The sequence below is a fragment of the Oncorhynchus mykiss genome, chromosome 15, assembly GCF_057628025.1.
Source record: "Oncorhynchus mykiss isolate SJ-2025 chromosome 15, ASM5762802v1, whole genome shotgun sequence".
Lineage (NCBI taxonomy): Eukaryota > Metazoa > Chordata > Actinopteri > Salmoniformes > Salmonidae > Oncorhynchus > Oncorhynchus mykiss.
In genome coordinates this window covers 49,607,703-49,668,650 of record NC_143036.1, presented here as the reverse complement: position 1 = coordinate 49,668,650, position 60,948 = coordinate 49,607,703, and the positions used below count along the sequence as shown (strand labels likewise).

General features: G+C 42.2%; 3 protein-coding genes across 6 annotated transcripts; 2 read left to right on the top strand and 1 right to left on the bottom strand.

The window, feature by feature from the left end:
* Window positions 1-5,181: 5,181 nt before the first annotated feature.
* On the top strand, window positions 5,182-11,912 carry LOC110490156 (zinc finger, BED-type containing 4). Its single transcript, XM_021563366.3, has 2 exons — window positions 5,182-5,601; window positions 7,179-11,912. The coding sequence occupies exon 2, from the start codon at window positions 7,368-7,370 to the stop codon at window positions 11,181-11,183; it is 3,816 nt and encodes a 1,271-aa protein (XP_021419041.3). The 5' UTR covers window positions 5,182-5,601; window positions 7,179-7,367; the 3' UTR covers window positions 11,184-11,912.
* Window positions 11,913-12,173: 261 nt separating this feature from the next.
* alg12 (ALG12 alpha-1,6-mannosyltransferase) lies at window positions 12,174-20,318 on the bottom strand. 3 transcript variants are annotated; one of them, XR_016486726.1, is made up of 9 exons: window positions 20,126-20,318; window positions 19,567-19,699; window positions 19,194-19,367; window positions 14,509-14,703; window positions 14,171-14,274; window positions 13,712-13,933; window positions 13,332-13,501; window positions 13,025-13,100; window positions 12,174-12,933 (listed from the first exon to the last, which is right to left on the bottom strand). XR_016486726.1 is itself a non-coding variant. In XM_090200230.1 (9 exons), the coding sequence occupies exons 1-9, from the start codon at window positions 20,312-20,314 to the stop codon at window positions 12,693-12,695; spliced, it is 1,506 nt and encodes a 501-aa protein (XP_090056356.1). In that variant the 5' UTR covers window positions 20,315-20,318; the 3' UTR covers window positions 12,174-12,692. The 3 variants fall into 3 exon arrangements, 2 of the variants coding, with proteins under 2 accessions (XP_090056356.1, XP_090056357.1); XM_090200230.1 differs by having other exon boundaries at window positions 13,712-13,936; window positions 14,172-14,274; XM_090200231.1 differs by lacking the exon at window positions 13,712-13,933 and having other exon boundaries at window positions 13,332-13,440.
* A 64-nt stretch (window positions 20,319-20,382) lies between these two features.
* Window positions 20,383-26,553, top strand: creld2 (CRELD disulfide isomerase 2). Of its 2 annotated transcripts, XM_021563368.3 has the most exons (11): window positions 20,430-20,831; window positions 21,242-21,324; window positions 21,536-21,646; window positions 21,877-21,968; window positions 22,057-22,233; window positions 22,395-22,493; window positions 22,604-22,687; window positions 22,861-22,956; window positions 25,597-25,737; window positions 25,965-26,036; window positions 26,241-26,553. In XM_021563368.3, exons 1-11 carry the CDS (start codon window positions 20,700-20,702, stop codon window positions 26,297-26,299), a joined length of 1,146 nt encoding a protein of 381 aa, XP_021419043.3. In that variant the 5' UTR covers window positions 20,430-20,699; the 3' UTR covers window positions 26,300-26,553. The 2 variants fall into 2 exon arrangements, with proteins under 2 accessions (XP_021419044.3, XP_021419043.3); XM_021563369.3 differs by lacking the exon at window positions 25,965-26,036 and having other exon boundaries at window positions 20,383-20,831.
* The last annotated feature ends 34,395 nt before the right edge of the window (window positions 26,554-60,948 follow it).

The following is a 60,948-nucleotide window of genomic DNA, read 5'->3' as shown; positions in this document are numbered from 1 at the left end:
CGGAACTTTTTGACTTTTCGTCTTCTTGTGCATCATGAATTTGGATTACTGGGCTAAACTCACGAAAGAAAGGACATAAATGACATAAATGATGGACATAAATGATGGACATTATCGAACAAAACAAACATTTATTGTGGAACTGGGATTCCTGGGAGTGGATTCTGATGAAGATCATCAGAGGTAAGTGAATATTCATGATGCTATTTCTGACTTTTGTTGACTACACAACATGGCGGATATCTGTTTGGGTTGTTTTGGTCTCTGAGCGCTGTACTCAGATTATTGCATGGTGTGCTTTTTCGGTAAAGCTTTTTTGAAATCTGACACAGCGGTTGCATTGCGGAAAAGTGTATCTGAAGTTCCATGCATAACAGTTGTATCTTTTAGCAATGTTTATTATGAGTATTTATGTAAATTGATGTGGCTTTCTGCAAAATCACCAGATGTTTTGGAACTACTGAACATAACGTGCCAATGTATACTGAGACTTTTTTATATAAATATGAACTTAATTGAACAAAACATACATGTATTGTGTAACAGAGGGCTCATTCATCACAAAACCATGTGATGTTCACTATTTTTATGAATACTTCACTGGCAAAGTGGGCAAATTTAGGAAGGAAATGCCACCAATGAACAGTGAGCCATCATGTTCATGCATAAAAATAACTAATAATGAAATAAAAGCATTGTAAATTTTAATTGTGTTAGTGTGGAAGAGGTGGAAAAAATATTGTAATCCATCAATAGTGACAAACTTCCTGGCATAGACAATTTACTGTAGATTGAAAGCTACTGAGGATGGTAGCTGACTCTATTGCCACTCCTATCTGTCATGTATTTAATCTGAGTCTAGGTGTTTGTCTTCAGACCTGGAGGGAAGCCAAAGTAATTCCACTACCCAAGAGTGGTAAAGCAGCCTTAACTGGTTCTAACAGCAGACCTTTCAGCTTGCTGGCAGCTCTAAGCAAACTGTTGGATACCATTGTGTTTGACAAAATACAATGCTATTTCTCTGTAAACAAATTGACAACAGACTTTCAGCATGCTAATAGAGAAGGGCACTCAACATGTACTGCACTGACACACATGGCTGATGATTGGTTGAAAAAATTAATAATGATGGGAGCTGTACTGTAAGATTTCAGTGCAGCCTTCGATATTATTGATCATATCCTGTCGTTGAGAAAACTTATGTGTTATGGTTTTTCAACCCTTGCCATGTTGTTGATTCAGAGCTATCTATCTAATAGAACTCAGAGGGTTTTGTTTAATGCAAGCTTCTCTAATGTCAAACATATATGGTGTGGAGTACCGCAGGGCAGCTCTATAGACCCACTACTCTTTTCTATTTTTACCAATGACCTGCCACTGGCATTGTTAAACAAAGCCTGTGTGCCCATGTTTGCTGATGATTCAACCGTATACGTGTCAGCAACCACAGCTAATGAAGTCACTGAAACCCTTAACAATGAGTTGCAGTCAGTTTTGGAATGGGTGGCCAGTAATAAACGGGTCCTGGTCATCTCTAAAACTAAGAGCATTGTATTTGGAACAATAATTCCCTAAGCCCTAGACATCAGCTGAATCTGGTAATGAATGGTGTGGCTGTTAAACATGTTGAGTAGACTAAATGACTTGGTGTTACCTTAGATTGTAAACTGTCATGGTCAAAACATATACAGCGCCCTTTATTTTGTATTTTGTCTCTATACTCCAAAAGTTTGGATTTGAAATCAAACAATGACTATGAGGTAAAAGTGCAGACTGTCAGCTTTAATTTGTGGGTATTTTTCATCCATATCGGGTAAACTGTTAAGAATTTATTGCACTTTTTGTACATGGTTCCCCCATTTTAAGGTACCAAAAGTATTGGGACAAATTCACTTATATGTGTATTCAAGTAGTAAAAATGTAAGTATTTGGACCCATATTCATAGCACACAATGACTACATCAAGCATGTGACTCTGCACATGTGTTGGATGCATTTGCTGTTTGTTTTGGTTATGTTTCCGATTATTTTGTTCCCAATAGAAATTAATGGTAAATAATGTATTGTGTCATTTTCAAGCCACTTATTTTTTTAAATAAGAATCAAATATGTTTCTTAACACTTCTACATTAATGTGGATGCTACCATGATTAAGGATAATCCTGAATGAGTTGTGAATAATGATGAGTGAGACAGATGCACAAATATCATACCCCCAAGACATGCTAACCTCTCAGCATTACAACAACAGGGGAGGTTAGCATTTTGGGGGGTATGATATTTGTATACAACAAATTTGTAGAGTCACAAGCTTGATGTAGTCATTGCATGCTATGAAAATACCCTCAAATTAAATCTGACAGTCTGCACTTTAACCTCATAGTCATTGTTTGATTTCAAATCCAAACTTTTGGAGTATAGAGCCAAAATAAGAAAAAATGCATTACTGTTCCAATAATTACAGAGGGCAATGTAGATTAAATTATTGTAAAGATGTCTGAAGAGGTCTGTCCATACTAAAAAGATGTTCTGCTTTTTTGACATCACACACTCTGTCCATACGCTGGTCCTGTTCTATTTCATGTCCATGTTTCATTACATATTCACTCCCTGTACCTGCTTCTCGTCTCCAGCGATGATCCTTACAGAATGTTGACACCAGTAAAGGAAGCATCAGGGATTTTTTTTTTTACGACCTGCATTCCATGGCTTCTCTACAGACAAAGGAATTCTCCGGTTGGAACGTTATTGAAGATTTATGATAAAAACATCCTAACGATTGATTCTATACGTAGTTTGAAATGTTTCTAAGACCTGTAATATAACTTTTTAAAGTTTTTGTCCGACGTTATGCTGGAACTGCACGAGCGTTTGGATTTGTGTACCTAACGCCCTAACAAAAGTAGCTACTTGGACATAAATAATGGACATTATCGAACAAATCAAACATTTATTGTGGAACTAGGATTCCTGGGAGTGCATTCTGATGAAGATCATCAAAGGTAAGGGAATAGTTATAATGTTATTTCTGATTTCTGTTGACTCTAATTTTATTTGTTTTCTGAGTGCCGTTCTCAGATTATTGCATGGTTTGCTTTTTCCGGAAGTTTAAAAAAAAAATCAGACACAGCGGTTGCATTAAGGAGAGGTATATCTATAATTCCATGTGTATAACTTGTATTTTCATCTACATTTATGATGAGTATTTCTGTTGAATCAATGTGGCTATGCAAAATCACTGGATGTTTTTGGAACTAGTGAACGTAACGCGCCAATGTAAACTCAGATTTTTTATATAAATATGAACTTTATCAAACAAAACATACATGTATTGTGTAACATTAAGTCCTATGAATGTCATATGTCAGTGATTAATTGTATCTCTATTTGTGCTTTTTGTGACTCCTCTCTTTGGCTGGAAAAATGGCTGTGTTTTTCTGTGAGTTGGTGGTGACCTAACATAATCGTTTGTGGTGCTTTCGCTGTAAAGCCTATTTGAAATCGGACACTGTGGAGGGATTAACAACAAGATTACCTTTAAAACAGTATAAAATACATGTATGTTTGAGGAATTTTAATTATGAGATTTCTGTTGTTTTGAATTTGGCGCCCTGCACTTTCACTGGCTGTTGTCATATTGATCCCGTTAACGGGATTGCACCCATAAGAAGTTTTTAAGAGTTGTTGAGAGACTGACTGCATCACTTCTTATTTTTATAAGAAACATTAATGTATTGAAAATTCCAAATTGTTTGCATAGTGAACTTACACACAGCTCTGATGCACACACTTACCCCACCAGACATGCCTCCAGGGGTCTTTTCACAGTCCCCAAATCCAGAACAAATTCAAGATAGTATAAAGTATTATATAGAGCCATTATTGCATGGAACTCCCTTCCATCTCATATTGCTCAAATGAACAGCAAACCTGGTTTAAAAAAAGTGAGGCAACACCTCACAACGCCTCTTCCCTATTTTACCTAGATATTTTGTGTGTACGTATTAATATGTAGGCTGTGTTTCGTTTTTAAATGTATGTAGTTCTGTCCTTGAGCTGTTTTTGTCTATTAATGTTCTGTAATATGTCATGTTTATTGTTTTGTGTGAACCCCAGGAAAAGTAGCTGCTGCCTTCGCAACAGCTAATGGGGATCATAATAAAAACAAAAATACTTCTGAGCCAGCTGTTGCCTCTCTTGTGTGAGATATTATGGAGGAACCATGAGCTCACGTGGGAAAGCATGCTCACGCGAGAGAGGGAATGCCCACTTACACAGACAGGAAACTTTCAAAAATGTTCAATGGTTAACAAACGGCCACACTCTAAAAATGAGGGGTTCAACAAGGGTTCTTCAGAACCATAGGGTTCTTGGCACTTAAATTTGTCCCCAAAAGGTTCTTCCAAGAACCCATAGGAACAGGTTATTCCAAGAACCCATTGTTGTTGGGGTTCATTGAGGAACCTCATTAGTTCTCGCAGGAACCTAACTGCCCAACTGAAACATTTGGATTTGAAAGGACAGCAGGTGCAGGCACTTAACTGAAAAATGTAAAGATCTCCTCAATTTAAGGTTTGTCCCTGGTATCTAAATTCCTATTGTTTTATGATGATACCCTCTATCTTTTCATATTTGTGCAAATCTTTCTAAAACAGAAAATGGACACAATTCAATGGATATCAATCAACAGAGGTAAGAATATGTAGGCTATAAGAATATGTTGAAGGCTAGCTGTATTGAGTGCAGATGACTGAACTGCTCACCTTTGTCTGTAGGTATACAGATGAGGAGGCATACAAAGGTATGTCTATTGGTATTGGAATGTTATGCAGATCAAGTTTAGTAAACTAGCCACCATCCTTTACCCCATCTTCCCCTTCATGTGAAGCCTCAAAGCAAGCATGAGGATTTACATACATGTAGCCTAGTAATTTGTTCAAAGTTTGGTCTGTGTTAAAATTCACATTTGATTTGAGTTTCATGCTGGCTGAGACAGTGTCTAAATTTAGACTCACTCCACACATAGTAACATTTAGATTTCACATTGTTCTCAGACAGCAAGCCTTTTATAACAATTTGTTTTGCCTGTGCTTATAGAAGTTAAGTGTTCATATGCATAAGTGTCGAGTTTTGTTGTGTAAATCATTTGCCCAACGTGATGGTTTCAGTGCCCCTGTGAGAGACCCTTCAGGTCAAGAAACCCCGTTGTTAAGGTTAAAATGTAAGAGCAGTGATAACAGGAGGAAAACAAACAACACCGTTGGTAAAATTGATTAGTGTCTGTGTATTGGCGACGGCATATGCACACAATGTTAATAATGCACAATGACGTCTGTCAAGAAGTAATTCACGTTTTGATCTATTAAGAAGTGTTGTTATACCGACGAATGTTTCGTATTTTATTGTCCCTGCCGCCATATTGGAAAACCCTTCCACCCAGTGACATCATAAAGCGTGTTCCTTCCGTCCGATGCTGTGTGGACCTGATTCAACTGAATGTGAACTGCTAGGAGACAAAGCAATGAAGTAATCCCCCCCCGGATCAATCAAATGTGTCGTATTTAACTGTTTAGTAACTGAAACATAAACCACGATTTCAAGGTATGTATGCTATCTTGGTCTAATATGATTTCCAGGAGTCTATTTTTTTCTCTCTCCAAATAACGTCGTGAGTAATGTTCTGGGCTGATTCGGTTGGTCCGTCTGTTCCATTACCAGGGCACGATCTGGTTCTGTCTCACCAGGCAGGTTATGCCCTGTGTGGTTTAGCTTGCTGGCACGACCAGGGTCTGTACTGTATCGGACACTGTCGCCAATTAATAAATAGGCTGCTTCATGTATGTAGTTGAAAGGCTAGTCGGTTTGTGAAATTATGGTTTCAGATTTCTGTTTTAGAAACCCGTGTGTGTGGTATATTGTTTGTTTTTGTGTAGCTAGGTTTAATGTGATACCTAGTTAGCCTCTTGACACTAACATTGTTATTAACTTGGCTGGCTAGCTAGGTTAGTTAGCATTTGGCATTACCTAAATGGGCTCCAAATTATGAGTAGAGTTTGAAATAGCTACTATTTTAAGGCAAATCAATGTGTCACCTTAATCCTGGATGTTGCTCGTTAGCTAACTACCCGGAAAAGTAGTAGCCAGCTTGCTAACGTTGGATCAGGAAATAAGGCTACTGTAGCTAGCTAGCTTTCACGCTAACCAGCTAGTTAGCTATCCAACTGGATAACGTTCAAGCTAGAAAACGAGTATGATACTGCGGTAGCTATTTTGTCTAGATTCCAGACATAAATATGGTCCGATCACCTGTAAAATCGAATTATGTCTAGTTGCTACAATCTTGGTGGAACATTTGTTGTGGTTTGCTGGTGGCTGAATGAATAACGATTAATTCCCCATTTGTTTCTTGTTCTGGGTTAGTTAATTTTAATGAACACTCAATGTGCAATAAGCAGTTTTATTTGTAGGCTAATTATAAAGGCATTGTTGCTAATAAAATAAAGTTGACTTACTGTGGCAACCATGAAACTGATTATTAATTTGATAACCAATAACAATGTATTGTGATCTAGGCTATATTTCAATCATACATTGGGAAATTATACTCGTGAAATAATTACATTAAATTATCATCATACCTACTTTGAATATGAATAAAATGTCACAATTTAATGTCAGATTATACATTTTGTCATAGAGGGGGCTTAAACGACCCCAAAGTTAAAATCATTGCTGGAAGCAATGCGCACCAACATTGAAACCCATTTAAATTAAAATGTTTTAGGTGGGGTACCACCTAAATAATGGTAGGCTAGTATCACTCTACATTCCTCAAACTCAACTCTGGACCTCAAAGCCCATTCCACTGCATTTTTGTTGTTCCTCTCTAATCAGGGACTGTTTTAGACTTGGGACACCAGGTGGGTGCAATTAATTATCAGGTAGAACAGAACCAGTAGGCTTCGGAGCTCGTAGGGTAAGAGTTGAATACCCCTGCTCTACACTGGCGTACTGCTAAGCATGTCTAATATATAATATAACCTAACACATCTGTTAAGGGTAATGTGAGGTCCGTTGGGTTGCCGCCTGACTTGTTAAACAGTTTCTAGTCTGTCAACTTGTTTTTATCTGCTATTTGCTGAAATATTGATGTTTATTGAATTTCTCTCTCATTCCAGATCCTACTAAAAAAGGTGGAAACTTTGACACATTTGTAAATGGAGAAAATGGACTACAAGCTTGCTCCTTCTGAACTGGACAAACAGACTGAAACGTTGGTGTGAGAAATGTTCTTACACCCATGACTCATTAACTTTTGTCAAGCTGCATCAGAATTTCATTTTTTCGCAGAACTTTGGTCAGCTAACATGGATGGAGAGGAAGACCTCTCTCTTAAGAGTGAAGAAGATGTAGTAGATTCAGAAACTAATGGCATAGAAAACAAGAAAAGAGAGGCGAAAGGAACATGTCTAAAAATTGAGGGGCAAGATGGCTACGTGTTTAAATCATACAGCATTGCCCCCCATGACACTGCAGATGCAAAGGCCTCCTGTCCATCTAAAACACTGGCTAAAGACTCTTCCCCTGTGGCTTCAATTCACGAGGAGGAACCAGACAATTTATCTATTTCTCAGGTTGATGGACAATTTAAAATGAATGGGTCTGTCAATGAAACAGGTGAGGCGTGTGACAAACCTAATTCTCTTAGGCCTACTTCTCCAGCCATTTCAAACAAAAGCCTAAATCTAAACACTGAGGTCAAGATAGAAAATGACACATCTGAACATATTGAGGAAGAGGATCCAAATAGTATGGAGGAGGGGACCCAAGAGGATGAAAGGTTATCATATGATAGTTCTGTAGGCCCCTTTGTTACTAGAGACAATACAGATGATTACAGTAGTATGCTTAGTGGGTACACAAGCACTCTTTATGATGTTGCGATGGATGCTGTCACTCAAAGCCTATTGTCATCCATGAGAAGTCCCGCTAATGCTAATCCCAGGAAGAAATCCCCTGCCTGGAACCATTTCTGCATATCTCCACGTGATAGTACCAAAGCAATCTGTATGTACTGTATGAAAGAGTTCAGTCGAGGTAAGAACGAGAAGGACCTCAGTACAAGTTGTTTAATGCGGCACGTACGAAGGGCTCACCCCACTGTGCTTTTACAAGATGGCGACCTCTCCTCAAATACTCTGACTGCTTCTGCTGCCTCATCGGTAATATCCCCCTCAAATAACGGAAGCCTGGCAGCTAGCATTACTACTCCCGCCGCACGAAAGAACTCCTCACCGTCCACCTCTTCAGCAGAGGGCTCTGATATATCATCATCCAAAGAAGTGTTACCAAAACTCGAACCAAAACTAGAACAGGGTGCCAAAAACGACACTGGCACAGTCTCATCCTTACATTCCAACAACAACCATGAAGAAGCGATGGATGGAGGTGGGTCTGAGCGCCTCGCTGCAACTCCTAAAAACTCAAGTTCTCGTAGAAGATCAGCTGTGTGGAAGCATTTCTACCTGTCACCTGCTGACAGTTCCAAAGCAGTGTGTATACACTGCATGAATGAATTTAGCAGGGGTAAAAATGGAAAGGACTTGGGCACTAGCTGTCTGATTCGCCATATGTGGAGAGCCCACAGAGAAATTGTCATTGAAGAAAATGGACAGGGCTCCAACATCCCACCACCATATACAAACCCACCAACGCTATTGTCTCGCTCTCAGCTGCATCAGGACTCAGTAGTGGACATTAAAAAAGAATCCCTCTTCGCTCCATCCTCCCCAGAAACAATATCTGACGAAGTGCCCCATAACGAAGATGAAAGCATGGATGTGAAGGAGTCTAACACAATAAACCAATTGGAACAGGATTCCTCCCTCAATCTGTACTTTGGACTTCGAGATGAGGATGTTCCTTTACCTTCCTCACCGTGCGATCTGTCCCTTGAGGGCTCAGGCCTGAAAGAGGATCCGGCAAGTTCAATCTTCCAACAAAACAAAAAAATAATGAAACGGGTGAAATCCGAAGTGTGGCACCATTTCATCGTCTCTCCAGGGGATCAGCTTAAAGCCCTCTGTCGATACTGCCCCTGTGTCATCAGCCGGGGGAAACGGGGCGACTTCGGAACCAGCTGTTTGATGAGGCATCTAATGAGAAGGCACCCTGATGTCCTCAAAAACCAAAAAAGTACAAATGATAAGGACTCCTCACCTCATCCCTACGCTATTCTTTCTGCCGCTGAGGCTGTTCCAGCCAAACTGACTAACAGCCCCGCTAAAGAGAAAAAGCCACATAACTCTGTGTTCAGTAAAAAGACATCAAAGTTGTGGAATCATTTTTCTATTTCCCCTTCCGATCCCACTAAGGTGGTTTGTTTGCACTGTAGCCGCACAATAAGTCGGGGCAAAAAGACGACAAACCTCGGAACTAGTTGTTTATTTAGGCACATGCAGAGATTTCATGGAAATGTTCTTGAAAGTAACAGTACTATCTCAGGTGATGTGCCGTCTGCTGAAATTCACGTTAAACACGAACTCATGGACACTTCTGTGTATGACGAAAACTGTGAAAGATTTGATGACTACCATCCGGTTGCCAAAAAAATCACCAAACTCGTTGCCGAAATGCTTGCACTGGATCTTCAGCCATCAGCCCTAGTAGAGAACACTGGTTTGAACCGACTACTGGAGTACCTTCAACCTCAATATTCTCTACCCTCCTCTTCATATTTCACCAGCATTGCCATACCAGACATGTATGAGAGGGTGAAGGAGGTTGTTCTCACACACCTGAAAGAGGCTGAGAGTGGTATCGTCCATTTCACAACAAGCATCTGGGTCACTAGCCAGACTCGGGAATTTCTGACTCTTACTGCCCACTGGGTTTCATACGAATCATGTGTTAGACCTCAGGGCGAGGACTTTCACTGCTCTGCTCTCCTCAGTGTGTCACAGATAGACTGTGACCATGACATGCTCAATATACAGAAGCAGCTCGAATACTTCTGGGACACCTGGATCAGCTCCTTAGGGCTGAAGAAAGGATTTACTGTAACCGACAACAATGCCATTGCAAACGTCCTGGAGGACAACGACCATGTCATCGTGCAATGCTTTGGACACACCATAGACCTAATTGTGAGCGAAGCCATAAAGAGTCAGAGGATGGTTCAGAACCTTCTCAGCATCGCTCGGAAGATCTGTGAGCGAGTGTATCGCTCAGACAAAGCAAAGGAAAAGTTGGCTGAACTGCAGAAGGTTTACCAGTTACCTGAAAATTGCCTCATCCAGGACGTTCCCTCAAAATGGAGGACATCCTTCTTCATGCTTGAACGTCTGGTGGAACAAAAGAAAGCGGTCGACGAGATGTCGATAGAGTGCAACTTCAGGGAAATGATCAGTTGCGACCAATGGGAAGTGATGCAGTCGGTGTGCAATGCGTTGAAGCCCTTCGAAGTGGCCTGCAGGGAGATGAGCAATCGCACTGCTACTCTGGGTCAAGTCATACCACTGATACATATCCTCAACCGAAAGATAGACATGCTCTTCGACGAGACGATGGGCATCGACAACATGCTCAAGTCTCTGAAGGAAGCGATGGTGAGTAGGATGTCATCAACCCTACGCAACCCCAGGTACACTTGGGCGACAATGTTGGACCCGCGGTACAAGGCTTCCTTGTTCACGGAGGAAGAGGCGGAGCAATGCAAACAAGACCTCATCAGTGAACTTCAGGTGTCCCTTTCTACCTCAATTGAGACAAAGCCTTCACTATCCAACGGATGTGGTGGAGAGGTCCCAGCGTCATCAAATGGCTCTCCCTCAAACAACAAGGACAACCTCTGGGCACTCATGGATGACATCAGACACAAGATAAAACAGGAGGACAAGCCAAAATCATCAGAGCTGGCAGTGCTGGAATACTTGGAGGAGGACATACTTGATCAAAGCTGTGATCCACTGGACTATTGGAACCTGAAGAAGTTACTGTGGCCTGACCTTGCCAAAGTTGCTGTCCGCTACGTGGGCTGCCCTCCCAGCATTGTCCCAGCAGAGATTCTGTTCAGCACAGCCAGTGTGAACTGCACTCTGAATCAGCCCATGCCATTACTAGAAAACATGGAGGGGCTGCTCTTTCTAAAGGTCAACCTACCGTTAATTTATTATCAGCACTGATTAAAACCATTGCTTATGAGGAGCTCCTTATCAAGGTCCAATTCATAGAACTGTGAAATGACCCTTTTAGATTCAGGGGTAACTAAAGGAGAATAGATATACCGAGGTTCATTTTCAAAACATGAGTGCATTTGGAATTGTTAATTGTGTACTACTACTGTTGAAACACTTTAGAACTTGCATCAGTCAGCAACTCAGTGACGTGTCAGGGAGGGAGGGGTGTATTTAGCAGTAGGGGTTGTGAATATTTGTTCCTGTCTTTTTTTCAATGTCAAAGTTGTCTTCTCTCTCCTTGTGCCTTATCCAAAACTAATTCAGGTCAAAATGCTGTAAATACTTGCGCAAATCAAGTCTGTCAATTTAAATGGCTTAATTTTAGAAACAATGCTGGGTTTTTTTTCTAAATGAACACATGGCCCAAAAATAAATGCTGTGACTTAAAGATGTTAAGGTTTGTTATTTAATTATTTCATTGTGAATTTGTGGCTCATGGTACTGTTGATTTAGAAATTGCTTTAACTTGCTGAAATATTTAATATTGCGCAAGATATTGCCATTTCAGAAGCAATTTGTTTGAAAATGTCTATAGCACAATTTTAAGCTTATTTAAGGGATTAAATTATGGGTTGTCAAGTAATGTACATATGTATAAATAATGATTTCTGAACTTAATTTGATAAACATGGAACCATGCAAATTGTCATTTGTAAATAAAGGTTTCTTATGTAATCCTTTGTTCCTGGTTTTGTATACAGAATTGACCTGTTCGGTAGTGGACATTGTAGCAAAAAATGTTCTTACTAGAAAAGTTCAGGCACCACCTGCCAGTTTCACATAGTATTCTCCCTACAAAACATGACCCAGACATCCCACTGTCATGGGGAACAGTCACCAGGGAATGTTTAAATGTAACCTTTCTGTAAACAGTGGTCTCTAGAAACATGTAATAGTGCCTCAAGTACTTCCTTGTAAGTCAACACACAGGACAAGTTTCCTCTTCAGTTTTATTCCAAAGCTCACAACAAGCAGTTTTGTTCTTATAGGAAACCATAAACACATTAAAATGGATCAATAGCATAATGAGATCTTTGAACTTATTTCAGAAAAATAAATGCAGTTTTGAAGGATGGCAGTTATTGAACTGGGGTTATCTGACCACTTTGTTTGAAGGAAGTGTTAGACAGTAAACCAGTTACCTGGTTTGGTGGAGTAAAATTGGATAAGTATATTGTATTGGATCATTTTCAGTTGAAGTAATGAAAGGCCTATATACACACTTTCTTTGCATGTGAATGTTTATCTAAGTTGGCCTTGCCAGACACATTCTAGTAATTTCCATATTAAAAATAAAGCAGGTGATCCTTTCGGCATACCCTACCAATACCTGGCTCCAAACAACTTATAGCCCAAAAGAGTGATCTGTTTTCAATACACTGCAATTTAGTTTTGGTTATTTACAATTTGGTCATAAGAAAAAACTAAATCCTGAAAAACGACATCCCTGTCAGTTCAACTGGGATGCTCAGGGTCGGGTACTCTTTCTAGCAACACCAGTTTGTCTTCCAGGTTTATACTGAAGAAAGGAAACCGAAAGGCATTCAACAACATGTTGCTGTAACCTTGGATGAAGGCCAAAGGCATGTGGGAGTCTTTGAGTAGTGCTATCTGAGTGGCATTGGCCTCCATCAGAACATGGGAGTAGGTCTTCATATCAGGGTGTCCAGGGCCAACGTCTTCTCTCTTGTCATACCTGACAATAGAACACAAAGCTGAATCCTTAGAATGCCTTTAGAAGGTTGGAAACAGTTATATTCCAGAATAGAATACCTAGTGAAACTAACCTCCAGTTTCTGTTCAGTTCTAAGAAACGTGACACTCCAGTTTGGGCAGCAAATACATCAATATGAACAGAGACATCTGAGGAGAAGCAATTGATTACATACAGCCTTTAATCAGTGTTTCTGCAACCATGATACTTCCCTTACTGTCTGATATTTTTTTTAAAGTGGGTAAACACTGATAGCAGCGAGTAAATTAACGCTCCCTACTATACATAATACATTTTTCCGTAAAAGGTGGTGAAAAGTTCACTAAAAATAAGAAAGGTGTGTAAACACCGTTTACCCTCCACTACATCACTGCTCTTACCTGATGTAGATGGCACTAGTTTATGTAGTACCTGCACCCCCCTGCCTCCAGGGTAGTTGTGATGGGACACGTACAGAGATATGCTGGAGTATGCAGCATTTGTCACCAACTGGCCAACCACGATTAAGGAGCCAAGTTTATACATCCAAGATTTGTGGTAGTTGTTCAGACTGTAGGACCGAGAATTAAAAGGTTCAACATTATTAAATAATGTGGTTTCTCTGTCCACACTTAAAGTATGTCCCCCGAAAGACAATTGAACTGTGACTCCATCCTGAAGGCCAAAAATGTCAATAAGCTTCTACCATGTTTTTTCAACATTATACTAAACCTCCCTAAACAGACAACACTCATGCCAATAACAGCCTCTCTCTCCTTACATGAAGGAGCAGCCCCGTGCAGCCACTATATTCAGCACAGGGAAGGTGTAGAGGATAAAGCGTAGCTCCTTATGGGGCAGGAAAGAGTAGAGCAGGATAAATCCTACAGTCGGCAGCAGCAGGGTGCGCGTCCGTCTGTCCAGCAGGCCTAGGGGGATGAACAGAACTGCGCAGCCCAGGGCACGGGGTAGAGCAGAGTAGAAGTACCACAGAAAGGGGGAGGTTTACTGGGGGAGAAAGTCAAGGAAAGATAGCAAGTTGTTTTCAGATCAAAAGTGGGATCTCCGTGATGAGTGGAAAATGACCCCATTACTTTCGGAATATTATCACAAACATTGATACTGACTCAGAATCGATCAAGGAGAAGCAGGTGTCAAGCTGCGTTGCATGATTTAATTAGTTGACTGTGGGCATTATTGTTAGGGGTTTATAACAAGCATTTAGTGAAGTGAAGGATATTCCCCAGTTGGAGCTCTTGTTCAGGATGGTGTTGTACCAGAGTACCTGGCCCTCGGGCCAAAGCAGCTTATTCCAGAAGAATGAGTCAATGCAGACAGTCAAAGCTGAAAGAGAGAAGATAAAATTAGACGTTCATCTAAAGAGCACATATATTTATGACACTTCTAATCCTGAAAAACTACAGGGTATGTATGCATTTGTTCCAGGCAAGCTACAGCACACCCGACTCATCTAACTACTATAGCCTAGCCAGCTGTGTTAGTGCTGGGCTGGAGCAAAAGCCTGCACACTCTGTAGTTATCCAGGACCATAATTAGTGTTGCTGATAACAGATTTACCTAGTGACAGAGCACCTGCAGGAATGGCATAGTAGAACAGTTGAAGGATCCCCAGCCTCCTGCTCAGTAGTGACATGAGCAGCATAAGACCCAGGTAGAGACACAGTTCTGATCTAAACACTATGATGACGAGCGCAGAGAGACAGATGAAGGACCCATACCTCTGCCCCATCCATGCAGTGAACGCCAACAGAACTAGGAAGAAAACAGAACAGACCATTTAACTGCATAAGATAATCATCAGTGAAACTGCTCGAAGAAAGGACTTAAAACAGACTATATACACAAAATTATGTGGACACCCCTTTAAAATGAGTGGATTCAGCCATTTCAGCCACATCCATTGCTGAAAGGTATATAAAAATCAAGCACACAGCCATGCAATTTCCATAGACAAACATTGGCAGTAGAATTGCCTTACTGAAGAGCTCAGTGACTTTCAATGTGGTACCGTCACAAGACGCCAGCTTCCAACAAGTTAGTTAATCAACTTATGCCCTGCTAAAGCTGCTCTGGTCAACTGTTAGTGCTGTTATTGTGAAGTGGAAACGTCTAGGAGCAACAAACAGGTCAGCAGCGAAGTGGTAGGCCACACTAGCTCACAGAACGGGACCGCCGAGTGCTGAAGCACTTTTTAAAAAATTTGGCCTGTCCTCACTAAAGAGTTCCAAACTGCTTCTGGAGGCAACGTCTGCACAGTAACTTTGTCGGGAGCTTCATGAAATGGGTTTCCCTGGCCGAGCAGCCGCACACAAGCCTAAGAGCACCATGTGCAATGCCAAGCGTCGGCTGGAGTGGTGTAAAGCTTGCCGCCATTGGACCCTGGAGCAGTGGAAATGTGATCTTCAGAGTGATGAATCATACTTCACCATCTGGCAGTCCAACGGACGAATCTGGGTTTGGCGGATGCCAGGAGAACGCTACCTGCCCCAATGCATAGTGCCAACTGTAAAGTTTGATGGAGGAGGAATAATGGACTGGGGCTCTTATTCATGTTTCTGGCTGGGCCCTTTGTTCCCATGTAGGGAATTCTTAACACTACAGCATACAAGGACATTCTAGATGATTCTGGGCTTCCAACAGTTTGGGGAAGGTCCTTTTGTTTCAGCATGACAATGCCCCTGTGCACAAAGCGGGATCAATACAGAAATGGTTTGTCGAGATCGGTGTGGAAGAACTTAACTGGCCTGCAGAGCCCTGACCTCAACCCTATCGAACACTTTGGGATGAATTGGAACACCAACTGCGAGCCAGGCCTAGTCGCACAACATCAGTCCCCTACTTCACTAATGCTCTTATGGCTGAATAGAAGTCCCCGCAGCAATGTCCCAACATTTAGTGAAAAGCCTTCCCAGAAGAGTGGAGGCTATTAAAGCAGCAAAGGGGGGAACCAACTCCTTATTAACACCCATGATTTTGGAAAAAGGTGTTCAATGAGCAGTTGTCCACATACTTTTGGTCATGTAGTGTATTTTAAAGGTGCTGCACCTAGAATTGTTCACCAATAGCATGTGTAAGCTAGGTTAATTGCAACAGCACTAGGCTCCAGTCAAAACAAATCTGCCCCCTCACCCCAATCCATTTTCATGTAACATGGGAGACTCGCAATTGAGCCTTACTTTCAGTTTTGGTCCTCCAGCTTTAAACAGCTGTACAAATTGTATTTTTTGTTATCAAAAATATATTTCACATTGATTTAAATGGTACAATGATTCCCTACAATATGCCGTGCTTGTTTCCTCACTGAAATTGAGAAAACAGTGTAGAATTGTAGCAACCAGGAAATGGCAGAGTAATTTTTACATTTGGCACTTGATCCAATATCCACTACATAACATAGCCAAAGTCAAAACAGCTCTCCCATTTTGACAACAGGTGCCACTCGGCAGGAGAAAGCAATAGGCAAATATCACAGCCAATCACAATGCTGCGGGTAAGTAATACTGTGAAACACCATCATTCCACTATTACTGGATATATTATGGACATGATCTGAAATTACAATGGAAAAAATCCTTTCTGTAGCACCTTTAACACATTGGCGGACATTTTTATTAGAGGTCGACCGATTATGATTTTTCAACGCCGATACCGATTATTGGAGGACCAAAAAAAGCCGATACCGATTAATCGGGCAATTTTTTAAAATGTATTTGTAATAATGACAATTACAACAATACTGAATGAACACTTATTTTAACTTAATTTAATACATCAATAAAATCAATTTAGCCTCAAATAAATAATGAAACATGTTCAATTTGGTTTAAATAATGCAAAAACAAAGCGTTGGAGAAGAAGGTAAAAGTGCAATATGTGCCATGTAAAAAAGCTAACGTTTAAGTTCCTTGCTCAGAACATGAGAACATATGAAAGCTGGTGGTTCCTTTTAACATGAGTCTTCAATATTCCCAAGTAAAAAGTTTTAGGTTGTAGTTATTATAGGACTATTTTTCTCTATACCATTTGTATTTAAGTAACCTTTGACTATTGGATCCTGGCTGGCTGTATCACCGCCTGGTACGGCAACTGCTCCGCCCACAACCGTAAGACTCTCCAGAGGGTAGTGAGGTCTGCACAACGCATCACCGGGGGCAAACTACCTGCCCTCCAGGACACCTACACCACCCGATGTTACAGGAAGGCCATAAAGATCATCAAGGACATCAACCACCCGAGCCACTGCCTGTTCACCCCGCTATCATCCAGATGGCGAGGTCAGTACAGGTGCATCAAAGCTGGGACCGAGAGACTGAAAAACAGCTTCTATCTCAAGGCCATCAGACTGTTAAACAGCCACCACTAACATTGAGTGGCTGCTGCCAACACACTGACACTGACTCAACTCCAGCCACTTTAATAATGGGAATTGATGGGAAATTATATAAATATATCACTAGCCACTTTAAACAATGCTACCTTATATAATGTTACTTACCCTACATTATTCATCTCATATGCATACGTATATACTGTACTCTATATCATCGACTGCATCCTTTTGTAATACATGTATCACTAGCCACTTTAACTATGCCACTTTGTTTACATACTCACCTCATGTATATACTGTACTCGATACCATCTACTGTATCCTGCCTATGCTGCTCTGTACCATCACTCATTCATATATCCTTATGTACATATTCTTTATCCCCTTACACTGTGTATAAGACAGTAGTTTTAGAATTGTTAGTTAGATTACTTGTTGGTTATTACTGCATTGTCGGAATTAGAAGCACAAGCATTTCGCTACACTCGCATTAACATCTGCTAACCATGTGTATGTGACAAATACAATTTGATTTGATTTGATCTTATAGGCACTTTAGTATTGTCAGTGTAACAGTATAGCTTCCGTCCCTCTCCTCGCTCCTGGGCTTGAACCAGGAACACAACGACAACAGCCACCCTCGAAGCAGCAGAGCAAGGGGAATAACTACTCCAAGTCTCAGAGTGAGTGATGTTTGAAACGCTATTAGCGCGCTCCCCGCTAACTAGCTAGCCATTTCACATTGGTTACACCAGCCTCATCTCAGGAGTTGATAGGCTTGAAGTCATAAACAGTAGAGCTGCTGGCAAAACACACGAAAGTGCTGTTTGAATGAATGCTTACGAGCCTGCTGTTGCCTACCACAGCTCAGTCAGACTGCTCTATCAAATCATAGACTAAATTATAACATAATAACACACAGAAATACGAGCCTTGGGTCATTAATATGGTCAAATCCGGAAACTATCATCTCGAAAACAAGACATTTATTCTTTCAGTGAAATACGGAACCGTTCCCTATTTTATCTAACGGGTGGCATCCATAAGTCTAAATATTCCTGTTACATTGCACAACCTTCAATGCCATGTCATAATAACGTAAAATTCTGGCAAATTAGGCGGCACAAACTGTTGCATATACACTGACTCTGCGTGCAATGAACGCAAGAGAAGTGACACAATTTCACCTGGTTAATATTGCCTGCTAACCCGGATATCTTTTAGCTAAATATGCAGGTTTTAAAAGATATACTTCTGTGTATTGATTTAAAAAAAGGCATTGATGTTTATGGTTAGGTACACATTGGAGCAACGATACGCACCGCATCAATGATATGCAACGCAGGACACGCTAGATAAACTAGTAATATCATCAGCCGTGTGTAGTGATTATGATTGATTGATTGATTGCTTTTTATAAGATACGTTTAATGCTAGCTTTCAACTTACCTTGGCTTACTGCATTCGCGTAACAGGCTGTCTCCTTGTGGAGTGCAATGTAATCAGGTGGTTATAGCATTGGACTAGTTAACTGTAAGGTTGCAAGATTGAATCCCCCGAGCTGACAAGGTAAAAATCTGTCATTCTGCCCCTGAACAAGGCAGTTAACCCACCGTTCCTAGGCCGTCATTGAAAATAAGAATGTGTTCTTAACTGACTTGCCTAGTTAAATAAAGGTGTTAAAAAAATACAAATAAAAATCAGTGTCCAAAAATACAGATTTCCGATTGTTATGAAAACTTGAAATTGGCCCTAATTAAAATCGGCCATTCCGATTAATCGGTCGACATCTATAATACAAATTAAGAGTTTAACCTACACGAGGCTTCTCCAACAGTATTTTCATCAAAATGTTCATCCAATAAATTTGTATACTATAGTCATGTCTTTAATATATATCAGTGTCTCTTACCTATTGGCAGTGCAAATACATTGGGGAGGGGTCTCGTGCTGTAGAACATGAGATGGAACTGTGAGGCGCAGGTGAGACAGAACAGTCCCGCAACTGTCGACCCGAACTGCCTCCGAACCTCCCTCTGCATGCTCCATAGAGCTAATGTCACACACACTCCCAGGCAACCTCGCACTGGATAGCAAAAAAGGTACACATCAATACATTTGAGTAAGTGGACTGATTTGTGTCAGACCTGTCAAGCTGTACTTGATTTAGTTTGTCTGGCACTATGGAAACAATTGAGTAGTCCCAAAAGAGAAAAATATATTGAACCCAGGTCTTCTCTATTGCACTGCTGTTATGGATATCATATAATAGTAGCAGGACTTACCCATCAGTTGTGTGTAGAATTTAGAAGCATCCAGTAGTGACAGCAGGTAGAACAATGGGGAGCATACCGTTGATATGAACACAGCACCAAGGAATGTCCGTGGCACCACACCAGGGAATTCATGGTGGTCATACTGGTGAGACAGTAGGAAGATAGTCAACATAAGCAATGGAGTTCTGGCATTTACATTTTTTTTTAACTAGGCAAGTCAGTTAATTACAAGTTCTTATTTACAATGATGGCCTACCCCGGCCAAACCCGGACGACGCCGTGCCAATTGCGCGCTGCCCTATGAGACTACCAACCACAGCCGGATGTGATGCAGCCTGGATTCGAACTAGGTACTGCAGTGTCTTAGAACACCCGGGAGCCTAAACTATTTGTCATTGTTTAGGGGGGCACAAAATGACTTAATGTTGTAGAACGCTTTATCAAGAAATAGTGTAACACTGTCAACAAGCATTTGCACCATGCATGTGTAAAGAAGATTAATGTTAGCTAACTTTTAGCTAGCTACCGTTAACGTTAGTTGGCTGTTGTATGCGTAGGTCTGTCTTACCTTTTCAAAATCAAGTCTGTGATAAAGAATATCATGCACTGCTTGTAAGTTGAAACTCTCTTCAACTTTTGTAAAAGGACAAATAAACAAATGTAATAGAGCCACCGAAATGAGTACAAACAACAGTGATTTCCCAGACGCAGCCCTCTTCTCTGCCATGACGTGAACGCACATAGGAAGTTGACGCATGCGCAAGAATATGGAAATATTAATTTATTTTTCCACGTGGGAAGAATGAAGACCGGTGTCCCGCGCGTGGCAGAATGTCATTGGTACTTATAGTGATTGACGGGCAAAATGGCAAATCACGACAAGCCACACTCGTACCAAGAGCCTGTCCGGAAAAAAGTAGCTATTTTTTTTCTACCTGCATGTACATAATACTTTCGAATGCTTTGCATAGATAACGCTAGCTAACTTCCAATGAATTGTTTTATATGTGGCTGGACGCTGTGCTGCATGTTTTTAGGGATAGGAAGTTTGCTGGCAAGTGGCTAAGGTATAACGTTAGCTATGATGTGAAACTTCGAGTCATTCAACTGCTATCCATCTAACGTTACTGTAGTTAGCCAGAATGCTATCGTTCCGTCAATTATTGTGGCTATTTTTTAACCTAGCTTTTATTTTACTATCACAATGCACCCATGCAAAAGACTTAAAAAGCTCATGTCATACCTGCAAACAGATAGCTGATAACTTCATTAAGGTAAGTTTGAAATGTTGTTCTGTGCATAATTTGCCTTGGCTAGCTTGGCAGTACTATCAATTGGTCTGATTCAAACCACAATCAGTTGATGTGCTTTTATTTACCAGTGGGCAACCAATGATGGTGTATTGTGCTTGAAATGCGTTAATGTAACTAAGCCCTCCTGTTCTGACCTTGATGTAGGCTATGTAATATGACTGAACATCATAACACCAGTATACTAGTGAGTCAATTAACATTAGACCAGTTTATAATGTGGGAGTCAGACCAAATAACTAGCTAACATATGTGTGCTCTTTACACCCAGATTACCAGACACAGTGCTGTAGTACATTTTCACCATTGATGAAATGACTGCCATAATATTTGTGGTTAGCTAGTCTTCATCCTCACACTACTTGTACCAACAGGGATTGGACCAAACAAAAAAGCAGAACTTTGGTGGAGGAAACACCGCTTGGGAGGAGAGGGCACTTTCCAAATATGAGACGAGGTAAGATTCCTATACACCACTCATCACACAAACGATTCCTCCTAATGCTGGACTGTTGCTGTGCTTATCACACATCTGTTTGCTCTGATCAGTGATTGCTAAACCTATTTGTCATGCTGACCAAGACCACGTATTCTCTGTTGACCCAGTGGCACAATAGAAGCTGATTTCTCTGTCTCCTCTTCCCTTTCCCTCCTCCCCCTCTCCTCAGTGAGATCCGCCTAGTTGAGATTCTGGAGAATCTGTGTGAGAGCAGCAGCTTTGACTGTAACCACATGGTAGAGGAGCATGAGGACCACTTTGAGACCTGGTGGTTCAAGAGGTGAGTACTTGACCTGAGTGATCAGCTAAAACACGAGGGCAGCACATGTCCCATGAGCGCAAAACCCCTTACTTACTTACTTAGGCGTTTTACTTCTCCTGGAGCATAGGCCATTGACATCAGATTTCATGACTCCTTATCACACTATATTTGTCCTTGTAGAATATCTGAACTTCCAGGCTACAAGTCAATGGTGTATTGTGATTTGACATCTCGCTCTTCCAATCCAGGCAAAAGAAGCATCCTGATCTGTATAAGTGGTTCTGCATTGATACCATCAATGTGTGCTGTTTGAATGGAACATTTGGCCCAGATTGCAATGGTAAATACGTACTCCTCCAACACCACATTTATTTGACTAATACCAACCAGCCATGGGTGAATGAGAATCATCTGTTTCCTTCTGACAGCCTGTGTGGGGGGTTCCGAGAGGCCTTGCCATGGCAACGGTGTGTGTGACGGTGATGGAACACGAGGGGGTAATGGCAGGTGCAACTGTGACCATGGTTACAAGGGGGAGTTCTGTCTGGATTGCATCGACGGATACTTCAATGAAATTAGGAACGACACGTTTTCACTATGCACAGGTAATTGGTTTATTATATTTGCATGTTATTTTTTAACAATGGTTTACACAAATCCATTCCTTTCAGATCTAAGCAATGTGCCTAGGGGACAGGCTAGGGGTGTATTTGGAGCAGTGCATGCATCTCAGACCACCTTTCCCACTCAATCCCATACACTACAGAGTGCCACTCCTCCTGCAAGACCTGCACTGGTCTAACCAATGAGGACTGTGAGAAGTGCAAGACTGGCTGGGGGGAGGATGACGAGGGGGCCTGTCTTGGTGAGAGAGACATTTTTATACTTTTCTGTGGCATAAGTACTTTCCCTGTTATGAATTTGACATCAAGATCAAATTCACTTTTCCTGTTGCTTCTCATTGTGTGACACTAGATGTGAACGAGTGCTTGAACGACCCTCCTCTCTGCAAAGAGGATCAGTACTGTCTGAACACAGATGGCTCCTTCTCCTGTAAAGGTACTGTAAAGCTGGTTTACTACTTAGTGAGAGGACCATATTTACTATATTGTTGGATGCATACAGCTATTGTATTAGGGACTGAAAATATAAATATGTATACTGACTAAGCTATTTGTAATAAACTTTAAACAAGTATTAACATTTGAACTCTGTGTTCTCCTCTCTGGTAGGCTGTGACAAGGTGTGTTCAGGCTGTACTGAGGCAGGGCCTGATAAGTGCCAGAGCTGTGCTCCTGGGTACCAGGACACAGAGGGCACCTGCACAGGTAGGGAGTCATGGTTAACTGCGTTCGTGAAGTGTGTCTGAAAGTGGGCTTTGCAAAACAATTGGGAGGATCAACACGAAGTGTATCGAAAAAGTAACCGCTTGCTTGCTGCTTCTTTGTAGCATTTTAGCTAAGCCTAACCCCTTTCCTAACCTAAACCTCATTCTCCTAAAGTGCCACGTTACTTTTCCTGACATACCTAACCGGCTTTGCTAAAATGCTACAAGGAAGCAGTCACGCGAAAGTCTTGAGACCAATCTCACCGCTTTTTTTCACGCAATGCCCACTATGTCACATTCCACATATGCAGTTACCCACACTTGGAGCTAGGACATCTCACCTTACATTATGGCCCTGAAGTATCTTCCTTTCCTCTCTCCCTCCCTTCATCACTTCTTTGTAATTTTATTCATTATTTCATCCTTTCTTCCTTCTTTCCCTCCTTGATGTTGCCACCTTCAGTTGTCCAGCCTGTGTACCCTGTTGGCCAGTAACAGAGAGGCAATAGTCTTGGACATAGAGTAACTCGTCCACAATGGAGGTTTGTCCATAGTCTGGACACTACCTTAAAGGCAGGACGATACAGTACATTACCACTCGCAATGCTTTCCCTACATTTCTCTACATGCTAAATCTAGATCCATGTTTTAACTGTCAGATACTTTGCTTAAATATACTTTTTATGCTTTAAAGATGCACTATGCTGAAATTGCTCCGCCATTTCTTGGTTGCTGAAATTCTATTTGTTTGCCTAATTTCAGTTTGTGACATGTCAGGCAAGTATAGTGTAGAGAATCATTGTACCATCTAAACTGCTGTGAAATATCTTTTCCATAACCAAAAATATTGTATTTTCAGCTGTTTGAAGCTGGTGTACAAAACCGAAAGTAAAATACTTAAAAACAGGAAGCATAGAAATAAGACCCATGGAACAGATCTACCGCTTCATAGACTTGCTTCCAATGAGAGTGACAGATCTGTAACTCACATTTCTATGTGAATTTGGTCGGGTCACCCAAAAAGTAACATATTGTATCTTTTAATGAAATGGGAATGACATGGATGTTGTTGAATGCTTATTGACATGCTCATAACTCCTTGGCAGTCTGTGACATTTAAGATGAGGGAGGACGATTGTTTGTTTTATGAGCATGGCCTTATTTCTATTACAGCATATTGGATGACTGTCATTGGTATTTTATTCACCCAGCCCAATGTAACATCGCTAGGTTTAGGCTACTACATAATACTCAAATTTAGCAAACAAGACTTTCTTTTAGACAACTTCAGGTATATGTATCCCCATTCCGTTCGCTTCCGTTTTAAATGTTTTTCAACAGAATTGCCGGAATTAATATTTTCATAACACTTAGCACATAGCACTTTCATAGCAGCCACATACAAACAGCATGATAGTTTTGTGCTTTGTATCGCATCTACGTACTCTCCTCCTCACTTTTTCACTTGTGGACTTCAGTGCAAAACACATCAGCTGTTAGTGACCAGGCGGAAGAAACTTTCCAAGCAGCACCTTCATATCATAACTGCTACACACAGCCTACATTGTCACCATATTAGCGAACATCATTTCCAAAACATTAGTAAATCTGCTACAATCATGCAGTTCAGCAGTTGCACCGGCGGGTCCTGGTGGCATTAAATTACTAAAACTTAAAGCTTACCTTGACTTGGAAGAGTTCCAGTGTTGGATAGCCATAGCTAGCTAATTAACCTAGCATCCCTCTGTTTCAGTGTAAGCTATACTAGCTAGCTGCATTCGCCAGCAAAGTGAAAATGAAAGAAATACAACTATATATAGCTAGCTCTTGTTTCTCCTTAATTTTTCAAGAAATTAATTTGTTCAAAACTGTTCTTCTATTGTCTTTCTATCTTTGAGTCAACTACTCACCACTTTTTATGCACTGCAGTGCTAGCTAGCTGTAGCGTATGCTTTCAGTACTAGATTCATTCTCTGATCCTTTGATTGGATGGACATGTCAGTTCATGCTGCAAGAGCTCCGATAGGTTGGAGGACGTCCTCTGGAAGTTGCCTTAATTACTGTGCAAGTCTTTGGAATTGGTTGAGAACCATGAGCCTCCTAAGTTTTGTATTGAAGTCCGTGTACTCAGAGGTGGACGGAAACCAGCTGACCTCCGGCTACACCATCGTGCTACCCTACAGAGTGCTGTTGGGGCTACTGTAGACCTTTATTTCAAAACAGTCTGTTTTAATCAATTATTTGGTGACGTGATTATATTTTGTATAGTTTTATGTAAAAAGGATAACTTGTTTTAATGTTTCACTTTTTTATGAAATTCACTGAGGATGTTGCTGTTTGTTACTATACAAATACTTTTCCAACTGCTGATGTAAAAGGGCTTTATAAAACCTCTGTCTGAACCTCATCTCCAAAACAAATGTTTCTGGAAATTGAAAAAAAATGACCATATTTTCCCATTGCCGAACATACAATTATAAAACTTCAGGAGCTATTTTGAATACATTCTTGGTTATAGAGTCATGAAATTAGTACACTGAGGGAATGTAATTATTTTAATAAATGTAACAACATTTTAAAAATCATTGTCAGAAAGTCATTAGACAGTGCTGAAAACCAATTTGATGGTTGATCTGTTTAGATGTGAACGAGTGTGAGCAGCCTGACGCTGTGTGTACTGCGGGAAACCAGGAGTGTGTGAACAACAAAGGAAGCTACATCTGTATCTGTGCCAGCGGGTACGAGGAACAGGAGGGAGTCTGCGTCACAATACCTGAGCCAGGTAATCAATAATAACAGTCTTGACTAGTTGATTTATGAATTTAAAATGCATTTTATACATGACAACACACTTTAATTGAGTGTCGTTAGTTATCTTGTGTTATTGTTTCATGTAACTGCATTCTGCATAATAAGTCATGTTGACCACAACCATGAATTAAATCCAAATCAGGTTAAGGTCACTGTAGTTACTACTACAGTAACAGTATACTCTCTGAAATACTGCAGGTGCAGTTGTATCAGATGACTCTTGGTTCTCTTGGTTGACACTGTATTTGACATCAGTGCATGATCAAGCAAGTATGTGTTTGACGTTTTTCTCAAATTCTATGTCCACAATGAGGTCATTCCTTTTGCAGCGTACGCTATACATAAAGACAAAATAAACACCACAAGGAAAGGATATTGTGTTGCCTTGTACAGTATATGAGTTGAGGGGTGTGGGACTTCCAGCGTTGGTCAGTTATTTTCAAGTGCTTGTGGTTTTGTCTTTGTTACCTTCAGAGGAGAATGAGGAGGCGGCTGACACAGTGAAACGTCCAGAAGAGCACGTGGACCTTTGACCTCAGGAAAAGAACCAATTGGAACAAACCAGGAAGAGCATTTGGAGTAAATGTATTAGGTCGTTGTGACCTGTGAGACTACACCCCTATAGCTCACAGCATCAAAATATCCTGAGGCCACTACTTTTAAATAACTACATGGCAGTTATTGAACACTTGACATGCATACTGCACTCTTCAGACTTTTATACCTGTGGATTATGGATGGACAGCCAACAGAATGGCTGACAAAATAAAGGTTCAACCCCCAAGTACTCTGGTTCTTGTTTTTTTTATTCATGCAGGATTTTAACGTAATTCAAATAAAGTTTTTGAGAACAGAAATGATGGTGCATAGGTCAGATTATGGATCTTTCTGGATTAGCAGTGCCTAAAACATCCTCTTGGGGGCAGTCAATGCAATTCAAATACTGTTGTAGTTTTCAAAATTGAACTCAGAGTGGCACCCTAACCACATAGAATAAATCTCAAATCAGCTGTTAGTTGGATGAATCGGCAGAATGAAACGTACTGTTTTGTTTGAGATTAAATGGATCAAATGTGGTATTATTTTAGGGTTAGGCAATTGAAAAGATTGACGACCATGTCTTGTGGCTGAACTAGTGAAATGTGTATGTTTTAGTATGAACCTGATCCTAAATCAACTGTTGTCTGCTCCTGATCAAAGGCCGCATATCATATCCAACTAACCTGCTTCTCACCCTCCTAAGGAATGACAAATTGTTATGACTGTTTTTGCAGCCTTAGAGCTGGATGAGGAGCCAGTCGAAACCTGTCCTGGCTGGTGCTTTCCACAAAAAAAAGACCCCCCCCCCCCCCCCCCATTCACACACTGTTATTGCCCACATTTCCTCTCTGTGGTACTTTTCCAGTGTTTCATCTGCTCAAAACCACAATGTGCCAAAAGTGAGATGAGATTTTAGTTCACAAGAAACCTCAATGATATTCCCCATCTGTATGCATAATGGTTTTGTTTTTTGCACCCAGATGCAAGATGTTATGTCAGCATTGTAAAATTAGATGGGCCAAGATCTCCCTACATATGCTATATAAATGTAATTCAGGATTGTATAGATAAGTGGTGTATAGATGATGCCCTAATATTGCTCGGAAATACAAGGAAAGCTCCACTTGCAACACTCCACCGACTCAACAGTATATTGCAGTCAGTGAGGAAAGTATGCATTCGTGTCACAACAGGTTGCTGTGGATACTTAGTGATGCCATGAGTATAGTCCTTCAACTTTGCTCTTCCAGCATTTCTCTCTCTGTCTCTCTCTCTCAAGATCGGAAACAGAAACAACAATACTGTGAAGATTGACATGGATGTCTTTGCAGCTGACTTTCCCAGAACAAGGCACTTCAAAAGGAACTAGTACACTCCATTCAGATGTTTTTATTAGCCTGCAATCTAACCCTTTTGTGGAGTAAATCCCTGCCTGAACTGTCAAATAGCCTCAGAAGTCCACAAGTGTGTGTGTGTTGGTTGAAGAGCTGCTAGGCTCTCTTCCACCTCTCTGTTGTGGTTGTGTGCTGCCAGTAAAGGCCAGCTGTGGTTCACATGGTCTGGTTCTCCTCAGGGTGACCACAAGGACAGGGAGTACAGACTGACTTCCCAAGGTATGATGAAATTGGGAGAATGAGATGGAGATGCTGAAAATGTTTATTTTCATTCAGAAATGCATTCATGAGTTCAAGTAAGACAGGTGTCATCCATTGATACCTTTACATGCATCTGGTGTTATCACCCCTTATTAAATTGTCTGAGACTGTAGGCTGACCAACTGGTTGGGCATGATGATGACTCTGGTTGTGGAGTTTTGGATGGGGCAGACCTTAATGTCACTCACTCTGAACTCACTTCTCTGAGGGCAGTGTGTCCATCGATGTAGTGTCAATGATGGGCCATGGAAGTGCAATGCAGGATACTCGTTTCCCCCCTTTTCTCTCTCTTTGGCATCAAACCCTGTGCCCTGTCCTTCCCACTCCTCTCACCCCTCCTCCAGCTGTGGTTTGGGGTTCGGATCGCTGCAGAGAAGTGAAGCAGTTGCTCCATGTGCTTTCGCTCAGGCTACTGCCTGTGATGTGGCTTGCTTCTTTCCTCTGCACTCTTCTGATGTGGTCAGGTCTGCTTTTTCTACACACAGCTGGAAACCGCCGTCCATCAAGACAGCCCGGACAAATTTAAAGCCCTGCAGACACAGTTGGATAATGGATACAGTCAGAAGCCTTGGATGTGTCTAAGTCAGTGTCCCAAATTGTACCCTATGCCCTATATAGTGCACTACTGCCCTATTGGCCCTGGTTAAAAGTAATGCACTACATAGGAAATAGGGTGCCTTTGGGACGGACCCTGAGTCTTAGTAGAGGAGAAACCAGCTGGGGCCTGTTTTGTGGCCTGAGGCAGAGTAGAGGAGCTGCTTGCTGGGAAATTGTATTGTGTTATCTGAATTCATGTCCTTACCTCTGTAACATGGCTGACCCCTAGTGTTGAGATACAAGGAGCTCTGTGTTATGATTTTAATGCTGCTGATATACACCCATGAGCAGCTGAGCACAGCCTGCAGTGGACTACCAACCCTTCTGCCTTTCCATCGTGACCCCATTATGAGTCACTCACCCTCCCTTCTAGCTAAATTAAGGTGATAACTATGATTAATATCCATAATCTTTTCACTTATTCACAGCTGCTTACTTTGGTCATTAGTAGTGCACTATATGATGTATTACTCTGATGAAAAGTATTGCGCTATGCAGGGAATAGAAAGTGATTTGAAACTTGTGCTCTGCTCCTAGGAGTGAGTCTGAACGTAACCAGTGCTGTCTGCTGCAGTCTGATGCAGATGTGAGCCCAGACCTGAGTCAGAGGCAGACAGCAGCATTTTTTCTCAGGAGACTGGAGGGAGTGGCGTTGGCACACACACTTCTGCTGCGCATCGCTACTGAGAGACTCTGTGGACAGACTGGTCAGATGGATTGATGTTGCCCCTCTCTCTGATCTCAGAGCGTGTGTGTTTGTGTGTGTGTGTGTACACACACCCTTACATGTTTGCGTGTGTGTCACCTCTGATCTCTAACACACACACACATCAGGAATTAAAGGACTTTGACTTTGATCTCTCAGGAAGGCTTTGTCTGGTTTCCACCTCTAGACGAGAGCTGCACGCCAGCCTCAGTTCAGTGCAGTCAGTCAACATCGACTGCATTGGTTGGTCGAAGTGTTGGTGTGGTGTCTGGGCCATGTTTCTGATGATGGGAGATGTAAACAAACATGGAGGAGCAGGAACAAGGAAGCTGTGTGAGATGAGATGATGTGTCCAGTCAATGAGGCACTAGGAGAGAATAGGAGGATGTTTGATTAGCTTTTTGGTGGCCTTGAGTATCTTTCAGACATTTATTTGTACAAAATGTTTTAAGTATTTTCTCGAGACTGGCCATCAGTCTGTTTTAGCCATTTTGGCAAAATTTCACCTCTACTTTATGGAATGGTGTGTCGGATGCACAGTCCTTCTATATAAAAGCACTTGTAATGTTTAGTCAGCATAACATCAAGCCATCAAATCATAACATTGAGTCATCAGCGTTATCATGTTATGATCTAAATTATGCCATGACAACATTCTTTAATCATACCGTGTTAGGCCTTTTTATTTTAGACATTTTTTATTACATCACTTCGTAATATTGAGACTGTAAAATAAGGGAAATTAGTCTTGACTTTTGTGTAAAGCCTGTTTGTAATAACCACAACCACCACATCACAGAAAGCCACTGCCACAACAGTTTCAAAGCAGGTACCAGTTCTTATGCTGCTTATTACAGGCTTTATAGTGATCCAGATCTTGTGTATGTGTCCCAAATGGCATCCTATTCCCTATATAGTGCATTAATTGAGGCTCTGGTGGGTGCACTACAATAGGGAATATGGTGCCTTTTGGGACTTAGCCTTTTGCTTCTGCGTTATCCCTTCTCTTTCATTTCCTGACCAGTATCAATATCATCTGGTTCGGTTTTATCTCCACGGTGACCCCGAGTGAGATTGAGAATAAGAGGGTTTAGCGGAGTAATTCACACACAATCGTCATTCTGACCAACTTGATGTACTACTGGATGTTAGGTAACAGGAAGCTGCTTACTTGGATCATTAGTAGTGCACTACTTGGGGCTCTGGTCACATACCGTTGGACTGTTTACATCTTTTTAAAGAAGATGAAATGGAAATCCCCAAATTAGATTTCAAAGGACTGTGTTTATAACAACTCACTGTCATGTAAATCCTGTGAAAATAGTATGTAGGTTTGTATTGTGTTGCTGTTTGTCACATAGTACAGTGGAAAGCCACTCCACCATGTCATGTGTGCCTTACCTCTCCCTTCAAAAGAGAGTTCAAGAGTTCAAGTTACTTTTCATACTGCTGTGTCACCATGCATGTTTGTGTATTGTCATTGCAAATTAATCGACAGCTGTAATGAAAGTGATGTACGAAATAATCACATTTTATGAGCATGTACTGTACACGTGTTTATGCGCATGTGTGTACTAGAGTGTGGTTGGGTGGGTTATAGGGGGGCAGAGAGAGAGAAAGACAGTGATGACTCTGCAGTCCCATTCCTGCCCGGGTAGAGAGGGAGGCAGGGAACAGTGCTGGGTCAGCTAGCTGCCTTCTAACAGGTCAGCAATTTGGGGCATATATCAGCAGCTCTTTTGGGCACACTTGTTTAAAACATGTCATCCTATTGCTAATCTGAGTATCATCCTTATACTCTCTCTCTCTCTCTCTCTCCAAGGCTATTTGATCCTAACCTTGTGCCCAGGCTAATTACTCTCGACAGCGAGATACAGTATCCGGCTGGTGGATGGGACTAATTTGACACGGGCATTGATCCTGTTCAAGTGCCTATTCTCCACTAGGTGGAAAAGTTGTTTACACAAACATACTGTAACCCAGTGAGTTAAACGTCAGCGTCACTAATATAATCTGGGCACATTAACAATTTAAAACCAGCCGTAGACCGCAGTGGTCTTAAAGGGGCAATCTGCAGTCATTACATAATTTGTATTCATTTCTAAATGAATGATACATACCAGTGGAGGCTGCTGAGGGGAGGACCACTCATAATAATGGCTGGAATGAAGTTAATGGAGTGGTATCAAACACGTCTTTGTTATTGTTTCAACTGCTGATTGCCGCTTTAAGGACCGTTTCCTAGTCAGACTAGTTTTTTTTATGTTGGGATTTTTGCCTCAGGATAATAACTCAGGATAATAACCAACACCATTAGAGAGAAAAAAATGCTAAACTGACCAGTGTCTAGGATCGAATGGGAGATGTGTGTCACCAACACCCCTTAATTTTCTCCCTGCTGAGCTCCCATTCAGACACCTGTATCAGTCCATATCTTTGCCCCCAGGGCCAACATTCTTTCCCCCTCCCCACATCTCTCCTCCTGTCCTTCTCTCCCCTCCTTCGCTCTCCTCTTACCCTCTTACCCTCTCCTCTCCTCCCTGTTCCCTCCTAATTTAATTTCCCCCTATCCTCCTCTCCCCTTTGCTCTTCTTTTATGCCTATATTTCCCCCTCTTCCCCTCTCACCTTCTTGTTTCCCCTTCTCCTCCTTTCATCCTCATCTCCTCGACCTGAGTAGGACGGTTCTGTACCTGGCCTGTGTATCGTGTCCAGCCAGTAGTAAAGTGGTAGAAGAGGAGGAGGTGGGCCCTGTGAGTCTACAATCCTCAGAGGAGAGACAGGACAAGACTTACCTACCGCTGCTATCTGTGTACACAGGCCTAATTCGTCGGAGAAGAACAAGCCATCCAGCCGCTTCCCCCTCTATCCCTCCCCCTCTCCCCTCCCTCCAGTCCGGTCAACAAGTGCTTTTCCTTTCCACATGCCTACTCCATTCCCTCTTCTCCTTTGTGTGGTTACATGTTATTGCCTAAACTCTAAACCCTTCTCACTGGTCCGTTTGACAACTTGGAAAAGGGCTCAGCGATTGGTCGACGGTGAATGGAAATAGCTAAGATGTTGAACATATTGGGGAGACAGCGTGAGTGTTTTCACAACATCCTCTTGCCTTTTCCTGCACTCTGACCTCAGCATGCATCATGGTGGTCATAATACTTTTACTACCTCTAATCGTCTGTAGAGAAATGCCTGAATGGAATGTCTGTGTGGCCAATAAGCAGTCAGCTTGATCATAGATATGTATATCATTGTTTATGGCATTTGTGCTTGTTTGCTTGGCCAAGATTTGGTTTGTTTCTGGCTCTGCATTGATTCAACAATGAGTGTGTCATTGCAGCCGGTGCTGGTGGAACACTATGGCTCTCTGTCTGTGTGTTACTGAATGTGGAACTGAATGGTGCTTTCTTTTACTTCCCACTCTCTCCATCCGGCTCTTGCCCACACGCACACACACACACACACACACACACACACACACACACACACACACACACACACACACACACACACACACACACACACACACACACACTTGCATCCAAGCCAAAAGGAACCCACACACACACACACACACACACACACACACACACACACACACACACACACACACACACAGGAGCCCAGATGGATGCATTCGGAATCAGAATGGACATTATGTAACAAAGCAGCACTAACATTTCAAGCCAATTTTCAAAGTTAGAGTAAAACTTGGTGGCAAAGCATGGATGAGAACACTTTCTTATGCAAATTGCATGGCGACAGACAAGTATCTTTCAAAATTAATTTTGTGAGAGAGGAAGTTAGTCAAAGACCCGGCTTTCTGCCCCTTTCCCACCTACCCCTGCCTGCCCTTTCTGCCTCCCCTCTCTGCCTCCCCTGTAGCTCACACTGCTCGCAGAATGTGACCATATACGTAGTTAGTGGGGGGAGATGGTAGAGAGAGGGAGAGAAAAGAGAGTGTTCTTGTGCATGTGTGTGTGCCTATATGCGTCATTCCTCCGTGCACCTGTGTGTGTGCTGCGTTCACGCCTGCCGCTTGTTATCAAATCAAACTTTATTTGCCACATGGTTCAAAAACAACAAAGTGTAGACTTTACCGTGACATGCTCACTTACAAGCCCTTAACCAACAGTGCAGTTCAAGAAGAACAAAACATTTACCAAGTAGGCTAAAATAAAAAGTAATAATAAAAAGTAACACAATAAGAATAACAAGGCACCGGTACCGAGTCAGTGTGCAGGGGTACAGGCTGGTTGAGGTAGTCTGTATATGTAAGTGGGGGTGAAGTGACTATTCATAGGTAACAACAATGAAATGCAACCCAGGTCCACTGAAAGAGTTCCTAACTAGAACCAGATATAGTGGCTCCCACCACACACAGCTATGCCCCCAGCTCTCCCTGCTCTGTGTCCCAAATTGCACCCTGTTCCCTGTTGTGCAGTACTTTTGACAAAAGCCCTGTGCAAAAGTAGTGCACTATATAGGGAATACGGGACCATTTGGGATATAACCCTGCTATCCCCAGTGCCTAACAACAGGCTCTCTGTAGTGTCTGGCGTCAACCTTGCTCTGTTGCACCAGGCCCGAGTTTCCAAACCCAGAGCCCCAGACCCGTTCCCTGGGCTGTTCCCCTGGCCTGCCTGGCCTGAACACACAGAGCCAAGTGAGAGAGCCAGTGTAAGAGCTGAGGTTAAACCTCCCAAACCTAAAATACTACATTTTCTCTTTCACTCGGTCACAGACACTCTTACACACATACAGTACACAAATATAAATAAAGAGATATATGCCTGGTGGAGACATGGAGTAGACCTGATGACCTTGACCAGAGAGAACTGAGCGGCTCTCCCACAAAAACACACACACATCTGCTTGCAGCCAGGGGGCAGTGGCGACCCGCTCTGCCCCACCTTTTTTGAGCCCCACCTGTTAAGCAAAAAAATTATAATAATATATATATATTTATTTATTTTTGGGCGGTTGTTGCCTGTTTTGCATGTTATTTTGGCATTAATACGTGTGTCACATATCAGTTTGCAAACAATGTAAAAAATATACAATAATGAAGCCGGATTCAAACATGGTTTCTTTTTTGCTTTCTTGAGAAAAGACAGCTCCAAAATGCAGGTGTTTCAGCCTAGCTCAGTGTCTTCTGTGGTGGTGGGGGTAGCCTAGTGGTTAGAGCGTAGGACTAGTAACTGAAAGGTTGCAAGTTCAAATCCCCAAGCTGACAAGGGGGTTGTTCTACCCCTGAACAAGGCAGTTAACTCACTGTTCCTGGGCTGTCATTGAAAATAAGAATTTGTTCTTAACTGACTTGCCAAGTTAAATAAAGGTAAAAAAGAACTGGGAAATTGCAGACTTCAGTGAGTTCAAGACATCTGGGACTTAAAAAAAAAAAAAGAAGCTCTGACTGGGAAAATCCATTTTGAACAGTCATCCAACTCGGAATTCCAAGTCGGGAACTTCCTAGAGCTCTGACCTGATGATTCAACCTTGTTTTTTTCAAGTTCACAGTTGTCTTGAAAGCACCATAAATCCAGAGAATGACGGACTTTAATGCCAAAGTTTGATGACAAAATCTGCCCACAAGAAGGACTGTCTGTTTTCAATGTAGCAGGAAACATACTCAGGGGTTGGCGGGTGAACCAAAGGTGAACAGCATGGTTTTCAGTGAAACAGAAAGACTGTAGTGTACCTATTGAAGGTAGGTTAGTAAGGTATGGCACTGTATGGTATGAAAGAGAAGGCTTACCCGCTCATGTCCCTGTGTTGTGGTATTGTAAAGTGTGATAATGCAGCTGCCGTGTTGCAGGAAATGTAGCCCTGGCCCAGTATAATGGCAGAGCTGCTGATGATGTTGCTGATGCTCATAGGTTCTTTCACAGTTCACAGAACATGCTCTGACCAATGACAAAGGCCTACTGGTGTTGACCAATGACAAAGACCCTCTGCGGGTCCTGGCCTGAGTCCAATTGATAAAACAAACAAATGAACAAAAAACACCATTCACAACTGTGAATGTAAATGTCCATTCTTAGCATTCCTGTCGAAGTGGAGTCAGGACAGGGCCAGCTCTGTGTGTGACACCCTGGGTGACAGTAGACGACCTGAATGACCTCTTTACACCAGGCCTCTTTATATTGTCCTTGTAAAAAAAGGACTGTGTCTCTATTCACAACCAGCTCTCACCAAATATCACCTCTTATTATCAGGGACTAGAGATTTTCCTGACCAGAAAAAGCTCTGGGTTATTAGGTACTATAATCCTATATATCATTCTGTCATGGGCCTTACAGTATATTTTCTCTTTGACTGCAGACAGCAGGTGAGGTAAAACAAGGTTACACAGAGAGGAATAATCCTTTGGTGCCCTGATTGACACCGAGTCTATGATAGACCATGAACTTCTTCACCACAGGGCACCAAGTCGGATCGCCGTCCTCCCCTCACCCCACTCTACACCCGGTCAGCTGGCAGGTATAACAACAACAATAAAACAGTCACACAAAAATATAGAGGCACAACATCTGAGGGGTATACCACAAAGCAGAATGGATGAGTTAGCCATCTGACTTACCTAAATATTCAGAATTTTTTTTATTTTTTTATTTTTTAGAAATGATAGCTTGAAATGAGCATTGTAATTGACTCAACGACCAAAAACACATTGCTTTCTTAATGTTCCTGAATGTTTTTGGTTGTTTATCAAAGTTAGCTGGCTAACTCGTTGATTATGCTTAGTACGGATCTTAACTTGATCACTCTTTTTTTTGCTGAGAATTTACCTGCCGCATAGGAAATTCAAATGAGTCCCTGAAAATGAGCAGTTCTCTTTCTATCGAGTCATTGGGATCATTGCTTGTTCTCATCAAAATAATTTTCACTCTCGCTCGCTCAAATGCTAGGCCTAGGTCCTAATACGCAAAAATTAAAATGCACAAAAATGTATCTGAAATGCAGCCATACACATGACCAACAGTCGTTTTTTTTTGCCACTAGGTTACAGCAGAAAAGTGTCAAGTGTATCCTAAGGTAAGAATTCAGTTAAATCGTGGTCTAGTGGTTAGGGTCAGTGGCCTACCAGGTTGGCATGGGTTGAATACCAGTATATGTCCTACTGGCACTAATAATTAAAAACCCCAATTGAGCTGATTTATTTACACATTTAAAATATGGACAGTCCAGGGATATTTTACCCCTGATCTTGATAAGAAATGACTGTACCAGACACTTTTGGATAAAATAAATAGGAAACAAATAAAATAATAACAATAGGCTACACCAGGGATCATCAACTAGATTCAGCCACTGGCCGATTTCTTTCTTGAGTCGATGGTCGGGTGGCTGGAACATAATTACAAATAATTTGTAGACTGCAAGTGACTGAAAGAAGCCGAAACATATATATTTGACTAAAACATAACAAACCTTCCTTACATTTGCATACGATCACGTGTCTCTCTATTATGCGTGGGAATACTTCGGAACAGATTTCCAAATTTAAAATCACTCGGAACTGATTTCCTGCTGTTTCTGACCCCCCCAAAAGTTGTTTTTTTAAACAGGGAGCTCAGAACATTGGGGACAAATAAAACCAACCATGGGCCATGGCTACACCAACATTAGTTAACATTTATACAAAGTGTTGGGTAAATTTCTACAGTAGATTTATCGTGGAAGATGAAGGAATATTGTACAGAGTGCTTGTCAAATAGAAATCACCCTTAGTCTGTTCAAAACGCACCAAGTTGTTCCAATTACAATACCAAGCAGAGGGCAAATATATCTTGAAAGACTTTGGTTGTAAGCAGGACTAACATTAAGGTAAACATTGGTTTTATCCTTGATATGGAAATGTGGACCGCAGGCTCTGGAGGGAGGGTGTGACACCATTACGGAGCCTCCAGAAGCCAAATAAAGCTCTGGACCGCATCGCTGTGCGCCTCAGAAATTTTGTAACAATGTGGAGGGCTCCATATAGCTCCATTTATGATTGGTTGACTGTAGGTGGGGGCAGTAAGTCCTGTATAAACACAAACTCATTTCTTTGACAACTTCTTTCACAACAGTTCTGCTCCTCGAAGAGCATGACGTATGAATGCTCTGACTTTTGCACAAGCCGCATCACAGTAAATGCTGTACTGCCAATGCAGATTCCAGAATGACCATGAATCGGCTTTAACACCAACATCATATTTTAGGGAGCGGTAATGAGGTGACCAATAATGGTTGCAATTGAGATCACCTGTGTGGGTGAATTTAGCTCTATTGATGGTTTAACGAGACATCAGCTGGTGATAATCTAGTGCCATTGGCCCCTTTATTTGATTATATTCTAATAGACTATCCATTAGCCTATCCATTGTGACATAATGGAAAGTGTAAAAATTAATAATAGGCTACTGTTTGTGCTTCCCTGGCTGAGATTATGAGCTGATTTGGGACATCAGTTGATTGACAGATGCAGGCCTACTGTAGAACAATAAACTTTCCTCCAGAGTGGATGCTTGCCCATGTTTTAAAGTTAGGGTATGTATAATTTGTCAATATATACTTAACAAAAATATAAACGCAACATGCAACAATGAACAGTTTTACTGAGTTACAGTTCATATAACTTCTTTGGGATAGGGGGCAGCATTTTCACTTTTGGATGAAAAGCGTGCCAAGAGTAAACTGCCTCCTACTCAGGCCTAAAAGCTAGAATATGCATATTATTATTAGTATTGGATAGAAAACACTCTGAAGTTTCTAAAACTGTTTGAATGATGCCTGTGAGTATAACATAACTCATATGGCAAGCAAAAACCTGAGAAAAAATCCAAACATGAAGTGGGAAATCTGATGTTTGTAGTTTTTGAACTCAGCCCCTATCAAATACACAGTGTGATATTGGTTATGTTGCACTCCCTAAGGCTTCCACTAGATGTCAACCGCCTTTAGAACGTTGTTTGAGGCTTCTACTATGAAGGGGGGCTGAATGAGAGGGGAATGAGTCAGAGTTCTGCCAGCAGTCACGCGCTGGTCACGCGCATTTCACATGAGAGGTAGCTCTCGTTCCATTGCTTTTCTACAGACAATGGAATTCTCCGGTTGGAACATTATTGAACATTTATGATAAAAACATCCTAAAGATTGATTCTATACATAGTTTGATATGTTTCTACGACCAGTAATATAACTTTTGGGAATTTTCGTCTGACCTTTCCGTTGGACTTGCACGCGCGTTTCGATTTGTTTACCAAACGCCCTAACAAAAGGAGGTGTATGGACATAAATTATGAACTTTATCGAACAAATGAAACATTTATTTTGGAACTGGGATTCCTGGGAGTGAATTCTGATGAAGATCATCAAAGGTAAGTGAATATTTATAATGCTATTTCTGACTAATGTTGACTGTGCAACATGGTGGATATTTCTTTTGGCTGTTTTGGGCTCTGAGCTCCGTACTCAGATTATGCTTTTTCCGTAAAATGTTTTTGAAATCTGACACAGCAGTTGCATTAAGGAGAAATTGATCTAAAGTTCCATGTATAACAATTGTATTTTCATCAACATTTATGATGAGTATTTCTGTGAATTGATGTGGCTCTCTGCAAAATCACTGCATGTTTTGGAACTACTGAACCTAACACGTCAATGTAAAATGAGATTTTTGGATATAAATATGCACTTTATTGAACAAAACATACATGTATTGTGTAACATGAAGTCCTATGAGTGTCATCTGATGAAGATCATCAAAGGTTAGTGATTCATTTTATCTCTATATGTGCTTTTTGTGACTCCTCTCTTTGGCTGGAAAAATGGCCGGGTTTTTCTGTGACTTAGTGGTGACCTAACATAATTGTTTGTGGAGCTTTCGCTGTAAAGCATTTTTGAAATCAGAACCGGTGGCTGGATTAACGAGAATTTTATCTTTAAAATGGTGCCTAATACTTGTATGTTTGAGAGATTTGATTTATGAGATTTCTGTTGATTTGTATTTGACACCCTGCAATTTCAGTGGCTGTTGGCAAGGTTCCCAGACAGGATAAGGAAATAAGAAATCAATTTAAATAAATAAATTAGGCCCAAATCTATGGATTTCACATGAATGGGCAGTGGTACGGCCTTGGTTTGGCCTGGGAGGACATAGGCCCAACCACTTGGGAACCAGGTTTACCCAGTGGGGAGCCAGGCCCAGCCAATCAGAATTTGTTTTTCCCCACAAAAGAGCTTTATTGCAGACAGAAATAATCCTACATTTTTTCAGCTGTCTGGGTGGCTGGTCTCAGATGATCCCGCAAGTGAAGAAGCCGGATGTGGAGGTCCTGGGCTGGCGTGGTTACACGTGGTCTGCGGTTGTGAGGTCGGTTGGACATACTGCCAAATTGTTTCTATTTTTAATTTGACCTTTATTTAACTAGGCAAATCAGTTAAGAACAAATTCTTATTTACAATGACGGCCTACTCCGCCAAACCCAGACGACGCTGGGCCAGTTGTGCGATAAATTAAGATTCTATTCTCTGGCAACAGTGCTGGTGGACATTCCTGCAGTCAGCATGTCAATTGCACGCTCCCTCCAAACTTGAGGCATTTGTGACAAAACTGCACGTTTAAGAGTGGCCTTTTATTGTCCCCATCACAAGGTGCACCTGTGTAATGATCATGCTGTTTAATCAGATGGATTATTTTAGCAAAGGAGAAATGCTCACTAACAGGGATGTAAACAAATTTGTGCACCAAATCTTTGAGAAATACGCTTTTTGTGCATATGTAAATGTCTAGGATGTTTTATTTCAGCTCATGAAAGCAACACTTTATATCTTGCGCTTATATTTTTGTTCAGTATAGTTATGGTCTTTGGTGTGGATTGAAAGCCTGTATTGTGTGGCTTTAATATTTCATTTCGTAAAGCTGTCAAGATGAATATGCATTTAAAGACTATTTTGTTTAGCTACACATTTTTCTTTGATGTGTAAATGATCAAACTATTCTTTTTACTTCTTGAAAACAGAGACTTCCAGTTAAGATGCTTTGTGTGAGTTCCACCCGCCTTTCTTTCTATGTGTTTCTGTGTCTTTGACAGTGACTTGTGTGGCAGCGTTGGCTGGCAGCTGGCCTGATGTTGAAGCAGCTTGTGTTGTGATAGGAGAGAGACAGAGATGTGACACAGGCTATGGCCTCTGTGACTCAGCCTCGTCACAGAGACGAGAGTTTGATGGGAGTGTGAGGTCTCTGACACGCTAACGCATCAGTAGAGGTGGACGTGATGCACTACCACCCTCTCAGTCATACACTTTGAGAGCGTATGCACATACACTCTTGGAAAAAGAGACAAATAATCCTTTTAGGTTCTAGATCACCTCTTTTAGTTGCAAGAGTGTACAATCACACTCACCCAAACAGACAGACACCCGGGCACATACACACACAAAGACACACACAGCCGACTCTCAGACAATGGCATCTCACCTTGAAAACGACTTGAGCACCGGTGACAGAGATTGTCAACACTTTACAGTATATAACGTCAATGTCTCCTCTCCAAAGGTCTATGACATTGTCTCTTTCTCAGGGGCGAACTGGAACCAGAAATCGGCCCTGGCATTTCAAACACAACGGCTCATTTGAGTCTTTCTAAAGTTACACCAATTCATTTGTCTTTGGCAGCATTGGCCTTTCAACCATTTGATAATACATGCCATTGTAATACTTTCTTTCAGCATAGCATCCATCCATAAATGCAGTAGCTACTGTAAACTATCAGTTCCCACCTGAGGATATCAACTTTTCAGACATGTTTTCCCTCTGTTTGATGGGTGCAAAATCTCGCTGATTGATTTATTTAACCTTACTCTGGCGACTCTTTCTTGCTTGTACCATTTGTTTCGCCCCGTTGACGTAATGACTGCGGAAACGTTTGTAAAAGACCTGACAGACACACTCCACTCCAGTAATGGCTGAAAAGGCTCAATGGAACACATTGGCTTTCAGATGCAGCTAAAAGAACGACAACGCTTGGTCAGGATTAAATGCACCGCCTCAACACTTACATCACAAGAAAGAGAAGAAAGATATTTTGATGGGTGTTGATTTTACTTACTTTACCTCTTACTTGCCCTGGATGGTTCAAGCTGTCTGGCTGGTGTTGGTGAGCAAAGAGGGGCAGGGAGCAGAAGATGCAGTGCAAGGTTTTTATTTTAAGGCTCTTGAAGCAGGTGCAGGTATGTACAATACATACAAATCCTCCAACACCATACTGAACCAGGCTCAAACTAAATAATAAACGGATAAAAAACAAGTAAAATGACTATAAAGACCAGTCTGACTAGCCTCTAGGGCTCAAAACAACTCTAACATACCCCTTGCAGAGACAGGCTGCCATCTTAATCCCCCATAAAGCTCTACGCCTGAGCATTTATAATGTGGCAGAGACCAGGTGACAGGAAACACTTAAAATTGAAGGCCGTTTGTCAAACTAAGTCATTAAACACTTAGCAAAGTAAACAACTCTACAATAACAGGTTAGATACTATAACCTGTACGATACAGGTGTGACGACCCTGTGTCAATTTGGGACGCAGGAGGCTGTGTCAATTTGGGACGCAGGAGGCTGGTATGTTGTTCCGGGGTCCTTGTTGGTCCCCGGTTTTATGGGGGGGAATGTGACGACCCTCCCACTCTGTCTGCCGTATTCTGTCTTTGTTCTTGTTTCCTTATTAGGATGCCGGTGGGCGGAGTTGAGAGGGTCGTCAGCTTCATGGGAAACACCTGGGCCCGTTGTCTCCCAGGATAAATAGACCTCTTCCACATTCATGGAAGAGACTCTCTCCATGCAGACACCTACGTGTTTCAATTTTGGACATGTTGGGCATGGTTAAATGTTTGTTATTTTTGTGTGGTGTCTGTGGACTGAGCAGTTGTCTCGGGGGCACATCCGTGGCTTGGTGGAATTTGCCAGCATGCTGGGGAGTTCTATTTCCTTGCCAGTGGGCTACAGTGCGTAAATACCCACCGCAAATCTGCACGAAGACTAGCCTTGAGTTATTGTAGGTTTTGGGGAAGCTCCGTATCTCATCTCTCTTCTGTGGTGCTCAGGGTGATTGTCAATTCTCTGGTTGTGGTCTGATGTGCTCAGCAGAGGGGTTGTGCAAGATTATTTACTTATGACTATGGTGTCTCATGTACACAAGTTCATTCTCTTTCCATCAGAGGAACTGTTAGCATTAGGTACTAAAGAACAGCTGTTGAAGATCGCTGAACACTACAAGGTTAAATGATTGAAATTCTATTTCGTTGGAAGTGACTATGAATCGTTGGAAGTGACTATGAATCGTTGGAAGTGACTATGAATCGTTGGAAGTGACTATGAATCGTTGGGAGTTGTAAAAATTAAGAAGGACCCTGATGTTCTTTTTGTTGGAGTTTGTAGCTGTTGTGGTCTTTTGTGCCATGTTCCTGAATGTTTACGTGATTGACCATTGGTTGGTTGTCATGTTCTATCTTTCCTGTCTGTTCCCTCCTGGTCTTGTGTTCTTCTTTCCTCTTAAATATTACTTCCTATGCGCAAAGGTTGCTGAGGTCTGGGGAGGAGGTTGGTTGGTGCAGGTGGAGGTGTGAACACATAACCCCTCATCAATTTGGGGTGCAGAGGCTGTGTCAATTTGGGGCGCAGAGGCTGTGTCAATTTGGGACGCAGAGGCTGTGTCAATTTGGGACGCAGAGGCTGTGTCAATTTGGGACTGCAGGGGCTGGTATGCTGTTCCGGGGTCCTTGTTGGTCCCCGGTTTTATGGGGGGAATGTGACCCTCCCACTCTGTCTGCCGTATTCTGTCTTTGTTCTTGTTTCCTTATTAGGATGCCGGTGGGCGGAGTTGGGAGGGTCGTCAGCTTCATGGGAAACACCTGGGCCAGGTGTCTCCCAGGATAAATAGACCTCCGGACCGTGGATAGTCGCCGGGGGCTACGGACCGCGGACCGCCGCCAGGGGCTCTGGACCGGGGACCGTTGCTGGTTGCTCCGGACCGGGAACCGTCGCCGGAGGCCGCGGACCGGGGACCATCGCCAGAGGCTCCATGCCATGGATTGTCACTGGAGGCTTCGTGCCATGGATCGTTGCCGGAGGCTTCGAGCCATGGATCATCACGGGAGGCTTCGGTCCATGGATCATCACTGGAGGCTTAGTGCCATGGATTATCAGTGTAGGCTTCGTACGTGGAGCTGGAACAGATCTCACTGGATTGAGGGTGCGTGGAGCTGCCACAGGGCTTACCAGGCTGGGGAAACCGGAACAGGTCTCACCGGACTGGCGAGATGCACTGGAAGCCTGGTGCGTGGAGCAGGCACCGGATACACTGGGCCATGGAGGAGCACTGGAGGTCTCAAGCTTAGAGCTGGCACAACCCGTCCTGGCTGGATGGTTACTTTCGCCCGGCAAATGCAGGGCGCTATCACAGGACGCACTGGGCTGTGCAGACGCACCAGAGACACAGTGCGCAGAGCCGGCGCAGGATATCCGGGGCCGAAGAGACGCACTGGAGGCCAGGAGTGCTTGGAGACATGGTGCGCAGTCACAGCCAGGTTTGGCTTGGCTTGACAATCTGTGAATGTCATTCAACTTTCTGGTGTTTTGTAAGAGATGTCTCTTTCCATTAATCAAATTGCTGCTGCACAGGTTGGATTTAGTGATAGATAGATTTTATTTGTCAGTAAAGAAAATACATACTGTATATACACAAATCCTCTTTAAAGTCACCAGGATTGCACAATAAAGGCAGGTATGTATTTCCATTGTATTACCTATATTTGCTGCAGCCTATGCTACAATAATATAAGGACTAAATGCATATCTAATTTATACATCTCCATCTGGCTTTTGGGGTTACCTTATTTTGTTTATAGTTGCTTTTCAGCTATGGAGTTTTAAAACGGCACATCACTTAAATATTGTTGTTTAAATCAGTAAGCACGTGAGCACTCTTCCTCTATCAATTCCATTAAAATTGCATCCAAACTAGATAATCCTGTTCAAAATGTATACAGAGCATTGGAAAAGTATTCCGACCCCTTGACTTTTTCCACATGTTGTTACGTTATAGCCTTATTCTGAAATTGATTAAATTGTTTTTTCCCCCTCATCAATACCCCATCATGACAAAGCAAAAACTGTTTTTTAGAAATGTTTTCAAATATCACATTTACAGTATTCAGACCCTTTACTCAGTACATTGTAGAAGCACCTTTGGCAGTGATTACAGCCTCAAGTCTCCTTGAGTGTTACACTACAATTTTGGCACATCTTCTGTGCAGATCCTCTAAAGCGCTGTCAGGTTGGATGGGGAGCCTCGCTGCACAGATATTATCAGGTCTCTCCAGAGATGTTCAATAGGATTCAAGTCCGGGCTCTGGCTGGGCCACTCAATGACATTCAGAGACTTGTCTCGAAGCCACTCCTGCAATGTCTTGGCTGTGTCCTTAGGATCATTGTCCCGTTGAAAAGGAAACATTCACCCCAGTCTGAGGTCCTGATCACACTGGAGCAGGTTTTCATCAAGGATCTCTCTGTACATTGCTCCGTTAATCTTTCGCTCGAACCTGACTAGTCTCCCGGGTCCCTGCCACTGACTTCCCCACAGCATGATGCTGCCATGCTTCACCGTAGGGATGGTGCAAGGTTTCCTCCAGATGTGACGCTTGGCATTCAGGCCAAAGTGTTCAATGTTGGTTTCAAATGATCAGAGAAAATTGCTTCTCAAGGTCTGAAAGTCCTTTAGGTTCCTTTTGGCAAACTCCAAGCGGACTGTCATGTGCCTTTTACTGAGGCTTGGCTTCCGTCTGGCCACTCTACCATAAAGGCCCGATTGGTGTAGTGCTGCAGAGATGGTTGTCCTTCTGGAAGGTTATCTCATCTCCGCAGAGGAACTCTAGAGCTCTGTCAGAGGGACCATTGGGTTCTTGGGCCGCTCCCTGACCAAGGGCCTTCTCCCCCAATTGCTCAGTTTGGCTGCGCGGCCAGCTCTAGGAAGAGTCTTGGGGGTTATAAACTTCTTCCATTTAGGAATTATGGAAGCCACTGTGTTCTTGGGGACCTTCAATGCTGCAGACATTTATTGGAACCCCTCCCCAGATTTGTGCCTCGACACAATCCTGTCTCAGAGTTCTAAGGACAATTCCTTCAACCTCACAGCTTGGTTTTTGCTCTGACATGCTCTGTCAACTGTGGGACCTTATATAAACAAGTGTGTCTCTTTCCAAATAATGTACAATCAATTGAATTTACCACAGATGGACTCCAATGAAGTTGTAAATAAATCTCAAGGATGATCATTGGAAACAGTATGCACCTGAGCTCAATTTCAAGTGTCATAGCAAAGGCACTGAATACTTACAGTTGAAGTCAGAAGTTTACATACACTTGGAGTCATTCAAATGAGTTTTTCAACCCATCCACAAATGTCTTGTTAACAAACTATAGTTTTAGCAAGTCGGTAGGGACATGTCCTTTGTGCATGACACAAGTCATTTCTCCAACATATGTTTACAGACAGATTATTTCACTTATAATTCACTGTGTCACAATTCCAGTGGGTCAGAAATGTACAAACACTAACTTGACTGTGCCTTTAAGCAGCTTGGAAAATTACAGAAATGATGTCATGGCTTTAGATGCTTCTGATAGGCTAATTGACATCATTTGAGTCAATTGGAGGTGTACCTGTGGGTGTATTTAATGGCCTATCTTCAAACTCAGTGCCTCTTTGCTTGACATCATGGGAAAATCAAAAGAAATCAGCCAATACCTCAGAGATAAAAATTGCAGACCTCCACAAGTCTGGTTCAGCCTTGGGAGCAATTTCCAAATGCCTGAAGGTACCACATTCATCTGCACAAACAATAGTACGCAAATATAAACACCATGGGACCATGCAGCTGGGACCACGTATACTGGTCAGGAAGGAGACACGTTCTGGCTACTAGCGATGAACGTACTTTGGTGAGAAAAGCGCAATCAATCCCAGAAAAACAGAAAAGGACCTTGTGAATATGCTGGAGGAAACCGGTACAAACGTATCTATATCCACAGTAAAACAAATCCTATATCGACATAACCTGAAAGGTCGCTCAGCAAGGAAGAAGCCACTGCTCCAAAACCGCCATAAAAAAGCCAGACTACGGTTTGCAACTGCACATGGGGATAAAGATGGTACTTTTGGAGAAATGTCCTCTGGTCTGATGAAACAAAAATATAACTGTTTGGCCATGATGACCATCATTATGTTTGGAGGAAAAAGGGTGAGGTTTACAAGCCGAAGAACACCATCCCAACCGTGAAGCACAGGGGTGGCAGCATCATGTTGTGGGGGTGCTTTGCTGCAGAAAGGACTGGTGCACTTCACAACATAGATGTCGTCATGAGGATGGAAAATTATGTGGATATATTGAAGCAACATCTCAAGACATCAGTCAGGAAGTTAAAGCTTGGTCGCAAATGGGTCTTCCAAATGGACAATGACCACAAACATACTTCCAAAGTTGTGGCAAAATGGCTAAATGACAACAAAGTCAAGATATTGGAGTGGCCATCACAAAGCCCTGACCTCAATCCTATAGAACATTTCTGGGCAGAACCAAAAAAGTATTTGCTAGCAAGGAGGCCTTCAAATCTGTCTCAGTTACACCAGCTCTGTCAGGAGTAATTGGCCAAAATTCACCCAACTTATAATGGGAAGCTTGTGGAAGGCTACAATAAACTTTTGACCCAAGTTAAACAATTTAAAGACAATGCTACCAAATACTAATTGAGTGTATGTTAACTTCTGACCCTCTGGGAATGTGATTAAAGAAATAAAATATGAAATAAATCATCCTCTACTATTATTCTGACATTTCATATTTTTAAAATAAAGTGGTGATCCTAACTGACATAATACAATGATTTTTTTCTAGGATTAAATGTCAAGAATTGTGAGTTTAAATGTATTTGGCTAAGGTGTATGTAAACTTCCAACTTCAACTGTATGTAAATAAGGGTTTATAAAAAAAAAAAATCATAAAATTTGCAAACATTTCTAAAAAACAGTTTTTGCTTTGTCGTTATGGGGTATGGGGTGTAGATTTGAGGGGAAAATAATTTAATAGATTTTAGAATAAGGCTGTTACGCTACAAATTGTGTAAAAATTAAATGTGTCTGAATACTTTCCAATTGCACTTTATCCAGATGATGTTGTGTACCATTTTGGTAATGACGCTGTAGGTGTGGGAAAATGGGGAGCAGGCTCGCTTCGGCACTCGGCATGAGAGAATGGTGCTGAAGCGTGAATTCAGGTGTAGGCTTTGATAGCAAGCCAAATTGTCCAGGAGAGACTAACTTTATTTATTGACTTTAAAAAATAAAATAAAAATTTTTGACGAAAAGCTGCTATTACCGGCTAAGGTATTTGATGGAAACAACCCATCAGAGTTGTTACCATCAAATTGACTTGTTGCAGATAAAAGTCTGTGAATTAATATGTAGTGTACATAAAAATACTCTTTGAGGTTAATTCCCATGTACTGAATAAAAAATACAAGTTAAAAGAGTTTCCATCACCTTTTCAAATCTAGGCCTACTGATTGTTTGTCATAAAAAATGTTGTGTAGGTATAGCAATATGCCCACTCTGCCCACACCTTTGAAGTAGCCTAATCAGATGAAAACATTGTGACTGTTTTTTTTATGCCACATATGAAAAGGTAATACATTTTAAAAGTTGAATGATACATATTTTGGCTATACTGAAGCGTTAAGGTCTAGGTGCATGAGGAATAGTCGCTGGGCCTGGAGAGGTGGCAAAGCGTTTCCTGAATAACTGGGCCTGCCAGGAGATAGCATAATGTGAGCACATTATAATAGAACGACTTGGAAGAATGATGATCTGAAACAGACAGGGCTTTCTGTATCACTAGTAAAAATACAGCCAGACTGCTACCTTATAGTGTGCCTTACTAAACCTTGTAAAATTTCGAGAGTAGACCCACAACGGATCCAAATCGAATTAAACAAAGTCACAGGGCTTTCGCGTTGTTATTCACTTAAATTTTGTACTCACTTGAAAACAACAATGCAATTAAAGAGGCACATTTTTCAAACCTATATTTAAGTAGGCAAGTCAGTTAAGAACAGATTCTTATTTTCAATGAGAGCCTAGGAACAGAGGGTTAACTGCGTTGTTAAGGGGCAGAACAACAGATTTTTACCTTGTCAACTCGGGGATTCGATCTTGCAACCTTTCAGTTACTAGTCCAATGCTCTAACCACTCTAGGCTACTTGTGGTGTTGTAGGCTATTATAGTCTGGGTAGGATACTTGTATTGTCCCTATGTTTCTGGGATGTGCATTTCATCTCTTCACTGTTCTTTCATGTGCAATGATGCACCTGGCCTGTCCACTGCCTATCAGTTATTCCTATTTGTTCTTGTCAATTCATATTGAAAATTGATCTAGCTTTGAATGGTTTTAAATGTGGGATGATTGCTAGTTAGCCTATTCCAGAGCTGGACAAACGATCCACCTGCCACTATTGTCACTATGAATGGTCAATAGCGGGCAGGATAGACCTGTAGCCTGGTAGACTATACTGACCTGTGGTATAGTAAGAGTTAGCACATGGAATGCATAGTGCTTAACGTTTTTACCAAAACACCTTGATATATGCAAGCAGATGAGGAAATTTGGCCAAGATGGAAGAAATTATATACTAAAACCTACAAAACAGCGAATGTTACCCAGGAAAAAAAACGCATTACCCTCCCGTGCCCAATAAAACACCACACAACCCTATCCAAAGCAACAACAAAAAAATGGACAGCCCTCCCCCATTTTTGACCATCCCTCCCCCCCAGTAAATTGCCATCTGTTCCTTAATCATTTTTTATTATTTTAATTGTTTAATGATTTAATTGTAGGATGATTGTAGGCTTACTTGAAGCCCAATTCCTGCCTGCCATTAGACTACAATGATTTGTTCAGCAATTACGAAAACAATTGTCATCATATCCTGTTTTTAGGTTGATATTTTCCGTAGCAAACAAGGGATCAAGCGACTTTGATTTTGGATTCATTCCGTTTTGCTCACAGTTTACACACACTGAAAAAAATGCTGAATTTACACAATCACACATTGCATGCAAAATATCATGAGAAAACTGAATAGATAACGCATGGCAAACATAGCCTAATAGAAATCACTTAGACCTACAAACATACTAGGCTACAGAACATTTCTATTGCTATTGGAAACCAGGTCCAGAGCAATAGAGACTATTCGGTGTATGAACGATTCAGCCCCTTGGAGTCACATTGAGGCGGTGAGGCGGATTTTGCAGTGTGTGTGTGTTTGTGTCACATCCTGACCACCACCCTGATTTCTAGCTCTGAGCCACACTGGTCTTTTTTTCAGATGACACACGCTGTGTGACAACGACAAGTGCCACGATCCTTTCTGTCACCGGGCAGATGCACGCATGAACGAATGACACAGTGACACGCACTCAGAGATGACGCAGGCACTCCCCCGTCTAAGAAAACACAACCTTTTCCACATCTTGAATAATTAAGCACTTGGTTAGTAGTACACTTCAGCGAGCATTCACATGCACACATGAACAGAGCAGATACATTTGGGTTTATTTATAGTGTCATATGAAAAACACTCAGGGAGTTCATGACTCATGAAAACGTAAGAAGAAGAATGGGTGGAAAACACACTAAAAGATTGCTGTAAATTCACAGCAAAACTTTTACTGTTAGCTACTCTAATTAAATATTACAGTACAGTACTGTAAAGAGCAATGCATTATGGGGGCTCAATGGTGTTCAGCTACACTGCTGTAAAATGAACAATTTTACAATAAAGTACCCCACAGAATACAGTACCATATTTTTGTCCAGTAAATTGACAGTAACTTACTGGCTACTGTACAACCAGTAATTTACTGTAATTCAGTATCACCCCACAGAATACAGTACCATACTATATTTTGGGAATCTAAAAACCTTTTGTGGGTATATGGTATTGTTGTGGCTCATTAACACATTTTGTGGCATTCGTTATAGGAGGCTATACTTGTTGCACCCAGTTAGTGAGAGTGTTGTTCCAATTTAAGTGATACAGTGCCTTCAGAAAGTAGTCACACCCCTTGATTTTATACACATTTTGTTATATAGTGGGATAAAAAAATAAATGATGTAAACGATAAACACATAGTACTCTGTAATGTTAAAGTGGAAGAAAATAAAAAAAATTCTGAAAAATAAAACATTAATATATCTTGATTATAGAGTAAGTATTCCCCCTTGAGTCAGACATTAGAACAAGGTTCTCCAACCCTGTTCCTGGAGAGCTACTGTCCAGTACTGTAGGTGTTTACTCCAACCCTAATCTAGTGCACATGATTAGCTGGTTGATAAACTGAATCAGATTAGTTACAACTGGGGTTGGAGTGAAACCCCACAGGAAGGTAGCGCTGAATCACCTGTGGTAGCTATTACAAATGTTTGGGTAAATCTCTAAAGCCGTGTTCACATTGGCAGTTTTGACTTAAATCCTATGTATATATCCAATTCAAATTTGTTATTTTTCCAACAGCCAAAATTCACATGGAATTGGATATTTCAAAACCAATTCAAATACAATTCACATGGCCAGGAATCAGATTTGTATCTGAACAGTCAATTCTGATTTATTTACCCTGAAGTAGTTTAGACTGTTATTTGGAATCTCTTGTTGCTTGCTACTCTGTTTACAGTTTGACAAGAACATATGGCAGTTAACTAGCTTGTTAATTGTTTTCAAATTAGTGACTGTGCTAGAAAGCTAAACTGCCTAGTTAGCTAGTTGACTGCTGTGGCTAGCCAAAAATGACTGTTTTTGAAAGTTGGATCATGCTGTCCTTTGAGGTTTTAAAGTGTTGTTACCCTAAGATTTAACATTCAAAGCAACTTGGAAATGTCAATGGCAGGCTTTGTTGTCACCGTAGCTTGCTACATAACTTCTGAGTGATAGGAAGCACCAGCAATCAGCCTACACCATTGCATACATACCCGTCATTACCATGATAATTAGCGTAACCCTGTCAGCAAATGACTGCTGTCTGAACGGACACAAATCCGATCTGGTCACTTGTACTTGCTGTTTGGAAAGTCAGTAGTCCCACATCGATTTGAAAAACAAAACTGATTTGAGCAATAAGGCCTGCAGTGTGAACAAGGCTTTTGACAATGGCCAAACTTATTCCACAGAGGGACTAGTGTCTACATGTTATGCGGAGTGTAACACAAGAGCAGACTCAGACGAGGAGACTGGGATGACGTAACCAAGGTATTTATTGAAGCACAGGGGGAAGAAGGAGTGCTCGGGTCGTTGCTGGAAACCAGGTGCGGAGGCTGGAGTGAGAGGGGTTGAGACAAGGGAAGCAGGTCCAGAGGGGAATCCAAGACAGTAGCAGGATGATGAGGCCTGGAGACAGGGACCAGAGTCAAAGCGGGCAGAACTGTAGCGGAGGGGAAAACAGCGTCAGGCAAGGAAAACGGGCACAACACGATAGTAGCAAACAGCTAGAAGCGTAGACTGACTGAGCAGAGATTACGATCTGGCATCATGGAAGAGGCCGGGCTAAGTATTTGTAGAGGTCTATATTATGGAACAGGTTGCAGCTCATGGGGATCTGCTCTGACTCCAGCACACCTGTCTCCGCCCACACAGAGAGAGAGTGGGGGAAGTAGAGAGTACTGGGGGAATGGTGGCATGTCAAGGAGACACAGGATGAGCAGTATAGAGCGTTGCGGGAGCAGATGTGACAGTAAACCCCCCTCCCCCATCCCCGATGGGCGCCACTTGGCACCAGACCACCAGATCTGGGTGGGAGGTATAGAAATCCCGTAGGAAGGAGGGATCCAGAATGTGATGGCAGGGCACCCAGCAGCGCTCCTCAGGCCCCTATCACTCCCAGTCCACCAGGTACTGCCAGCCACGATGGCGCACGTCCAGAAGCCGCTGGACGGTATAGGCAGGATGGTCATCAATGAGCTGCTGCAGGAGCAGACAGGTTTAATGAGGGATACATGGAAGGTAGGATGAATCCTGAGAGAGGCTGGCAGTTTCAGGCGCACCGCAGAGGGGTTAATGACATGGTCAATTTCAAAGCGACCAATGAATCATGGGGAAAGTTTCTTAGACGCCACCTTCAATAGCAGGTCCTTCGATGAGAGCCATACCTTTTGACCTGGGGTGTAGACTGGAGCTGAGGTCCGGCGACGGTTGGCTTGGTACTTGGTCCTGTCGGAGGCACAAAGGAGGGCAGCCCGGGCCTTCCTCCGGGTACGGTGACATTGGCGCAGATGGTCCTGGACAGAGGGAACCGCAACCTCTTGGGGCGGGGAACAAGAGGGGTTGGTAACCCAGAACACACTCAAAGGGTGACATACCTGACAAGGTGTTGGTGAGGGTGGTGTGACCATATTCAACCCAGGGTAGCTGAGTGCACCAGGAGGATGGGTTTGCAGAAGTCACGCAGTGTAGGGTAGTCTCCATCTCTTGGTTGGTCCGTTCGGTCTGGCCGTTGGTCTAGGGGTGATATCCAGAAGACTGACATTGAGACCAAGAGCTGAACAGAAGTATCTCCATACCTGGGAGGTAAACTGGGGTCCTCTGTCGGAAACGATGTCAGTGGGGATGCCATGCAGGTGAAACACATGGGATACTAACAGGTCCGCAGTCTCTCTGGAGGACGGGAGCTTGTAGAGGGGAATGAAGTGAGCCATTTTGTAAAACCTGTCAATAATGGTGAGGATGACAGAGTTACCGTTAGATGGGGGAAGGCCAGTGACGAAGTCCAGAACTATGTGTGACCAGGGTCGACTGGGTATAGGAAGAGGGCGGAGCAGACCGGAAGTGGGTTTAGTGGTGGTTTTGTTCCAGGCACAAACCGAACAAGCTGAGACAAACTCCCGGACATCTCTCTCCATGGTGGGCCACCAAAAGCGCTGACGCAGGAAGGCTAGGGACCGGTTCATACCAGGGTGACAGGTGAGGTGGGTAGAATGGCCACACTGAAGAACAGAGCGAACACAATCGGGAACAAACAGAACATTACTAGGACCGTTTCCCGGGTCAGGCTGGTTCTGCTGATTCTGGCGGATACGGAACTCTCCCAGGTGACAGCGGCAACGATGGAGGTGGATTGCACAATTGCTTCTGGCTCGGTACCCGTGTTGTCGTTGGTGAACTGGCGAGAGAGGGTATCAGGCTTGGTATTCTTCGAACAAGGCGTGAGTGAGTGTGAAATTTAATCTACCGAAGAACAAGGCCCACCTGGCTTGCCGGGAGTTCAGACGTTTGGCGGTCTGGATGTAGGACAGGCTTTTATGGTCAGTCCACACGATGAAGGGGGTTACAGAGCCCTCCAGCCAGTGACACCATTCCTCCAAAGCCAGCTTAACTGCCAGGAGTTCCCAGTTTCTGATGTCAAAATTCCTCTGCAGGTGAGAGCTTACGTCAAAAGAATGCACATGGGTGGACCTTCTGATCAGAGGGGGAACGTTGAGACAGAACAGCACTTACCCTGGTTTTAGAGGCATCCACCTCCACTGGAGTTCTGGGTCAGGCTGAGTAAGGACCGGAGCGTAGGTGAAGCGACGCTTGAGTTCCAGGAATGCTGCCTCTGCCTCAGGATTTCAGTGGAATGGAGTGGAGGTGGAGGTGAGGTGCTGCCAGACGGCTGTAGTTGCGAATGAAACGTACAAAAAAATCTAACCCTAGGAAACGTTGTAGCTGCTTCAAGATGGAGGGCGCAGGCCACTCTGACTGCCATGACCTTGGCGGGGTCCATACTTAACCTTTCTAGCGCAGGGGTTCCTCTAGCGGAACACCTCGACAACATTCCGCTGAAAAGGCAGTGCGCGAAATTCCAAAATATTTTTTTTAAATATGTAACTTTCACACATGAACAAGTCCAATACAGCAAACGAAAGATAAACATCTTGTTAACCTTTTACGACTAGGGGGCAGTATTTAAATTTTTGGATAAAAAACGTTCCCGTTTTAAACAAGATATTTTGTAACGAAAAGATGCTCGACTATGCATATAATTGAAAGCTTTGGATAGAAAACACTCTGACGTTTCCAAAACTGCAAAGATATTGTCTGTGAGTGCAACAGAACTGATGTTACAGGCGAAACCCAGATAAATATCCAATCAGGAAGTGCCACATTTTTTTAAACCCCCTCATGCCAATGACTCCTTATATGGCTGTGAATGAGCTACGAATGAGCTTACGTTTTCTACGTATTCCCCAAGGTGTCTACAGCATTGTGACGTTTTTTATGCATTTATGTTGAAGAATAGCCGTAAGGAACCACATTTAGCAAGTGGTCACATGATGTCTCCCGCAGAAAATCTTGCGTAAAGTACTGAGGTAGCCATTTTTCCAATCGCTTCTTATGAGAAACCAATTGTCTCGACATATATATTATCGAATAGATATGTTAAAAACACCTTGATGATTGATTCTAAACAACGTTTGCCATGTTTCTGTCAATATTATGGAGCTAATTTGGAAAAAAAGTTTGGCGTTGTAGTGACCGCATTTTCCGGTCGATTTCTCAGCCAAATGTGACGAACAAACGGAAGCTATTTCGCCTACAAAAATAATATTTTTGGAAAAAAGGAACATTTGCTATCTAACTGGGAGTCTCCTGAGTGAAAACATCCGAAGTTCATCAAAGGTAAACGATTTAATTTGATTGCTTTTCTTATTTTCGTGAAAATGTTGCCTGCTGCCAGCAGAGCATAGCATAGCATTAAGCCATGATAAACTTACACAAATGCTTGTCTAGCGTTGGCTGTAAAGCATATTTTGAAAATCTGAGATGACAGTTTGATTAACAAAAGGCTAAGCTGTGTCTCAATATATTTAATTTGTGATTTTCATGAATAGGAAAATTTTCTAGGGGTATTTATGTCCGCTGCATTATGCTAATTCATTTGCGGCTATGATTACGCTCCCGGATCCGGGTTTGAGAGTCACAAGAAGTTTTAATCTACCCATCATGTCCAATTTAAAAAAGCTTTACAGCTAAAGCACAACATATGATTATGTTAGATCACCGCCAAGTCAAAAAAACACACAGCCATTTCTCCAGCCAAAGATAGGAGTCACAAAAAACAGAAATATAGATAAAAGTAATCACTAACCTTTGATGATCTTCATCAGATGACACTCATAGGACATCATGTTACACAATACATGTATGTTTTGTTCGATGATGTGCATATTTATATCCAAAAGTCTCAGTTTACATTGACGCCTTACGTGCAGGAATGTTTTGATTCAAAAACATCTGGTGATTTTGCAGAAATATTCATAATAAACATTGATAAAAGATACTAGTGTTATTCACAGAATTAAAGATAGACTTCTCCTTAACCTCTCTAGGGACGCTAGTGTCCCATCTGGCCAACATCCAGTGAGGTTGCAGAGCACCAAATTAAATTACAGAAATGCTCATTATAAAAATTCAGAAAACAAAACATATTTTACATAGGTTTAAAGATTAACTCCTTGTTAAACCAACCAGTGTCATATTTCTAAAATGCTTTTCAGCGAAAGCATACCTATCCCAGAACATACCTAGCTCAGAACATAGCCCAGTTGACAAATTATTACAAACAGTAACCAGCCAAGCAGAAGCGTTACAAAACTCAGAAATAGAGATAAAATTAATCCCTTACCTTTGATGATCTTCATATGGTGGCAATCAGAAGACATTAATTTACTCAATAAATCTTCCTTTTGTTCGATGAAGTCTCTTTATATCCACAGTAATCCACAGGCTCAAACTCAGTCAAAACATTCAGACAAAAAATCCTAATTGCATCCGTAAAGTTCATAGAAACATGTCAAACAATGTTTATATTCAATCCTCAGGTTGTTTTTTTAGCCTAAATGATCTATAATATTTCAACCGGACAATAACGTCGTCAATATAAAAGGTAAACAAGAAATGCACATGCGCCTGAAAAAACTCTGTTAGGGTCCACTCGTTCAGACTGGTCTTACTCCCTCATTTATAAGACTGTTGACATCTAGTGGAAGGCATAGGAACTGCAAATGGAGTCCTAAATTAATGGATACTGTAATGGCATTGAATAGAAAAATAAATAAATAGAAAAACTATTTGAATGGATTTTTCTCAGGTTATGTTATACTCACCGACACTATTTTAACAGTTTTGGAAACTTTAGAGTGGTTTCTATCCAAATCTACCAGTTATATGCATATCATATCTTCTGGGCCCGAGTAGCAGGCCGTAATTTGGGCATGCTTTTCATCCAAAATTCCGAATGCGGCCCCATACCATAGAGAGGTTAATGCAACTGCTGTGTCATATTTCAAAAAAACTTTACGGAAAAAACATAATCTGAGAATGGCGCTCAGAACCCAAAACAGCCAGAGGAATATCTGCCATTTTGGAATCAACAAAGTTAGAAACAACACCATAAATATTCAGTTACCTTTGATGATCTTCATCAGAAGGCACTCCCAGGAATCCCAGTTCGACAATAAATGACTGATTTGTTCCATAAAGTTCCATCATTTATGTCCAAATAGCCACTTGTTGTTAGCATGTTCAGCCAGGTAATCTGAAGAACTCGAAAAGTTCCGTTACAGTCCTTTAGAAACATGTCAAACGATGTATGGAATCAATTGTTAGGATGTTTTTAACAAAAAACATCAATAATGTTCCAACCGGAGAATTCCTTTGTTTTCAGAAAGGCACTGGAACGAGAGGTAACTCTGTCGGGAGCGCGTCATGAGACCAAGGCTCTCTGCCAGACCACTGACTCAAAGAGGTCTTATGAGCCCCTCCTTTATAGTAGAATCCTCAAACCAGTTTCTAAAGACGGTTGACATCTAGTGGAAGCCATTGGAAGTGCAATCTCATCCATATCTCAATGTGTACTCGGTAGGCCAAGCTTTGAAAACCTACAAACCTCAGATGTCCCACTTCCTGGTTGGATTTGTCTCAGGTTTTCGCCTGCCATATGAGTTCTGTTATACTCACAGACATCATTCAAACAGTTTTAGAAACTTCAGAGTGTTTTCCATCCAATACTACTAATAATATGCATATATTAGCATCTGGGACAGAGTAGGAGGCAGTTCACTCTGGGCACGCTATTCATCCAAAAGTGAAAATGATGCCCCCTATCCCAAAAAGGATAACTGTCCCTGTGCAATAATATAACCCAGGAAACAGTGACAGTATAGAACCCAGGAAACACTGACAGTATAACCCAGGAAACACTGACAGTATAGAACTCACATTTTTCAGCATTAAACAATAAGCTTACTCTCCAGCAGCCGTTGAAGAACTTGGCGAACATGTTGCTGGTGAGCCTCAGGGTCCTTGGGTAAAAAAGTCAGGATGTCACCTAAATAGACAAAAACAAAAAGTGTCCAATCACATCCCTCAGCACATCATTGACTAGGTTCTGGAAAACAAAATGCCAAAAGGCATGACCAAATACTCAGGGACCAAGTGGTGTGTTGAACGCAGTTTTCCACTCGCCCCCTCTCTCTTATGCGGACAAGGGGGTAGGCATTCCGGAGGTCGAATTTGGTAAACCCCGTGGCACCATGGAAGGGGGAAAAAGTAGAGCTGATGAGTGGCAAGGGGTACTTGTCTTAACAGTGATATTATTCAGCCCACGGAAGTCTATGCACGACCTTAGTGACCCATTCTTCACAAAGAAAAACCCAGCCCCCATCAGGGAGGAAGCTGGCCAGAGAATCCTGGATGTACCTCTCCATAGCTTCTTTCTTGGGACGAGAGAGGTTAAACAATCGGCTACTCGGGAGAGGAGCTCTAAGCTGGAGGTCAATGGCGCAGTGGTACGGCCGATGAGGTGGCAGTGACAGGGCATGGTGCGTGCTGAACACAGGAGCTAGATTGTGATACTCGGGAGGAACTGATGACAGGTTCTGGAATGAGATTCTGGAATGAACTGGGGCACAGACAAGGCTGGGGGAAGGGCAGAATGTAAACTATTAGTGACAAAATGGGATGCAGATGGAGAAGGAGGACAAGGCACTGAAGCCGATGTTATGGGACATGTAACCCTACCTACCCTCTCCTTCCGACGCTCACGGAGATGGTTGTCGATGCGGATAGCGAGAGAGATGAGTTCATCAAGTCCACCAGGCTCATCCCTGGACACCAACTCATCCTTGAGGGTCTCAGTGAGCGCGTTCCGGAAGGCTCCCTGAAGGGCCTCCTCATGACAACACTGTGGCGGCCACGACGGAGGGAGAGGAGTTGTTTAGTGACATCTTTACCGCAGACCAGGTGGTCGAAGACTTTCTTCATCCTCTCCGTGAATCTGGAGTAGGAGAAGCAGATGAGGGACGGTCTCTCCCACACCGCTATGGTCCAGGAAAGCGCTGCTCCACGGAGGCAGCCAATCAGAAAGGAAATCTTGGCCCGTTTGTTAGCATAAGAGTAGGGCTGTTGCTCAAATACTAGTGAACATTGTACCAAAAAGGCTCTGCAAGCTCCGAGGTTGCCATTGTAATGCACGGGAGTCGGAAACAAACGGCTCCCGGAGCGGAGGAGAAGAACTTGGAACTGGTTGTGAGCTCTGGGCGAAGGGTTGGCCCTGTAGGTCAGACAGGCTTCTGAAAACTCCTTGATGTGCTCCAGAAGGGTCTTCGGGGCTTGGTCATCTTGCTCGAGCAGGACACCTTGGCCGACGAGGGTTTGGTGAAGAGTAGCAGAGTCTGCTGGGTTCATCTCTTTGGCCAGTTTGTACTGTTATGTGTACTGTTATGTGGAGTGGAACAGGGGAACCCAAGAGCAGACTCAGACAAGGATTTATTGAAAGAGGGGGAAGATGGAGTGCAGGTCAGGGGAAGCTCGGGTGCATTGCTGGAAACCAGGTGCGGAGGCTGAGGTTGGAGCAAAAGGGATTGAGACAGGGTAAGAAGGTCCGGAGGGGAATCCAAGACACAGTAGCAGGATGATGAGACGTGGGACTGGAGACAGAGACCAGAGTCAGAGAGGGCAGAACTGTAGCAGCAACGAAAACAGGCACAACAGGATAACAGGATCTGAATAGTAACAAACGGCTAGAAGCGTAGACTGACTGAGCAGAGATTACGATCTGGCAGCTTAGAAGTGGCAGGGCTGAGTATTTGTGGAGGTCTTGATTATGGAACAGGATGCACCTGGTGTGGATCTGCTGTGACTCCAGCACACCTGTCTCCGCCCACACAATCACACACAGAGAGAGAGAGAGGGAGAGGGAGAGAGTACCCGGGGAGTGGCGGCAGGTCAAGGAGACACAGGATGAGCAGTAGAGGGCGTTACAGGAGCAGATGTGACAGGTTTTCGCTCCTCCCTTGTACTTGATTGATGAATTAATGACACACATTTGTAAGGAACTTCCCTCACCTTGTTGTCTAGGGCTTAATTTAAAGGAAAAACCAGCAGAGATTAGGCCCTCCAGGATATGAGTTTGACACCCCTGCTCTAAGAGCTTTGCATACCTGGATTGTACAATATTTGCCCATAATTATTAAAATAATTCTTCAAGCTCTGTCACGTTGGTTGTTGATCATTGCTAAACAGACATTTTCATGTCTTGCCATAGATTTTCAAGACAATTTTATGTCAAAACTGTAGCTAGGCCACTCAGGAACATTTAACTTTGTCTTGGTAAGCAACGGCAGTGTATATTTGGCCTTGTGCTGGGTATTGTCCTGCTGAAAGGTGAATTTGTCTCCCAGTGTCTGTTGGAAAGCAGACTGAACCAGTTTTTACTCTAGGATTTTGACTGTGCTCTATTCCATTTATTTTATCCCAAATAACTCCCTGCTATCAAGCATACCCAGAACACAATGAAGCCACCACCATGCTTGAAAATATTAATTGGTACTCAGTGATGTGTTGTGTTGGATTTTCCCCAAACATTATACTTTGTTCTCAGGAAAAAAAGTTCATTCATTTGCCATACTTTTTTTGCAGCATTACTTTAGTGCCTTATTGCAAACAAGTTGCATGTTTTGGAATATTTGTTTCCTATGCAGATTTCCTCATGTAGGTTAGTCTTGTGGACTAACTACAATGTTGTTGGTCCATCCTCAGTTTTCTCCAATCACTTCTATTAACTCTGTAACTGTTTTAAAATCACCATTGGCCTCATGGTGAAATCCCTGAGTGTTTCCTTCCTCTCCGGCAACTGAGTTAGGACGGATGGCTATATCTTTGTTGTAACTGGGTGTATTGATACACCATCCAAATTGTAACCATGCTCAAAAGAGATATTCAGTGTTTGCTTTTTAAAATGTTCACCCAAGCTTCTGTAACCGTTACTGGGAATGTTGCTTTAGTTAAAAATAGGCTGTATTAGACGAGATATCTTTTAGATGTGTCTCTGACTTGTACAAACTACATTATTGTAATAATCGCAGTAATTTGCCATCGGATTCCTGTAAGTTACTGGAAACTGCAGAACAATGACACAGTACAATAATGTAAGCTGTGCCTACTGTAAGAAAGTGTTTGCAATTCCAATGCTCATTGTTACACAATGAATGATCTTTTGTTTGATAAAATCCGTTTTTATAGCCTAACACAAAACATTTTGTGAACCG

Excerpts from the sequence above, each read along its gene's own strand:
- creld2 (XM_021563368.3), top strand. The coding sequence starts at position 20,700 with ATGCTATCGTTCCGTCAATTATTGTGGCTATTTTTTAACCTAGCTTTT. Across the intron at positions 21,647-21,876 it reads GAGACCTGGTGGTTCAAGAG|GCAAAAGAAGCATCCTGATC; the intron begins GTGAGTACTTGA and ends CTTCCAATCCAG. Across the intron at positions 22,957-25,596 it reads CACAGAGGGCACCTGCACAG|ATGTGAACGAGTGTGAGCAG; the intron begins GTAGGGAGTCAT and ends TGATCTGTTTAG.
- LOC110490156 (XM_021563366.3), top strand. The coding sequence starts at position 7,368 with ATGGATGGAGAGGAAGACCTCTCTCTTAAGAGTGAAGAAGATGTAGTA.
- alg12 (XM_090200230.1), bottom strand. The coding sequence starts at position 20,314 with ATGCGTCAACTTCCTATGTGCGTTCACGTCATGGCAGAGAAGAGGGCT. Across the intron at positions 19,368-19,566 it reads ATTCTACACACAACTGATGG|TGCGAGGTTGCCTGGGAGTG; the intron begins GTAAGTCCTGCT and ends TTTGCTATCCAG. Across the intron at positions 13,101-13,331 it reads ACTAGTGCCATCTACATCAG|ATGTCTCTGTTCATATTGAT; the intron begins GTAAGAGCAGTG and ends GCTTCTCCTCAG.